Genomic DNA, 72,089 nt, shown 5'->3' with positions numbered 1-72,089 from the left:
CATTTTTCCAGAACGATGCGCTAAATAAAAGCTGCTAAGCTTCCAGGTCACGGAGAAAAACAGGTCATTTGAAAACTGAGATGATGTTTCTACAGTCAGCTGATCGTCGGCCCTCATGGACCTTTTTTTCAGTAAGATCAGATACATTTCTAATAACACAGCTTTTATAAGAACTACTTCTCAACACACCAATACCTAAACCCATTTAAATATTGGTGGTGTTACAAAACTGACTTCTTAAATAGTAGCCCAGTTATAAAACAGTTTTCTTCGTCCAGAGTCGCTAGTTTTTACCTTTAGCTGCAGCAGCATGATGAACGTCTGCAGCACACAAACTGAAAGTCCCAAAGTCACCATAGATGTTGGGAACGGGTCCTGTGAGGAGGGTCACATGTGTAATGGGCAGCCAAGAGTTAAAGATGCTGAGTGACATTTAGGAGGCAACTTGGCAACAAGGTTGCTTCTTCATCTGTAGCATCAGAGACTCATAGAGGGGATAATGGATGACTTAGAGAGAAAGATGAATAAATCACAGAGCGGACACAGGCTGAAGAGGAGACGGAGAGAGGGATGAGATGTAGGCGGAGCTTGAGCAGAAACGACTTTATTGGACGGAATGACTCACGGCTTAATCTGCCTGAGACAGAAAGGCAATGCGAACCTGACCAGAACCAGTCAGAGGCGTTTTTACCGGAAACAAACCAGATAGAAAGTTTCAGCCCAATTATTAACAGCTAAGCCATGAACACATAACACCTGTAGTTACATCTTAACCAAGACTCTACACTGATACCGACAACACCCAATCGATGGTTCCTTTGTTGACACTCTTGAAGTAAAACAAACGAGACGGTGAGCTATTGGACCGAAATGTGGCCTTACATCAGAACCAAGCAGATCCATCGCCACGCTGTCCATCCCAACTGGTTCAAGCTGGAAGACATCAAACCTTGGGTCTCTGATGACATAAATAAAAATAAATGCATCACTGTTCCTGACAGGATGATGACAGACTTTTGGAGGTGTTTCATGTGCTCACATGGTTTTCTAGCTATTTGAGGTCGGGTCAAAGGGCAAATGTTCAGGAACAAACCCAAGATGTCCTCTCTACAGAGGTGGAGCTTGTTCTGTAAATAAGAAGACATTATAAGAAGTCCAAGTCTCCCCTCCGGTGTCTTCCCCTCCGTCGACATTTTTCTCCTGAAGTCTTCTAAGAAACTCTTGGAGAGAGTAAACAGCTTTACTCTGATAGAAAATCCAGCCAGTCACTTCACGTGTTTCTCTTCTTTCCTGATTTGTTCTTCATTGACGTTGATCGGCTCCAGAGTGACACCCAGTGGTCAAACAGAGCTAGGTAGTGATTAAAAAGAAGCAACCTTGAAAATGAAACGACTTCAGGTGAAGGGTCATGGAGTTTGTCGTTTTTTTCTAGAGAATATTTTAACAAGCTTCACTTCTAATTAGTGTGTATATTTATCACACACTGTGTTTAATTTGCTTGGTGACTTTCTGCTGAGTTATGTGGGTAACTAACACAACCCCGCTGTCAGAGGCTTTCTTGTGCATTTGCTTTGACTTTAACAGACAGGCCTTCAGCTCTGAGATGAATGAGAGGGCAGATTGTGTTGAAGCTGATGAAGTGTCCTGATGCTCATTAGACGCTTGGCGATAAGCTGATGGATGCTGCTCACTTTTTAGGCGGTGCTCTTGTAATGATGAATGGGTTTGTGTTAAAAGGAAGCTCATCTCCATCCTTTTCCTTTCAGTGTTTATTGAATTATTTGATTTAATAAAGAAAGCCTCATTAAAGCCAAGGAGCAGAGCAGTAAGTGTGATTAATGCTTCAGCCATTAATAATGAGCTGGTCTGGGTAAAACCTGCTCAGGTAAGGCAGCTTTTAAACAAATGAAAGTCATCACCCAGACTTGTTTGGTCATTTATTAAAGTATGGAAATGAGAGGAAAGTGTTTGGGCCGCCTCGGGTCGGACCAATGAACCCCTGCTGGAGCCATCAGATCTCCATTTAAAACAGCCTGACTTATTTTAGTTTTTAGAATTGAAACTAAATTTACTGAAAGAATCATTTTCCAGGATTGAAGCTTGCGGTGCAGCTTGGTGCTAACTTTATTTCTGGAAACCTTTTCTTTCTCGATTCATGCCAACATTAGAAGGTGCTATCTAAAGATTTGCTATGTGTTTTATTTCTCACCTTCCATCATCTCACTTTTTGTTGTGTTGCTTTATTGAGTCAATTTTTCTTACAAATTTACTGAGAAAACATGTTTTTTCTTCAGTTGGGTTTTATTTGCTTTTTCTACAAATCTGATGCTTGTTTGCCAATTTCTCAACCAGCCGTTTCTGAATCTTTGAATCGCAGAGAAAAGGGAGGAGCTTGAGGCTCAACGTTTGTTGTGGCAGCTGTGAAATATGGCAGAAAACCTGGTGGCTTAAATCCTGGCTTACTTCAGCAAACTGCTCCAGTCTCTGCTTTAGAGGCTGGAAGACTGCCTGCTGTTTGGCCACAATGCTGGTTTGAAATGGCGTGTTCAGATTCTCAGCTGATTGTGCTAAGATTCATCACTCACATCCCAGAAGACCAGGACAGTACAAAGAGGAAAACATAAGCTGTTTGTCAGAAAACAGAGTCCATTAATCAGAAATCAGAAATTTTGCAGGTCGTGTGTGAGAGAGCAGAGGTCCGGTTAGAGGAGGTGGCAGGGAAGGAGAATACCAGCTGCTGGCTCCTGGAGCCATGTGAGGTTCTGGATGAGATCCAGAGCGGCAGAGCAGCCAGGCAGGTGACGAGGCAACAGGTGAGTTCTTTCATGAAAAGAGACTAAACAGAAACTGGATCCGTGGTAGGAAACATCTATGGAGGCAGAGAGGAAACAGGAAGCTGGTGACACAACAGGAAATGATCCCAGAGGCTGGAAGGCTAAACGCTAACATTTACATTGGTCTTTAGTTGAAGACTGGTGGCGATTTTATTTCAGGTTAATGGAGGATGGAGACGTGTTTTTTTCTCCAGAACCATCTGGACCCGTGATTCAGATCATTTTACTGTCCAAGGATGTGGACCAACCATTAAAACGTGGCGTTTGGCTGACCGGGACACAAGGCCTTCAGAGCGCTTAGATGTTAAGGAAGGGCTGCTAGCATTAGGTTCCCTGAACTCAACGTGAATGCTCATTCTGTATAAAAATGACTTTATTACAAACTATAACAGGTTAAAAAAAAAAACCCTGACTTTCTTTCCCCTGGGAAACACAGATCGGTTGGCCGGTATTTGCAGAAGAATATTTGTTAAACGACCTGGAAAGGTGTCAGGGTTTTGGGTTGCTTTGGGTTTTTATGGGATCTTAGTTCTGATCATTGATCTGTGATCCACCTGCAGCCCATTGGCTCATCGGCCCGGGTCTGTTGTTCCAGCGTTCACTCTCCCAGTATTGAATCTCCTCTCCTGCTGTCAGTCCTTGCTGGTTCCTCGCAGCACTTTCCCATTAAACTCTGCTTTCTTTTGCACATGGATTCCTGTTTTCTGCTCTGACTCCCTGTGGTTTTTGTAAGTTTTCTATTAATTTCTCATTAAATTATCAAATGCATTTGCTGCCTCTGCCTCTTTGCAGTTGGGTCTTACTTCATTTCTACACATCATGACAAAAGGTCAAATGTGATTACAAAGAAATTCTGAAATATAATTAGTTGAGTTTGACAAAACTAACAAATTTTTATTGTATTTTGTTGGAACTAAAGCCACTAGGACTTTTCTAAGACCTACTGGTATGTCCTTATTGGGCATAAACCAGTAAAACTAGAATAAGGCTGGTTCTGGTTCCCTATGCTACAGGACCTAAACCCAGGGAGAACCCTAAACTAGGTTTCCTCTCTAAAGTCAGCTTGAAGTCGTTCCAGGTCAACTTCACTTCCTGCGGCTGAATCACAGAACGCCACAAATCACTTCCAGTGTTTGTTTGTTGCTTGTTTGCTGTTCCCAACACCGCCAGTGATTGTGTTATATTGCCATCAACTCAAGCCCTGTGAGCAGCCTTGGTGCTAAAATATTCCAAAACAATAAAGTTGACTATCAAACTGCAGTCAGAACAAACAGACTTTAAATCAGAGCAAAGTTAGTTTAGTGATTGAAAGGGTTAGAAAATAAGAGTAAAAGAAACTAAAATATAATAGAAAATAAATGTAAACAACAAATCTACCAGTGATGAACTAATCAGAAAGTTGATTACAAAGAAAGCATTATTTCTTATGGAAGCATTTTCTTTTTTTTGTAATTATTTTTTTATTTAGAAAGACAGATTCCCATCACATTCGTTAATTACAGCTTTACCCATTTAAGATCATACATGAGTTTACAACCAGAGAGTCCAAGTGATTTTGTCCATACTGCCTTTCTGGTATTTTCTTTTACAGATTATTACTAATTTTTGTTGTGAAAAATAACAAAAGTGAACAGAATTGAACAATAAAGGGGAGTGCACCATCTCCATCAATAAAAACCACAAGAACATAAAAGTGCAGGGCACATAATTCAAAGTACAGTCAACTGAAGTCGGATCCAATTGGTTTTACATACTCAGTCCATTTGGTCCTGATCTTATAAAACTTTCCTTTTTCAACTTGGAGGGAAAAATAAATCTTTTCCATAAGATAAATCTGGTAAACAATTTCAATCCATTCGTCGATGGTGGGTGGATCCAGTTGAAGCCATTTCCTGGTGATGGATTTCTTACTGGCTGCCAGTATAACCAGCAGTTTTTAGTCTTTGTTGGTCCATGTGTCCAACTGTAAGTTGCCCAGATACAAAGATTCACATTTGAATGGAATTTTTACATTAAATATATTTTCAATGTGTTTGTGGAACTTTTCCCAATATGGTTTTATTACCTGCCAGTCCCAAAAACATGGAGGTGGTTTGGCTCCGTTGGACCCACCAAGTCTCCAGCAGGCGTCCCGTTGCTTTCATATCGTCTCTGAATGGGTGGAACAAAAAATGGTTTTTCCAGCAAAACTCCCGCCATGTGTTTGATCCGGTGGAGACTCAGTGCGGCTGACAGATTTCCTCCCAGCCTTCTTGTGGGATTAATACCTTCATTTCCTTTTCCTCTTTATACAGTATATTCTGTATTCTCATGTTTAGATAGCTGTATGGCATTATATAATTTAGAGATAATTCTGCTGTCTGATCTGGGATTAATTAGTGATAGAAATACCTCCATGAAACTTGAATCAAATTTCTCAACACCTCTTTAAAATTTCTATTAAAATAATGTCTCACCTGCAGGTGGAAGCATTTTCATTCTCTGCAATGTTAACTTTCATCCTTTTCGTGCCAACAAAACATCAAACTAACAACATGTTTGATTTCTGCGGCTTCGACCAGGACTGAAGTGATGATGATGATGATGAAGGGTCATTTAGTATGTTTCTGAACAATCTGCAGCAAAGTAACAGGGGAAAGAGAACAGAGAGCAGAATTTGTTCAGAGGGAGGGAATAAATGCAGGTGATAGCTGTGGATGAAGCGTAGTTATTATTAGATTATCATTTCATAGAAGAGTGAGAGAAGCAGCCGATCGGAGCGTGAGCAATTGATTCCCAGCCGGTAAGAACAAACAGCCTCTGAGATGATGCTCAGATTAGGCCAAGCAGCAAGATTAGTTCATCAATAACGCAAATGAAAAACAATCTCTCTTTATCTCCTCAGCTCTGCGTCTCTTTGCAAGAATCCTTTAACCCCGGCTCAATTTCTGCTTCTGTGAAATTGCTCTTTGGTGAATAAATCAATGAAGTGTCAGTGGGCCGGTCTCTCTGATGCTGCTGCTTTCCTGCTTCATGCAGACACGTTCTGATGTTTCTAAAAACCTCAGGCTTTGACTGATGATATGACATATTTTACATGTTACATCAATCAATCAATCTTTATTGCCATTGATGTGGTAACAGTAATATTATGCATGTCAAGGTTCTTAAAACCGTTTAATAATCTTGTTTTTCCTTGACAGGAGAAATGATGCCACGAAGAACTCAAAGCTTCACCAGCAGGGAGGGAAGAAACCTGACCCTCATCGGCCTCGTCCGACACTAGCAAAGGTCAGGGAGATCAACCAAACAGACAGGTCAGAGGTCATGAAGAGAGCTGCATTAAATGGATTCAGTGTAAACAACAGATTCCTGAGGAGGATTCTTGATCCCATGTTCAACAGTCAACGATGGACTGGATTTACCTCTAATGCATCAGCATTAGAGTGAAACATGTTGAAACACCAGACAGATACTGCTTGCTGTGATAAATTTGAAAATAAACAGCCCTCTAAATGCAGACTAACTTTGATTTGGAACAATTAAAGAGTTAAGAACACTCTTGTTGACTGTTTATGGACCAGAAATCGTCTCTGATTGTTGTTGGAGATCTACCAGAAGCAGGTCTTCGCCCTCAGTCCGCCTGGCTAACAACAGGCCATTTGCTATGTTTGGGTTCAGCATAGATACTGGATTTGGTGTGGATGTCCAGATTAATCCTCTAATTTTTTATTTTCTCTGTATAGAAGTTGGTAAATTTATTCCAGGCTGTTTGAGTTCAGGTGGTTCAGTCAAAGCTCCAGCACTGTTGATGTCTTTGATTATGTTTTCAGTAAAGAATATTTCCTGCATGTTTTAGTGTGGAGCGATCGCTTCGCAGTTTCTGTAGATTTCATAATAAAAGTCGAGTTTTAATCCATTCTTATTGCAGTTTCTTGGTGCCGTCTGCAGCCTGGCTGATCACGGCTCTTAAGACTCTGCGGTTCAGATGGCGCCACGTTCCTCTTCAGACCACATGGATGAGGTCAGCAGTAAAGGAGGGTTGGGGTCGAGCTGAGCAGCTACCAGTGGAAAACTGAGGAAGAGTTTACCTGGACAGGTAAACTCGAGTCAGGCTCAGGAAACTATTGATTTATTGGCATGTGAACTAATAGACTTATTGTTGAAAACTAAAATGAACTCAAAATTTTTATTGAACTTTAATGGATGGATGCCTGTAGTCATTTACAGGCCTTCTATCACAAACGTCTGAGTTCTTTATTCCACTGCAGCTCTGCAGGATCAGCGACGTTTGTTTTTCTTGTCATGATCTAAAGAACATGAGACAAATTGTTTCATATTCACAGGAAGTCCAGCGCAGAACTCCTGGGAAGTTACGAACCTCTCCTGCAGATTCTGCGTCTAACGGTTTCTGACTGGTAGCTGTCAGATTATAAAACTGAACTGATGCACCAACATTTTCATTTCAAAGCTTGAGCAGGAGAATAAAGTGTTCAGATGTAAATGTGGCATCAGACAGAAAATAATCTGTAATAGTTGATAAGGGAGGCAGAAAGGTGAGAAACATGTTGTGTTTTCATAACAGAGGAGTCGACAAGGTCACGCCTCTGATTCTGAAAGCTTTTACACGTCTTTCATCCTCGGCACGCTCTTCACCTCAGAGCTGTTCAAACCACAGAGAGGAGGTTCTGCTGCTGGATGCTTTCAAACATACAGCATGAAAAGCACAACTCTTTGTTTGCTTTTTGTTCTCCACACAGATGGATGAAAGCCTCGGTGTGAACGTCTGAGCAGGTCACTCAGAGCGGCTGCAGTATTTTTAGACCAACATGGCTTTAGTTTGTTCCCTGCTGGTTTCTGGAAGTGATTCAGAGCTCATCAGCTGAATTCAGACATGTTTTACTAGAAGAGCTCTAAGGAAAAAGAAGTACAAAGCTGACCTGATGGAGTTTCGAAAGCATCAGGCCACCACTGATCTGTAATATCAATGTTTACAGTCGGATCGTCGATGTGTCGTTCTCCGTCGTCCCTCAGACTGACGCTCATATATTCTCATCTCAGCACAGCCGCATCAGCACCAAGGTAATTTTGTCAGTTAACAGCTGTTCTGCGTCCTGCCGGTGCTTTCACCATCATTCAAATCTTCTTTTGGAATATAGAAGAATACACCTTTCACCGCCATTATGGTGCAGCATTTCCTGTCCTTTCCATGAACTTCAGATGTGACGTTAGAAAAGAAAAAATCTTTCAGTTTCTGAGTTAAAAGCTTCTTCATTGAGCAGCAGCTCTAGTCAGAGCAATCTGCCAGAGCACAGCCAACAGACCCAACATCAACTAAAGTCTGTCCTACTGCAACGTTTTGTTGGTCGCTGTGTGATTCTACAGATGTGTCTTGTTGACAGGGAAAATCTCCTGTAGAGGTCTGTGTTGCAGCACAGGTGGTGAAGCCTCTGACTGAGGGTTGTCCTTTATTGTTTTCATTTGATGAAACCAGAACCTTCAGAAAGTCTCAAAAGCCGAATGACTTCAAATTATTAACTGGCTCTTCAGCTGCTGCCCACCAGACATTGATCCATGACCCGTGGGATCGGACCTGTGGGATCGGACCTGCGGGATCGGATCTGTGGGATCGGGCTTATGGGATCGGACATGTGGAATCAGACCTGTGGGATCGGAACCAGTCCATCCACCAGGTGATCCAATGTTGGTCCATGTCTGTCCAGCACCAACCAGGTTTCAAGTTCGGAGCTTCTGATCATTCAGACATTTTAAATGTCTGAAGATGAGCTGAACTCCTCTTCCTCCTCCTTCCTGTCGACTCCACCTGGGAGACCAGGAGGATCTTCTGCCTCTTCATCCGTCATGGCCTTCTTGTCTTCTCTCATTTAAACTCTTTTTCTCTGCTCATCTTTCTCCATGACTCACTTCAGCCCGTTTAAACAAAATGTTTAAATAATGATTTAACTGATGGACGACCTAATAAAGGCAAACGACTGCAGATCATCTTTACCGTTGAAATGATTTTTCCTGATTGATATCCAGGTTTTACAGGAACTTCATGAAGAAGATGAATCTCAGGTACAAACCGACGTCTCAGACCATGAAGAGAAAAAGGAATCTAAACCTTCAGCCCATTTTCCAGAAGATAACATTTGTTCTGGAAGTGAGCTCTGATGTACAGAGCCAGCAGAACCTGCTGCCTCTAATCTCTGGTGAAGCTGAGTACGTCTGAAATGAAGAGGAGTTGTTGGAGGGAAGAACAAATTTGAGCCTCTCCAGCCTCTCACCTCGCTAATCGATGTTTGCCTGTCGACTGTTCTGCAGACGTTTATTGTTCCTCCAGAACAAACCGCTGTACTTGCAGCAGCAGATAACAGTCATCTAGCTGCCAGAGAGATATTTAGGGAAACGAAGCCAGGTAGTCCTTCAAGGTGATCCATCAACGACCACGCAACCCAGGGCAGCACTACATCCTCTACAAAGAGATGTGGAGGACGGCTCAGACGGAAAATCAATGCCTGCAACGTACACACAGAGAAAATGTTGCTGCCAATACTGTAGTGGAGCTTTATCACACTGCATGAGGCCAAGGAGGAAAAATAGAGCCATAAAGTAGAGCTGGACAATATCATAGCCATGAAAAATTCATCAAGTCTGCTCCTTTCACAGCGGGCGACAATACTGTGGCCATTTCCTCCATATGAGGCAGAGCAGGAGGATAACTAGAGGGAGGCTGGATGGAGGGATGATTAACTCTGCAACGATGGAAACTACAGTCAGGCTCAGGAGGAGAGAGGGAAGGCTTTGACCTCTGATCCCAAACAGAACCAGAACCTCCAGTGTGGTGTTGGTCTGGATGGGGGAGAATCGACAGAATTCAGTTGGAAAATAATACAGTGATAGAAAATCACAAAGCAATAACCAGCCATGGAGTTATGACAGCTAAACATGATATTCTGTTTATGAAGGTGTGAAATAATAAAGAGCAGCAGCGCAGAGCGCCAGAACAATCTGCTGAACCGCTCTCATGTTTTCCATCCTTCCAAAAATGTTTCAACACTTGAGAAGAAATGATTGTTTTATTGGAGCAGCTGGCCCTGTTCTGGAAAACAAAGAAAAGTTTCCCTTTATGTATTCATCCAGCAGGAAAATCACCTCTGAAGAAGAAGTGATGGCTGCCGTGTTGCTGGCAACAGATTCACCAGCCGGTTTCTATTCCCGCCATGTTTCATCAGGTTTCCCTGGATGTTCCTGGATCCTCTGGGATGATCTCGCCTCTGCAGACCAGAGTGAAGTCTGGACTGATGAATGTCTGCTGAAGCATCTCGGCAGCCGCTTGACCAAATGCTCTGGATCGCTGCTCTGCCTGAAAACTTGATATCGAAGCACAGCTCCAGTTCTCCCATCAAGACCACCAGATTCCAGTTTTAAATCCAACATGGCGGTCACTGCTTGGGCCCGTTCAGGTCCAGATCCAGTTGTATTGCTCTGATTGTAGATCTGGACAGAGTTTAGACTAGAAGTTGTTTTCCTCTGGTAACATCGTGGCTCCTCTGTGTCCATGGAGGCAGAACCACTGGTCTCAAACACTTAAAGGATTTAAATGGTGCTGGAAATCAGCCCAGACAATCAGCAGGTTCAGAAGAGAGAAATGAGGAGGGAAGCATCCCTTCAACTGAAGACCAGCAAAGGATCAAAGTGTTCAAATGAACCCGGAGGTTTTTAACGAGCTGCTTCTGTCGGTTATCGGCCCGGTTTCCAACAGAGCCATGAACTCAGAGCAGAGAGACGCAGCTGAGGGACGATGTTCAGCAAGCGCCAAGAAGACGGCAGATTAAGCAGAGATGGAGCCGATGGCAGACGTGCAGGTGCTGCTGGCCTCTGATGGATGCTGATGTCACCACGGTTACAAATGAAGCAATCCGTCCAGCATGAATAATGCATACTTACCTAAATGTTGTCTCTCATCTTTCTTCTCTTCGTCAGCGCCGCTGCAGGTGGAAGCTGAGCGGGGGAGCAGCGGCGACAGAGGATCCAGTTCTTCCACAAGGCTGCAGTCCGGCCCACAGGACCAGAACTCTGGGTGGATTTAAGAAGCACAATTTGATCAGAAAGATGTCTTCACAGGACATCAAAGGAAAGACTAAATTTAAAATAACTAAAAATTTGAAGAATTTTCAGATCTAAATTTGTGAAAGTCATGCAGACCAGCCTGGCAGGAGCAGATATGCTGCACCTCTGACACACCAACCCTGACCCAGATCTGTTCCTGCAGCCTCCCAGTCCGCCGGATGAGAGCTCTGATGGACGTCTTCCTCTGGCTGAAGGCTTTTCTCTGGGATTGGCGTTGAGGCAGATCCTATTAGCATCTCTGTGTGAAATCCAAACTCTCTGGGAGGTTCAGGTCGGGTCTGCCTTCTGGCTTTGCCTCCACAAGGTTCCACATTTCTGGATTTCACACGGTGCTCCTAAATCTGTCCGGTGGTAATAAGTGGGGTGTTGGTGGGTCAGTCCACACACTCCACTCATCTCCATATTCATACGGTTCAGAATCCAGAGAACGGTGTTTTGCTCTGACTTTCACCTCTCAGCTGGGAGACGAGTTAATATGATAAAAAATCAAAAATATGGCATGTCATGCAAATAAACATGAGGCACATCACAGTCAATAAATAACAGTTCTGTCCAGAAACCGCAGGGGGCAGCAATAAGACGACTGTCGCCTCGTCCCGCCGCATCAAAGACACCCAGCAGGACATCTGAACACATTCCAGGTCCTCCTTAGTGAGGAGCAGCTACCAGTTCACTGAACAGCAAACAGAGATTCAACATTTAGCTTCTAGACAAAAACATGCTACAAAAATTATTCCTCCAACTCTGCAGAGTAAAGATCCATCCATCCATCCACCCACCGATGGATGGATGGATCAGCCACTGAAATATCCGACATAACTGATATATCAGTAATATCAGATATATTAGGACATACACTAATAAATCAGCTAGGATATTTTTACGATATCTGGCAGAAGCAATAGAGATCTGCAGTCTACTGGCTAACTGCGGTAAAGCTTGTTGATGACGTAACCGGCAGCATCAAAACAGAGCAGCGTGAAGCAGCATGGCTGAGAGCGCAAAGGAAGAGCTGGTTAAAAAGGCAGGTTCCAAAATAATTATATGCACCTAGTCAGTCTGACCTCCAGCAGTCGCAGCGCTCAGGAGGAGCGCAGCAGATGTCACGGCCAGACAGAAGGAAGAGCCGTGGGCAGGGAGACAGTGATGGTCTTTCTGAAACTACAAAAAGCGCTCAGTGTCACCCCGCACGCAGGTACAAGATGGTGGCCGTGTTACCCAGAAACCTTTGCTGCACTGGGAGTCATGTGGTAGTTTTGCTCCCTCAACATGTTTTGCTGTGATACAGAAAAGATGAGACACACAATGAGCTTCCATCAGCATCTAACAGGAAAGTTTCTTCTGTGTAACACTCCATAATCCAGGTATCACTGAGTAACCTCCAGATTCAGAACATCTAAAAAGGTCATGTCCCTTTAAACCCATTGAGATTTTTGTAACATGCTCCATTTAACAATATGAATTTTATTAAATGACAAAATCTTTCATCTTTAAGTGGCTTTAATTCTCTGAAGCAAATTAATATTTTCAGTTACTGCTTTAACTCAAACACCTTGTCACTTTTCCTCAGACGTTTTGGTATTTTTAATTATCAAAATAAAATATATGAATTTCCTTTTGACTATTTTTATTGCCTTTACAACTTTTATTCTGCACAAATAAAATATACTTTAATATTTAAGCATTACAGCTTCTAACTGTATCCTCTATTTTAAAACAATAACCATATTTTATCTCTTACACAAAAAACTAACTACAAAACTGAAAAAGGTGTAATGCCCCTTTAATGTTGAGTCTCTTTACGGAGTTTCACAGGCAGCCGTTACTTACTCACCAAATCTCATAACTAAATGGTTTCTCTGGTTTTTGCAATAACCCATAAAGAAATTGCACCAAAATAATGTATTTCGTGTGAGAACTGTTCCAAAAGTGCAAAATACAATAAATTCAAAGTGAATTCTGCGATTCTTGTCCTGTTTCTCAGCTAGCAAAACATACATTCAATGTGCGCTAGCATGAGAATGAATTAGCCTCCAGAAATGTCCCGTTTTCTACACAAAACTAGTCACAAACAGCATCAAAGACTCATTAGTTGACTCTTGATTAAATACCTTCTTCAACTCTTAAAAGAAACTAATATTTATTCTTCAGGATACATTTTTACTGACCTGCGACACAGAAAAGATGAGACACACGATGCGCTTCCATTAGCATCATTAGCATCTTCTTCTTCTTCTTCTTCTTCTTGAGTTTTTTGGCGGTTGGCAACAAACTTTAAGTAGCATTACCGCCACTTACTGGTATGGAGTGTGGTTCGAGATGGACTATCTATTTATATAAATTTAAATATACTCCTACAAATAACAATAATGAATAAACTAAATAAATAAATCATACACATATATATATATATATATATACACACACATTCATCCATTTTTATACTTAACTTTATACTATACCTCTCTAGATCATGCACATATTCACAAACACACCTACTATAATCAAATTCTGTGAAACAATTTAGTTGTCTTTAAATATTTAATAATTATTTGTATGTGTTTACTCCCCAAATTCTTCCTCAAAATATCTAATAAATTAATCTTTTCCTTAATACATTCAAACTCTCTTCTCATGCATCTTCTTTCTCTTTCATACTTATGACATTCTAATATAATATGCTCTATTGTTTCATATTTTCCACAGTAATCACATTTGCCATTATCATGCTTTTTTATTTTAAAAAGTGTATAATTAAGTCCTGTATGTCCAAATCTTAATCTTGTTATCACCCTTTCCTCCTTTCTATTTCTTCTTCCATTTCTTCTCTCTCCTACTATTTTCTGAATTTTATAAAACCATCTTCCTGTTTTTTCTTCATCCCACCTTTTTTGCCATCTTTCCATCAGTTTTCCTTTAACCATACTCTTTGCCTCAGATTTACTTGTTTTAACTGTAAAACCAATAGGATTTTGAATTGCCCTCTTAGCCATTTTATCTGCTCTCTCGTTTCCTTCAACCCCAATATGTGCTGGAACCCACACAAATATAACTATTAAACCCATATTTTGTATCCTAAATAATGTATGAAATATTTCTAATAAAATGTCCATCCTACTATCTGATTGAGTGTTCTTTAAACTTAATAGTGCAGAGCTAGAATCTGAACATATCACTGTTTTTAATGGTTTTATTTCTTCTACCCATTGTAAAGCTAATAATATTGCCAACATTTCTCCTGTGTATACTGATAATCCATCTGTAATTCGTTTTCCCATTTTTAAATTGAATTCTGGTACTACAAAAGCTACTCCTATTTTTCCATTTATTTTTGATGCATCTGTATAAATTTGCATATATTGATAATAATTGTTTAAATGTATCTGTACTGAATAACTATCTGCTATGTAAGATTTATCTTGTTTCTTTTCCATTATTGACATATCTACTGTTGCTTCTGGTAGAATCCATGGTGGTGTTATTGATATTGGTGTTTGACTTATTTCTAAACTATTCATTTTAAATTCTTTTATTGTATTTTCAATTGTCCATCCAAAACTCCTCATTTCTTTCTTTTCTTTTTCCCAACACGGACTTAAAATTTCCCTAGTTGGATGATCAAATTTATTGCTTTGTACATTTAACCAGTAATTTATTTCTAGTTTTGTTCTTCTTAAATCTAATGGCATTTCTCCCATTTCTACTTGTATTGCTGCTGTTGGTGTGGTTTTAAATGCTCCAGTACATAATCTTAATGCCTGGTGTTGAATAATGTCTAATTTGACCAGATGTGTTTTAGCTGCTGAACCATAAACTATACAACCAAAGTCTATGTTAGATCTTATCATTCCAGTGTAAATCTGTTTTAGTGATTTTCTATCTGCTCCCCAGTCACTGCCAGCCAAGCATCTTAAAATATTTAAGATTTTTTTACATTTATCTACCACTTTTTGAATATGAATATTCCATTTTAGTTTTTCATCGAACCATATTCCTAAAAATTTTATACACTTTACTTGCTCTAATTCTTGATTATATAATTTCAATTTTATTTCCTTGTTTAATTTTTTCTGAGTAAATATCATTACTTTTGTTTTTTCAACTGAAAACTTAAATCCCCAGTGCAACGCCCATTTTTCTATTTCAATAATAACCTTTTGTAATTTTCTTACAATGAAATCTACATTTTTCCCTCTTTTCCAAACAGCTCCATCATCTGCAAAAAGTGAACATCCAATTTCTTTTCCAATATCTTTAAATACATCATTTATCATAATTAAGAACAATAATGGACTTATAATACTTCCTTGCGGAGTTCCATTTTCTACTATATATTTTCCTGAGATCACTTCACCAATTCTAACTTGTATTTTTCTATTTGTTAAAAAGTCTTTAATCCATTTAAATAATTTTCCTTTAATGTCCAACATATATAATTTAATTAATAATCCCTCAACCCACATCATATCGTATGCTTTTTCTATGTCAAAAAATACTGCCACTACACTTTCTTTATTTACTTGTGCTTTTCTAATTTCATGCTCTAGACATAACGTTGGATCATTAGTGCTCCTCCCTTTTCTAAAACCACTCTGAAACTTTGATATATATCCTTTACTATTTAAATAATATACGATCCTATTGTTAATCATTCTTTCCATTATTTTACATACATTGGATGTTAAAGCTATTGGTCTGTAGTTTTCTGGGTTTGAATTATCTTTTCCTGGTTTTGCTATTGGTACTATAATTGATTCCTTCCAGTTCAATGGTAGTTTTCCCTCCTCCCAAATTTTATTATATAATTGCAATATTATGTCTTTTGATTTTTCACTAAGTTGTCTTATCATTCTATAATAAATCCGATCTTTACCTGGTGCTGTATTTTTTGTCTTCCTGAGTGCAGATTTCAATTCAGCTTTTGTAAACTCAACATTTAACAGATTATTTGTTTCTTCAACACTCTCTACTAACTCTTTATATTTAAGTTTTGTATTTTCTCTCCCTTTTCTTCCCTCTTCACTAATATTATTTGAACTATGAATTTTACTAAATGTTCTTGCCAATATTTCAACTTTATCTTCATCTCTTACTATATTTATATTATCCATTTTTAATATAGGATATTCAAACTCTCTCCTTATGCCATTCATTCTTTTAATTATTTTCCAAATTTTTTCTATTTTGGTTTCTTTCCCTATTGTGCTACAGAAATTCCTCCAATATTCTCTTTTAGCATTCTTAATAGTTCTTCTTACCATTGCTTGCTTTCTTTTATAATCAATTAAATTCTTATAAATTGGGTTACCTTTTAGTACTTTAAATGCTTTATTTCTTAACTTTATTGCTTTTTTACATTCATTTGTCCACCATGGCACCATTTTCTTATCATTTCTACACCCTGTTTTCTTTATAGAATTATCTGCTGCTTCCATAATTATTTTACTAATTTCTAAATTTATATCATTTATATCCATTGTCATATCTACTTTCTCTAAATTTATTTGACTCAAGTATCTAAATTTAATCCAGTCTGCCTTATTAAAATTCAGTTTTTTATTGACCTTTATATTCTTATTTAAATTTAATCCTACTCTTATTATAATGGGATAATGATCACTACCTATTGTTGAATTTTTATCAATGAACCACTCACAAATACCAGCTAAAACATCTGAAACAATTGTTAAATCAATAACTGATTCCATCCCTGTTCTTACATTGATTCTTGTTCCCCTCCCATCATTAATACATACAAGATTTTTCATTTCCATTAATTCTTCTATAACCTGTCCATTTCTATCATTACTTTTACCCCACAATGTACTATTTGCATTAAAATCCCCACACCAAATTATTTTCCCTTCCAAATATTCGGTTAACTCCTCCAATATTTCAATTGATAATGTTTTGCATGGACTATAAAAATTTATTATTTTAAATTTGCCTTCTTGTTCCCATATTTCAATTACAATATATTCAAGTTCTTTCCCTTTCCCTAATACCTGATATTGTATCCCTTGTTTTATAAATATTCCACATCCTCCTCCACCTCTCTCCTCCTGTCGGTCTCTTCTAACACTATTATATCCTTTAATCACAAAATCTAATGTTGTTTTTAACCATGTTTCCTGAACACAAATAATTTCTGGTTCATCCTCAAGACTATCAACATAACCTTTAAGTTCCTGTCCGTTAGCAATTAAACTTCTTGCATTCCATTGTAATATTAGCATTAATTATTTTCACCTGGTGGTCCTGATCTACCATCTACCTCCAGCTTTTTGTTTATGTTCTCCCATGATCCCTCTTTAAACCCCAAAAACTTTTCAGCTCCTCTCACTATTATTTTAATTTTCTCAGTTTTATGCTTGGCTTGGTCAGTGCAGTTGATAACATATGCTACAAATAATATTAGTTTTTCTACTGATACTGTGATATTATCTTCTGATTGTACTTTGTTTTGCTGTGGGATTTGGCTCGCTATTTGTTCACTCTTTCTTGTTGTCTGCTCCTTCACATTTTTAACAGCTTCCGCATAACTAATGTTTTTAGTTGTTTTAATCTGTATAATTTCTTTTGCCTTCTTCCTTACCTCACATCCTCCATACGTAACTCTATGTTGCCCTCCACAGTTACAACATTTTTCTTGTGCTTCTTCTTTACATTCTTCTAATTTGTGATCTTCACCACATTTTGGACATCTTTGTTTCCCTTTACAAGCTGCTGCTATGTGTCCATATCTTTGACACTTGAAACAACGAAGTGGTGGAGGGATATAAGGTCTGACCTGAAAACTAAGATAACCTATTTTGACGTTTTGTGGCAATTCTTTCCCTTCAAAGTCAATGAGGATTGACAAACTTCCTACTCTTTCTCCATTTATTGTTCTTGACAATCTCTTCAAGTTATTTGCTTTTGCTCCTACAATACTTCGCTTAATTTTATCAAGATCTTCATCTAGAGGGATCCCATAAATCACTCCTCTAGTTTTTTTATTTTCTCCCACAATTTTTTTCTCCAACACAGTTTTTTTACATATATTATCCACATTTAAAGCCTTATTTTTTTGTTCTTCATTTTTACAAACTACCAATAGGTTTCCATCTCTCAAAATCTTTACCATTTCAACATCTCCAATTTTCTTTTTTATTTCTCTTGACACCACAATGGGGCTGATGTTATCCTGTTCTTCTTCGTTCTTAAGTTTTAATATTATTTTAAATTCCTCCCTCACAACTTTCCTCCTAACTATCCTTTCTTCTTCGGAACTACTTCCTTCCAGTTCTCGTTTATTTCCTTGAATATCACCCATTTCCTTTCCTTCATCTGTTTTATGCCTTCCCCGTCCTCTCCCTCTTCCTCTCCCCACTGGCGTCCACCCTTCAAAATCCATGTCTTCCTCATTTCCTGTCTCCATTTCCAACCAAACCATTCACATACCAGTTTATGCCAAAATCCGCCTTTTCCAACTCTGATATGTCGCATCATTAGCATCTAACGGAAGGTTTCTTCTTCTCCTGTGTGCCCAAACCTCTTTATGCCACCAGTGAGACAAGCGCCACCTAGCGGTTGAATGTGGAATTGCATTGAATAACTGAAGTAACACTAAAAACTTATTACAAGAAATTAAGGATAGAAAAACAAAAATAATGTAGTGTGCCTATTATTATGCTTAGTATTCTCATTACTTGTTTTCACCCTCTACAGCCACATGCAGAGACAACATGGCTGCTGCATCGTCTGGGCCGGAGGACGTCAGAATGTCTCCGTTCATCATGATCCAACCTCCTTCTTCAGCTTAGATCTGAAAGTGGAAAACAATGAGAGGAGGACAGATCAGAGGGACAGAGACAGCCGCTAGCGAGTGGGTAAAATCAGATTGAAGCATTTGAAGCTTCAACAGAGGCCCGGCCTCAGCTGCAGAGGGACGGATGCTGCGGATGAAGCGAAGAAGTTCAGAGATTCACCCTCATTAAATCAGAATCCTTTCCCAGAATCTTCCACAGACAAACCAATGACTCACATCATTTAGAACCAAAATCTGAATGTTATTCCCATTACTACAGTGATTATGAGCGAAATGATTCGTGATGGGAAATGGGGGATCACTGAGCTCCCACTAAAATACAAGTTACATATCATTAAGAGCCAGTCAGTCTCCTGCTTTGTATCTGTTTGGTGTTTTTATCCGTCTTCTGCCACTGAACAGCCTGAAAAGGATGTAAATTCAACAAGTCAGTTGCCATGATTTGGTGGTATTGAAGTGGACCCAAAGAGCAACTGGATGGAGGCAGACACACATTAATAGCAGCAATAATCCAGCAGAGAACAGTCACATCAGATCACAGACACATGAATGAGTAATGAAGGGAACAGCTGGGAGAAAACGCTGAAGAAAATAAGAAATAATCAACATAAAAACACAGATGAAACCCAAACAGAAGCAGGACGTCAGCAGACATCTGAGCTGCTCAACATCTCAGAAAGTGAAACATTTTCTCCACTGAAGCATTTCTCATCTGGACCATCTCCAGTCTTTATCCAGTAATCATATTTCATGCTAATTAAGACCAGATTGGGCGAACAAAGATGACTGTAATTGCTTGTCATCCTACGGTTTGTGCTGATGTTGTTGTAGGTGAGGGTGGGGCTGGCGCTCTGAAACTCCATCATCCTTGTTGTGACTGGTGATAAAAATTGATTTGGTTCCATTTTCAGTGTTTGCAGCAGAGCAGGTCGTGTTTAAAGCAAACAGTCTCTGCTGCGCTGCACACTGTTTCCTTCCTGGTTTCCGATCCGCTGCTCAGCCTGCAGCGCTTCTCAAACATTGATTTTCCTCTCCGTCTAGCTGAAGGCTTCGCCCTTGCTGCTTATTGCCTTTGAAACTTTGCTCATGCGCCGCATCAGAAGCTGATATTTCTGTTAACACTCGGCCCCGAGAGGCTCACTGCATTTCCAAAAGGGGAGAGTTGTGGTGGTCAGTGTCCGGTCTTATTGGTAATTAATATTTTTAATCAAAGATGCCGTCACACGGGCAAATTCAGATGCTTATAGCATCACCAACATCTTTTAAATCAGGACAAATGTCCTATTTATATTTCTGGAAGAAACTTCTGTTGAATATCATGGAGAGAAAGAAGCTGAATCAACCCAGGGAAGAGAAACAACCAGATTCTTTCTAATAGATTTGTGTTCTTCAAACATCAAATGAATTTAGCTGTGAAAAAGTGGGTGTATATTTACACCAACGTTGACACTTTTATACACGCCGACTTGTGCGTAAAAAATGGCGCCGCACATTTTTTGTGCGCACGCCGCTTCATGCATGAGGCCCCTGGACCTGAGGATCCTGAGGGAAACCTGGATTGTTCCGGTTTTATTGCAGCAGCGTTGAGGCGCAGAGACAAGAGGAGCCAGAGATAAGAGAGCCTGAATGTCCCCAAGCTTCGTCCTGCCTGCTTGGTGAGCAGATAAACTCATTCAGGCTGAAGCTTTTCAGTCATTCAGACATTTTGGACGATTTATGTGGACAAGATCAAGTGAGACTGATGTGGACAGCCATGTTGGAGTCCCAGCAGTTTCAACCCCATCCTAACTTCTGAAGACATTTGGTGGAAATAAGAGGAATCACCTTTAACTGGACCGAGATCAGAAACGTTCAGGCCGCCGCAGATGAATCATTTCAATGTTATCAATTAATTTCATGTAGTTATTGGAATCACAGTCTACGGTTTTTTCACTGCAAAGAATATTTACATGTGTTTATGTGTTTGTTGTGGACTCTTCAGCTTTTCAGTATTCTTTAAACCAACATGTGATTCCTATGAAATATTACATATTTTCTTAAACTAAAAGGAGGAGATTGTGATGAAAAATTGCATTATCTGGTAATGAAGTGGTGACATAATATCATCTGAACTCATGGCCAACTTGAGTCCAGACGCCTCGTTTTCTTCAGTCTTTGAGGCTGATGTATAGATCTATAGCCATAGATCTAGCGTGCTTCACGATGCTCTGACCCAGAGCGAAGCCGCAGTCAGCCTGAGGCTTCGCTCTGCAGCAGCAACTTCAGCGTAATTGGTGACTGCACATGTGGATAGTAGCTGCAGCTCCGGGGGATTAGTGCCAAAACATAATTAGTGTTTCTACATCAGTTTGTGTGCAGAGGATGAGTCGGAGAAATATGCAAATAGAAGAGTTGTTTTGCACAGTTTCTGTCCTGAAATGCAGAGACCATAAACATTTAAGTCATTTATAAATCAGCTGAAATTACTTATTGGAAATGTTACTTAAGAATGTTGAAATAAACGGAGCTCTGCAGCATTTACATAATGATGTTAGTGAATTATACAGGAGAGTATCAGTGGAAACAGAATATTCTAGAAGCTGCAGCTGATGTTCCTGTTGTCGTGTGAGACAGAAAAGGTCAGATGGAGGCCGAAGCATTTCCACATTAATTCAATTGTTCACATTACAGAGTAATGAGGCTCGTTTCATTTCCAGTCTGGCGGCTCAGCGGTTAACACTGATGAAACCGACGCAGTTTAATGAGAACGAAAACTAAAAGAACGTCGAGAGGAAGAGTTCAGCACCGACCCACCCAGATCAGCTCAGGTTCTGGTTCTGGCTCTTCTAGGTTTTTGGGTTTTCTGCGTCTTCTGGGATCGATCAGAATTTCTGAAATGAGCAACCCTAAATAACCCTAACCCTAACAACCCAACAGGTTCTGATGTCTCAACCCTTAGAAAGGTCATCTTCTCTCAGCCAGCCTGTAGCTGGGGTCGCCTCCTCTTGCTGACCCTAGGAAGGTTTTTACCCAGCATCCTTTGCAGCTATGCCCCCTGACCCCCGACTGCAGGTCCAGAGTTCTGGTGCCAGGAGCTTCTCGGGTCAGGGGTCAGCATCGCTGAATGATCGGACCACAGGGAGTTCTACTGAGGCAAGATTAAAGCAACCCGACCCGTATGGTTCTGCTCTCTGGTTCTGACCCGGCTCTGCCTGGTTCTGTGAGGATTTGAGCCCAGAACCTTTTCTGTTAGCACTTGCTCATCGTGCCAACAGTGGAGAAACTAACTGGAACTCTGTCAGCGTTTCGGCTCGTTGTCGGCGCAGTGAGCGGCTCTCCAGACTTCCCATTAAAACCAGTAAGGTGTGGAACAGCAGAGACGAGCGATGGACAAACTGGAGAGGAAGAATTCATTGAATTCAAGAAGCTGCTGGAAGAAACCAGGCAGCAGAGAAACAGCTTCATGTTTTTACTCGTCTTTCTTCCCCGAGATAAAGGAGCAGCTTCAGTCTGAAGACATAAATATTCCTTTTACTGGAGTCATTGATAATTCATCAATATCTCATCTGATTACTGTCGTCTCCACAAACACAACAGCAAATATCAAAGAATCAATAAAACTCCAGATCATCAGACGACAGGAAACGAAACGAATGAAGGAATTTTATCTTCCAGCAGGAAGTTTCTTCACTGAGAAAGAGCATCAATCAATCAATCAATCAATCAATCAATCAATCAATCAATCAATCAATCAATCAATCAATCAATCAATCAATCAATCAACCAGATTATTTGCATAGCACATTTCAGCAACATGGTAGTTCAAAGTGCTTTACTTTACAAAAACATCATAAAGACGTCATAGAAATTACATTTAGTCAAGAACCAGTTAGAATCATCAATATTCATCAAATATATTGATCCATTTTCCAGTTATTAATAATCAAATCAGCTCCAACCAGCTGCTTTCAGTCTGGATTTAAAGGAAGCAACTTTATTTGTAAAAAACATTTCAGCAACGAGGCTCAAAGAAACACAAAGTGAACTGTTGGAACCAGCGGCATCGATCAGATTATTGATCAATGTTTCATTGATTATGTTTCCATAGCAACTGCTTTTAGTCTGGATTATAGGAACTCAGGGTTTTAGCTGGTTTTCAGTTTTCTGGAAGTTTGTTCCAGATCTGTGGTGCATAGAAGCTGAATGCTGCTTCTCCATGTTTGGTTCTGGTTCTGATGCAGAACAGAACCAGAACCAGAACCAGAACCAGCAGGTTGATCCAGCAGCAGATCTTTAATCTTTCAGTGATTTATAAACTAGCAGCAGATTAAAGTCTCAGTGAAGGAATGTAGAACTAGATGATGTAGAACCAGGTGGTGTCTCTATCCTCCTGGTTCTAGTCAGAACTCCAGCAGCAGCGTTCTGGACCGCTGGGTTGTCAATCAGACCTGTGAAGACGCTGCTGCAGGAATCAAAGCCACTAAAGAGAAACTAAAGCCTGGATGAGTTTCTCTGATCTGAGACTTTAGTCTCTGGTTCTGGAAATGTTCTGCAGCTGCTAGAAGGCCCACTGTGGAACCGGCTTTATGTGGCTCTGGAGGCTCAGGGCAGAGGTCAGAGGTCATCCTCACTACTCTCAGATTTTGGGCTGGTCGCTGTGTTTGTTTAGTTTAGGGTTTTGTCATTTTTGGTGTTCCTTAGTTTGTTCTATTTGTTCTGCATTGTTTCCACTTCAGTTCTTCCTTAGTGATTCTATTATGTTTATTTCTTAGTTATTCTTTGTTACTTTAGTTTCAATAAGTTTCTTCAGTCCAGTTATTCTTCAGTGTTCATTTATTTCCGGTTCCCCTGTGTTCTCTCTCTCGCCCCCTGTGCCACCTTCTCTCTCTCCTCCTCTCACACCTGCAGCCCGTTTTCTGATCAGCCAGATCTCCTGTTAATCCTCCCCAAATGTCTAAGCCTCTCATTTTCAGTCACTTCTTGCTGGATTCTTTCGTCTGCTCTCATCCCTTCCTCATTTTCTTGGGGTTCATTTTGTAGTTTTTGTCATATTTTCATAAAAATTCTTCAACCTCTACAAAACAACAATCACCTGAGCCTGAGACCCAGAGCTGCTGGTTGCCATTTCAAATGATTAAAACTTTTTCTGTTTCAGCCAAACATTCACTGACGCTGTCAGAACGGTCGGACTCTTTATGAGGACACGTTAATGTCTCCGTTTGTTGCCCATTTATAAAACCTGAACATAAAACAATAGAAAGATCAAACCAGATGCCACGACCTACAAGAAATCTAATTAATTTTTAAGAGCTTCCCACTTTGAGGACACGACTTCCAGATGCATCAGAGTAATGAGATTTTTTCAAACTGAAGTTTTATAAATGATTCACGGATCATTTGGATCCAAAGACAAACTGGAGGCGACAGAAGAGTTAAGCTGAAGGTTAATGTGAGGATGATTTATGCAGGAGTTTAGTTTGGTTTTTGAACCAGTCTAAAACACGATGAATCAGTCCTGACTGTGGTTCTGGTTCTGGTTCTGGGTCGTAATGTGAACATGGATGATGGTGCTGATCTGCCTCATTCTCATTCTCAGCTGCTTCCCTCGCTCACATTCTCCCTCTCCTCATTTTCCTCCTGTCTTCATGTTTTCCTCCTTCTCTCCCTCCTCTCTGTCCATCCAGCACCTGTTCGCTCAGCCTGTTTTCCACTCCGTCCTTCGGGGACAAGATGTATTTTTTTGCCATCTCTGTTCTCAGGCAGTTGTTTACACCTGAATCTTTTTTCTCCATCTTCCCTCAGTCGTTCTCTGTCTTGTCCTCAGGAATGCTTTGCAGGTTCCTGCAGTCTGCTGCTCAACACGTTCACATAGAAATGTTTTGGCTTCCATCGTTTAATCTGTGTTTAACTCACTACGGCCCTGTTAAAGCCCGACCTTTAAGCAGCCCTATAATCCCCCCACCTTCAGTTGCTGCTGTTCGCTCTCATCACCTGCCAAACCCAATGGGGGGGTCTGTGCCGCGTTCACTTGCACTCGGACATCCTCATGTTGACTAGTTAAACTCTAGTGTAGATATCGAGCATTCAGACTGTGATTAAAGGTGTTTTTGCTTGTGCTTGTTTTCTATAAAGTAAATTCTGGTGATTTGTGAGGATCATGATGAATGAGAAGCTGCTTTAGGTCTGCAGACAGTCGATGGGTCGAGGCCTTAACTCTTTAAGTCGGTTCTGCTGCTTCTGTTTGGGTCCATTTAGTGAAAAAGCAAATACTAAAGAACATTTTAGTTCTTCTACTGATTTATTCTGCAGAACCCGAGGCCAGAGATGAATCCTGATGATATGTTGATCTAACTCATTAGCATCATTATTAGCCAGCCTGCAGCGGCTCCTCGTATCTCCTCCACCTTTGTTTTCCTCCATCCTTCTTCCTGCCATCGTCTCTCTGGACGCTCGGCAGGCCGTCCTTCTGCTCCCTCACAACATTCAGCCTCTTCCTGGCTCGTGTCTTTGCTCCTGGGTTGGTGCTGGTTGGCTGGATGAGAGAGATATTGATGGAAAAGGGGAGCAGAGACGTAGCAGATGTCTCTGCTCCATTAAGAGGGTAATGAGCAGAGCTGGATGTACCCTCGCCGCGCACAGTGGGGATCCGCTGCAGGTCCGGTTCTACCGACCCAGCAGACAAACACCTGGCTACAGTTCTGTCCTACATCACCAGCGCCGCTTCCCTCCACCGCCTTCTCCTGCTCATCTTTGTATTTATCCTTCCTGTCATTTGGTGAGCAGCCTTCTCCTCTGAGTCTAGGTGTTGGTCCGGTGGGGTTGCATGGTGGAGATTTGGAGGGAGGACAGGTTGGGAAGTGAGCAGCCTTGAGGTTACCGGTCTTTGTTCACAGACAGGCTTAAATGATCCCAGAGTTAGCTTAGAAACAGCAGACAGAATAAGGTTAGCTTCAGCTAACCAGAAAAACCAGAATACTCAGTGTGTGACAGATTGGACCTGACTGAACTGGGACTGACTGGTTCCTGTTCGCCTCCTGCTGGTTTGGACCATGTGTGAGGAGCTCAGCTACGCCCCCTGGTGGAAAACAAAGCACAACACGTTACTCCTCAAGTTCAATCAAGGCTCAACGTCGTTCTTGAGTTTCAAGTCATTTATTGTGGAAAACTGGCTTAAAACAATACCCACAAAATGTTGTCAGAAATAAGAAAGGAAACACAACCTAAAGTAGGTCATGAGTAGGGGCGTGCTGTGGTGGTGCAGGGGGTTAGCACGCCCCACATTTGGAGGCCTTAGACCCGCGGAGGTCGTGGGTTCGACTCCCGGTCCTGACGACCTTTGCCGCATGTCCTCCTTCAAAAAATGGCGCCGACTCAGCTGGCTGCCTTCAGACGCAGCTCCTGTTGTGTGCTGTAACTGCGAAATAATTTCCCTGCTGGGATGAATAAAGTAAAAATTATTATTAAAATGGATGATTTTTATAAATAAAAGATACAAATTAAACAAAACTGTACTCATTAGCTGCATCAACTCCAGAGGAATAAAGATGACAAGCCTCTCACAACCGGCGTCTTCAGGTAGAGCGCCCCATGTGGCAGCAATATGGCATGTGGAACGAAAGTTAAGTTCCCCCTCACATTCGAATATGCGCTGAACCAAATAAATGAACACCAACCACACAAATTCACTGAAAGCTGCCACACATTTACAACTTAATGTTTCATATCAAATGACACGTATCTACTGCCATCTTGAACCAAACAATGAACCAAATTAGGGTAACTAACCCTACACCACACCTAGACAGCAAAGACACTTTAATAAATCATTATTAACTTACAGATTATAAAGTTTAACATCCACCATTAGCCCATTGTTTCCTCTCAGCTGGTAATATTTGATACTTGCATTGTATTTATTTTACTGATTGACAGTGGAGGTAACATTGTTCTCACTTATTGTCCCAATTTTGCATCTGAACTTCAACAGGAAACTCAAACTAAACATTTCTGAAGGAAATCTTCAAGCTCCAGTACTGAGGTCTGAAATATATCTTCTGTTTATCTAGAGCCTTGTGTGTGTGTGTGTGTGTGTGTGTGGGAAGGGGCCGGGGGTTCTTGATGTGAAACATGACTCAACAGTCTCAGCTGATCTTCCCTTTCTAGTTTGTGTTTTTGGTTCGGCCTCCATCCCGTCCAGCCAAATAATCCCGTTACGGCGGCGTATCAGACACAACAAGCCGCTGCAGGGGGCTTTGAAATCCTCCTCAAATGGAGCTGCAGAGTAGATCTCCCTTTGCCAAGAGACACCAAGCATAAAAATGAACTCGCACATTTTGAGCACACACACAGACACAGATACCTTTGAATGCAACATCCACACGTTGGCTCCCCATCAGTCTGCCCACACACTCCACACACTCCACACACTCCTCCGTTCCAGCACAGCGCTTTCACTGCCGACACTTGGTCAGGAAAACGTCTCCAGCATTAGTCAAAGTGTCACTGAAGCGTTGGCTAATTTCAAGGTGAAGGTGTGTAAATATGGAGCTTCATTTGGCCCAAAATACTTTCATGGTGTCTAGCTAAGAATAAAGGCTCAAACTCCTACTGACATGCAGCTTCTAAAGCTTTGAAAAGCTCAAGTTACCAGGACAGAAAGGAGAAAACGGGACTCTGTCACTCTGCTGCAGGGAGCGATCCGCTTCTGCTTCCTCATCCATGCTTTCTGTGAGTGCATTCAGCGGACATCTTCATTAACACAACTCAAGAATGAGCAGCCGTTAGCATTAAAGCTAACAATAAGTTACTTCAAATGCAGTAATGATTAGTGTTCTTTCTTAAAAAATAGACATCAGACAATAAGGGCAGTACAGGGTAGGTGCTAGGATGCTTAGGTGCTAGAGGACTTAGGTGCTAGGATGCTAAGGTGCTGGAGGACTAAGGTGCTAGAGGACTAAGGTGCTAGAGGACTAAGGTGCTAGGATGCTAAGGTGCTAGATTACTAAGGTTCTAGAGGACTAAGGTGCTAGGATGCTAAGGTGCTAGATTACTAAGGTTCTAGAGGACTAAGGTGCTAGGATGCTAAGGTGCTAGAGAACTAAGGTGCTAGAGGACTAAGGTGCTAGAGGACTAAGGTGCTAGAGGACTAAGGTGCTAGGATGCTAAGGTGCTAGAGGACTAAGGTGCTAGATGACTAAGGTGCTGCTAAGGTGCTAGAGGACTAAGGTGCTAGGATGCTAAGGTGCTAGAGGACTAAGGTGCTAGAGGACTAAGGTGCTAGAGGACTAAGGTGCTAGAGGACTAAGGTTCTAGGATGCTAAGGTGCTAGATGACTAAGGTGCTGCTAAGGTGCTAGAGGACTAAGGTGCTAGAGGACTAAGGTGCTAGAGGACTAAGGTGCTAGAGGACTAAGGTGCTAGAGGACTAAGGTTCTAGGATGCTAAGGTGCTAGATGACTAAGGTGCTGCTAAGGTGCTAGAGGACTAAGGTGCTAGAGGACTAAGGTGCTAGAGGACTAAGGTTCTAGGATGCTAAGGTGCTAGAGGACTAAGGTGCTAGAGGACTAAGGTGCTAGATGACTAAGGTGCTGCTAAGGTGCTAGAGGACTAAGGTGCTAGAGGACTAAGGTGCTAGATGACTAAGGTGCTAGATGACTAAGGTGCTGCTAAGGTGCTAGAGGACTAAGGTGCTAGAGGACTAAGGTGCTAGATGACTAAGGTGCTGCTAAGGTGCTAGAGGACTAAGGTGCTAGGATGCTAAGGTGCTAGAGGACTAAGGTGCTAGATGACTAAGGTGCTAGAGGACTAAGGTGCTAGAGGACTAAGGTGCTAGAGGACTAAGGTGCTAGAGGACTTGTTTGACCCAAACAAAATCCAAAAACGTCTCCCTCCCTCTCAAACAGTGGATTTTCCCAGGGAGGCTGATTGAAAACACCAGGACTTGTCAGCACTACTCATGAGCGCGTTTCCATGGCAACACATGACCAGGTGACCTCAAAGAGACGAGAGAATGATTAAAACAAAATATTAAATTAAGCAAATTACTTCCTCCAAACAAAAGCAACACATTTACCAGATAAATGAGAATATAGGAAGCAAAAAAGAGCACCTGTTAGGGAGGGGGGATAAAACCCTCACAGGGACTATGGGACTAGTGGACTAGGGTACTAGTGGGACTAGTGGACTAGGGTATTAGTGGGACTAGGGGACTAGTGGACTAGTGTACTAGTGGGACTAGTGGACTAGGGGACTAGTGGGACTAGTGGACTAGTGGGACTAGTGGACTAGGGTATTAGTGGGACTAGGGGACTAGTGTACTAGTGGGACTAGTGGACTAGGGGACTAGGGGACTAGGGGGACTGGTGGACTAAGGGACTAGAGGACTGGTGGACTAGTGGGCTAGTGGACTAAAGGACTGGTGGACTAGGGGACTAGTGGACTAGTGACTAGGGGACTAGTGGACCAGGGTACTAGTGGGACTAGTGGACTAGTGACTAAGGGACTAGTGGACTAGTGGACTAAAAGACTGGTGGACTAGGGGACTAGTGGACCAGTGACTAGGGGACTAAAGGACTGGGGGACTAGGGGGCTAGTGGACCAGTGACTAGGGGACTAAAGGACTGGGGGACTAGAGGGCTAGTGGACTAAAGGACTGGTGGACTAGGGGACTAGTGGACCAGTGACTAGGGGACTAAAGGACTGGGGGACTAGGGGGCTAGTGGAATAGGGGACTAGTGACTAGTGGACTAGGGGGACTAGTGGACTAAGGGACTAGAGGACTAGTGACTAGGGGACTAGGGGGACTAGTGGAATAAGGGACTAGTGGGCTAGTGGACTAAAGGACTGGTGGACTAGGGGGCTAGTGGACCAGTGACTAGGGGACTAAAGGACTGGTGGACTAAGGGACTACTGACTAGGGAACTAGTGGACTAGGGGACCAGTGACTAGGGGACTAGTGGGCTAGTGGACTAAAGGACTGGTGGACAAGTGGACTAAGGGACTAGAGGACTAGTGACTATGGGACTAGTGGGCTAGTGGACTAAAGGACTGGTGGACTAGGGGGCTAGTGGAATAGGGGACTTGTGGGCTAGGGGGACTAAGGGACTAGGGGACCAGTGACTCGTGGACTAAAGAACTGGTGGACTAGTGGGACTAGTCTACTAAAGCACTAGTGGACTAGGGGGACTAAGGGACTAGAGGACCAGTGACTAGGGGACTAGTGGACTAAAGGACTAGTGGACTAAAGGACTAGTGGGACTAGTCTACTAAAGGACTAGGGGACTAGTGGACTAAAGGACTAGGGGGACCAGTGACTAAAGGACTAGTGGACTAGTGAAAATAGTCTACTAAAGGACTAGTGAACTAAAGGACTAGGGGACTAGTGGACTAATGGGACTAGTCTACTAAAGGACTAGGGGACTAGTGGGCTAGTGGACTAAAGGACTGGTGGACTAGGGGGCTAGTGGAATAGGGGACTTGTGGGCTAGGGGGACTAAGGGACTAGGGGACCAGTGACTCGTGGACTAAAGAACTGGTGGACTAGTGGGACTAGTCTACTAAAGGACTAGTGGACTAGGGGGACTAAGGGACTAGAGGACCAGTGACTAGGGGACTAGTGGACTGAAGGACTAGTGGACTAGTGGACTAAAGGACTAGTGGGACTAGTCTACTAAAGGACTAGGGGACTAGTGGACTAAAGGACTAGGGGGACCAGTGACTAAAGGACTAGTGGACTAGTGAAAATAGTCTACTAAAGGACTAGTGAACTAAAGGACTAGGGGACTAGTGGACTAATGGGACTAGTCTACTAAAGGACTAGGGGACTAGTGGGACTAGTGGACTAAAGGACTAGGGGGACCAGTGACTAAAGGACTAGTGGACTAGGTTTGGAATCAGGAACATTTCTCCCAGTGAACTGATCCAAAGTCAGTCAGGCTCTCAGGTTCTGCTCTTCGTTTTCGTCTCATTAAAACTGCAGAATGTAACTTTTTAAAAATCGGGGATTTAACCTGAAAATGTGAAAAAGCTCTTTAAGCCCCGCCCCCTTGTGGTCTGCTGCGTCTTGCTGTCTTCCCTCCGAGGGAACGTCTAGTTAGCGTCTAGTTAACATCTGGTTAGTGTCTATTTCACGTCTAGTTAGCATCTATTTAACGTCTAGTTAGTGTCTAGTTAATGTCTATTTAACGTCTAGTTATCGTCTAGTTAGTGTCTATTTAACGTCTAGTTATCGTCTAGTTAGTGTCTAGTTAGTGTCTAGTTAACGTGTAGTTAACGTCTAGTTATCGTCTAGTTAGTGTCTAGATAACGTCTAGTTAGTGTCTAGTTAACGTCTAGTTAGTGTCTAGTTAACGTCTATTTAACGTCTAGTTATCGTCTAGTTAGTGTCTAGATAACGTCTAGTTAGTGTCTAGTTAACGTCTATTTAACGTCTAGTTAGCATCTAGTTAGTGTCTAGTTAACGTCTATTTAACGTCTAGTTATCGTCTAGTTAGTGTCTAGTTAGTGTCTAGTTAGTGTCTAGTTAATGTCTAGTTAGCGTCTAGTTAACGTGTAGTTAACGTCTAGTTAGTGTCTAGATAACGTCTAGTTAGTGTCTAGTTAACGTCTAGTTAGTGTCTAGTTAACGTCTATTTAACGTCTAGTTATCGTCTAGTTAGTGTCTAGATAACGTCTAGTTAGTGTCTAGTTAATGTCTATTTAACGTCTAGTTATCGTCTAGTTAGTGTCTAGTTAACGTCTATTTAACGTCTAGTTATCGTCTAGTTAGTGTCTAGTTAATGTCTAGTTAGCGTCTAGTTAACGTGTAGTTAACGTCTAGTTAGTGTCTAGATAACGTCTAGTTAGTGTCTAGTTAACGTCTAGTTAGTGTCTAGTTAACGTCTATTTAACGTCTAGTTATCGTCTAGTTAGTGTCTAGATAACGTCTAGTTAGTGTCTAGTTAACGTCTATTTAACGTCTAGTTATCGTCTAGTTAGTGTCTAGATAACGTCTAGTTAGCATCTAGTTAACGTCTAGTTAGTGTCTAGTTAATGTCTATTTAACGTCTAGTTATCGTCTAGTTAGTGTCTAGTTAACGTCTATTTAACGTCTAGTTATCGTCTAGTTAGTGTCTAGTTAGTGTCTAGTTAATGTCTATTTAACGTCTAGTTATCGTCTAGTTAGTGTCTAGTTAGTGTCTAGTTAACGTCTATTTAACGTCTAGTTATCGTCTAGTTATCGTCTAGTTATCGTCTAGTTAGTGTCTAGTTAACGTCTAGTTAGTGTCTAGTTAACGTCTATTTAACGTCTAGTTAACGTCTAGTTAACATCTAGTTAGTGTCTAGTTAACGTCTAGTTAGTGTCTAGTTAACGTCTATTTAACGTCTAGTTATCGTCTAGTTAGTGTCTAGATAACGTCTAGTTAGTGTCTAGTTAACGTCTATTTAACGTCTAGTTAGCGTCTAGTTAACGTCTAGTTAGTGTCTAGTTAATGTCTATTTAATGTCTAGTTAGTGTCTAGTTAACGTCTAGTTAATGTCTAGTTAGCGTCTAGTTAACGTGTAGTTAGCTTCTAGTTAACGTCCAGTTAGTGTCTAGTTAGCGTCTATTTAACGTCTAGTTAGTGTCTAGTTAACGTCTAGTTAGTGTCTAGTTAACATCTAGTTAGTGTCTAGTTAACGTCTAGTTAACGTCTATTTAACGTCTATTTAGTGTCTAGTTAACGTCTATTTAACGTCTAGTTAGTGTCTAGTTAGCGTCTAGTTAGTGTCTAGTTAACGTCTAGTTAGTGTCTAGTTAGTGTCTAGTTAACATCTAGTTAGTGTCTATTTAACGTCTAGTTAGTGTCTAGTTAACGTCTATTTAACGTCTAATTAGTGTCTAGTTAACGTCTATTTAACGTCTAGTTAACGTCTAGTTAACGTCTAGTTAGTGTCTAGTTAACGTCTAGTTAGTGTCTAGTTAACGTCTAGTTAGCGTCTAGTTAACGTGTAGTTAACGTCTAGTTAGCGTCTAGTTAACGTGTAGTTAACGTCTAGTTAGTGTCTAGTTAACGTATAGTAAACACTGCACCACTAGCTATGGAATCGGTATTTATCACTGTTTTGCTTTACATTTTAAAATGATCAGTTCATATTTTAATGCTGGACTTATTTAAATAAGTTATATAAAGCTAGTAAGCTAACATTTCATTTTTTCCCATTTGCACATCATAAATTATATTCACATTTTACTGTCAATGTCAAATGTATTCATAAAGCATTTTAAAAGGTTTAGAACTGAACCAAAGTGCTGTACAAAATATGATAATAAAATAAACTGATGAAAAGAGAAATGATACAAAAAAATATAAGGTAAAAATTATAAGAGTAATAATAAGTAAAAAAATATTTATATATTAAAAAACCTCACAACATAAGAGCTGCAGTATCAGGCCTCAATTAAATGTCAAAGAATGAAATTGAGTTTTAAGATGCGATTTAAAATGATCCAGGCTTAATTCCCAGATTGAATCTGTGAATTAAGATTATTCCAGAGAACAGGAGCAGCAACAGAGGAAACTTGATCTCCGTTCCTCTTAAGGGACTTTCAGTAGCAGCTGATTATTGGATCTTAATGTTCTGGAACCAGAATCAAGTTTCAAAAGATCCTGAGGAAAAGGAGCAGCTAAGCCATTTAAAACTCAGCCCCAGTCCCAGTCTCCGTCCCAGTCCCAGCCCCAGTCTCAGTCCCAGTCCCAGTCCCAGTCTCAGTCTCCATCCTAGTCCCAGCCCCAGTCCCAGTCTCCGTCCCAGTCCCATTCTCCGTCCCCGTCCCAGTGCCATTCTCCGTCCCAGTCCCATTCTCCGTCCCAGTCCCAGCCCCAGTCCCAGTCTCAGTCCCAGTACCAGTCCCCCAGTCCCAGCCCCAGTCTCCGTCCCAGTCCCAGTCTCCGTCCCAGTCCCAGTCTCAGTCCCAGTCCCAGTCCCAGTCCCAGCCCCAGTCCCAGTCTCAGTACCAGTCCCCCAGTCCCAGCCCCAGTCTCCGTCCCAGTCCCAGTCTCCGTCCCAGTCCCAGTCCCAGTCTCAGTCCCAGTCCCAGTCTCAGTCCCAGTCCCAGTCCCAGCCCCAGTCCCAGTCTCAGTCCCAGTCTCAGTCCTAGTCCCAGTCCCAGCCCCAGTCCCAGCCCCAGTCCCAGTCCCAGCCCCAGCCCCAGTCTCAGTCCCAGCCCCAGTCCCAGTCTCAGTCCTAGTCCTAGTCCCAGCCCCAGTCCCAGCCCCAGTCTCAGTCCCAGTCCCAGTCTCAGTCCCAGCTCCAGCCCCAGCCCCAGTCCCAGTCCCAGCCCCAGTCCCAGTCTCAGTCCCAGTCCCAGTCCTAGTCCCAGTCCCAGTCTCCTGTTTTGCTGAACAGTTCAGTAAATCAAAGATTTGCATTTTGACCGTTTCTGATCTTTGACCTGTGGCTCCACGGTGCATCAGTGACCTTTTGAGTTGAATTCACCTTTTGTTTTGATCATTTTTCAGTCTTAGGTTTTTTGATTTTTGAATTTGAGTTTTGGAAAAATAGTCACTACAGTTTGATACAAGAATTTCCTTCCTACCCTGTCGTCTGCTGACCAGTGTCTCCAGTATCTCCAGTGTGGTGGGACTGGGAGCGGCCAGAGCGGGCAGCTCTCCCTGCTGATGCGACTCATTTGGTCTCATGTCTGGAAGTCGATGGAGTCAACATGGGGGCCACACTGACAGGCGTCCAGGGGCCACACTGACAGGCATCCAGGGGCCACTCAAAGAAAGCGGATCAACATGCCCTAAATTAGAAAATGAACATAAAAGTTTGAATTTCCTCTTAAAAATTTTAAATGTACATTTTTACAGTGATTGCATTCTTTCCCACAATGTTCCACTGTTGGCACATTATTTGATGACTGTAATATATTTACAATTCATTGTTGAACATTCAGACTGAATGTCAGAAAGCATTGATCGCCCAGCATGGCACCAGAAAACAGACTTTCTGAGGTGACTGCGAACATGCCACCTCATCTTTACTTCTAGTATCAATAATAATAAATGTACATCTATGTGAATAAATTTCTGCCTACAGGGCAATTAAAAAAAGAATGAAACACAAAACAGGGCAATATTTCATCATTTAATATATTTGAGCCAAAGAGCCTCTTCTGTTAGCCTGTGTCTGCAGGTCTGAGGCTTTTTGTTAGCATGTTTTCTATCATTCTTATAACTTGAATCCTGATCCAAACTGGCAACCCACATTAATAAAATGGTGAAATAATATTGACCACAAAACACTGAATTATAAAAGATATCAACATTTTTCCTACACAATCCTAACAAACGTTTTTAATGTTGAAAAAATAAACAGTTTCTCTTCACAATATTTATTTATTTACTATTAATCTATTTGTATGATTTGTTCTTTAAATTGCCATCTATATTGTTTTCGGTCTCAGGAAATGATTGAGGGATGAAGAGACTGATGTCTGGTTCTTTAGGTTCTGACGGGTCTGCGGTTCCTCTCCTGATCCATTCTGTCTGATATCAAACAACCCACTGAATATCAATACACACTTTTAATGCTCCTATTAAACGTCACTGTGGTTGTTTAGCCTGTTTCTTCTGTGTTTGACTTTAAGTTCGGTGTTTTATCGGTGGACATTTTAGTAACAGAAACAGTAATTGGTAAATCTCGTTATTGCTTGGATTTTAATCGGTGCGTTTTGCATCCAGTGAAAACAAACATGTTAACAAATAAACTGTTTGCTGTAAGTTTAGTGATATTTCCACAGTTGTGGTCTAGACTGGTCTTGAAATAAAATCCCGAGTCCTCAGCGCCCGAGTCCGAGTCCATCAAAAAATGGACTACAACACTGATCACAGCTACTGTATTTTCAATATTTACTCACGGAAATTAATCTGAGACTAAACATCTTCACTAGAAGATGTAGGACACATTTTTCAGTACTCTTATGAAATAGGAAGTTTATTATGAAATCAGTAGGTTATCATGTGAAACACAAAACCTTCTGATACCCAGGGTTATAAACAGATGGTTCAATGCATATTTTGTAAATGTTTTGGTAATATTTCGTTCACTGTTTATTTATTTACCGCCGTTTTATTTCGGTCTAATTCTCTCTTCTTAGCTTGCCTTTCGTCGTGGGTCTGCTCATCTCGTCTCATTGCTGCAGAAATGAGATTACAGTCAAATATTTTAACATTCCCTTTGATTAAGAACAGCATAGAGAGCAAAGTTCTTCATCACCGCAGCGCACATCCAGATCTGTCTTAATGATGAGACAGGACATCGCCTCGGCTCCAATCAGTTTCCCTCACATTTATCTTCAAAGTAAAAGTTTTCAGAAATAAAAAATCTGCCAAAACTCTGAATGAATTTTTTAAAAGTCCCACCTGGAGATAATTTAACATAAGTTGAAATGGGCATGTTTGCTGTTTGGAGTCACTTCACAGTTTTCACCCAACTCTTCATGTCTGGGCCTGCAGATCAACCGTGAGGCATCATGGGATTGCTGTTCACCCTGAAAGAAGCTCAGCAGTGCAAGGCCTCCCGTGTGGTTCCGGTACCAAAGAACCTCAGCAGCTAACGGCTGGCGGCCCTGACGTCTGACGAAGACCCTGGAGAGGCCGGACCTCAACCAGCTACGCCACCTGGTGGCATCTTCAATGGATCTGTTGCAGTTTGCCTTCCATCCTGGCATCGGGCTGAATGATGCCATCTTCTACCTCCTGCACCGACCTCTGACCCCATGGACAATCATGGACGCTCTGGAGATCATGTTGTTGATTTCTCCTGAGGACCAGCACATGTCCCAGTGGATATTGGGCTGCCTCGTGGCTGGGAACCAGGCGGCGTCCCACAGGGAACTGTACTGGTACAAACACTTCTGCTGCCTCCCAGACGCATCAGCAGAGATGTTACACTAATCTGCTATTTTTATTATTTTGAACCTCTTTATTTTAAGTTTGTCTTGTCTTTAACATTCCAGACTAAAACCAAAGCGGTTCTGGACCCGTTCTAAACATTTTAAAGCTCAGTTTAAGAACTGCACAACCCTGAGGTTGTTTCCAGCTGTCTGGACTTGGAGGAGGATCCACTAAGCACCAGGAAGTTCAGTCCGTTATTCCAGAGAAAATCTGTCTTTAATTGAAGAAGTTGTTTCTGTTTTCATCGACATAAAGCGAGCGACATGCAGCAGAGGATGAATCTGGATGCTACACAGGGAGAGTCTTCAGAACCGGAAGTGGGTTCTGATCCAGTCTGTCTGGCAGCAGCTCTGTGTTCACACAGCCTCCAACACTGTAACCCAGAAAACAGCATGAATTAAACACAGCAAGGATGATTAAATCATCACTGCAGTTATATATTTACACAATCTGGAACTGGAACACAATCTTCCTGCCACAGCCAGCGCTGCTCATGGAGCCGTTTGCAGACGGGTCGATTCTTCCAGCTGGACTGAGGAGAAACGACCTGAAGGGCCAAAGGCTGGACAGACAGACAGACCGAGTCAGAGACCCAAAACCTCCCAGCAGTTATACAGGCTGGGAAACAGGGATGATGGTAGATTGGATCCACAGGGACAGAAGAACCGCTGAAGCAGGTCAGGGGTCAGAGGTCAGGAGAACACAGGAGTTTGACTCTCAATGCAGAGTGGCTGAACTCACCTGTAGAGGGGAGGAGCTTATCTTCCAGGTAAGTCTCTGCTCCTCCACCCAGAATGTCCTGGAGGGACAACATGTCCCTTCTGTCCAGGGAACGCCTCAGAGGGAACGCCCCCCAGGGAACGCCTTCGAGGGAACGCCTTCGAGGGAACGCCTCCGAGGGAACGCCTCCGAGGGAACGCATCCGAGGGAACACCTCACAGGGAACGCCCCCCCGGGAACGCCTCAGAGGGAACGCCTTCGAGGGAACACATCCGAGGGAACGCATCCAAGGGAACCCCCCCCAGGGAAGGCCCCCCAGGGAACGCCTCCGAGGGAACGCCTTCGAGGGAACGCCTTCGAGGGAGCACATCCGAGGGAACGCATCCAAGGGAACGCCCGCGAGGGAACGCATCCGAGGGAACGCCTCAGAGGGAACGCCCCCAGGGAACACCTTAGAGGGAACGCATCCAAGGGAACGCCTGCGAGGGAACGCATCTGAGGGAACGCTGCAGCAGAGGGAACGGCTCAGGATTCCCAGAATGATCTGGTGATGCTGAGGAGAAGGAAGGTTCCCTTACAGTCCTGTTCCCAGGGACTAAAGGGACGGCCAGACGGCCATCTTAATCATTATTTCCATCTCTATCTTCTCTTGTCCTGAGAGCCTTTTTTCGGTCTTAACTCTGTTCTGTGGATCTCCTGGACTATGATGAGAACACGCCACTGGCAGACTTGATCAGTATTCAGGATGCAGCTTGGCTCCTTTTCTACCCACCACCCAGTGGAAACACAACTGTGTGTGTTTATGTGGGAGTTAGCAGACACTGTTTCCATCCACCAAGTTAAACATTAGTATTCAGCTGCCATCTTCCCTTCTACTGGCTGCAGCCTGACATCCTTTTTCTTTTTCCCTGTTAAATGCTGCATATCTTCGTCTTTATCAAACATAAACCAGTTACCTTCTTACTTCCTACCAGAAACCAGTTCAGAAGCTGAACTGGTTTCTCTCTGCTGACTCACTTTTCCTTCTATATATACTTATTTATCAGCTATGAAAGACTCTCCCCATAATCGACCTGCTAATTACAGAAATATTTCCACCTTAACTGAAAGGGCTGTGCAAGCATTCATCTGAACTGAATCTGCAGTGAATAGATCCAATCATATAATATTTATCTCACAGCTGCAAAAAATAAAGTTGATCAGTCCAAGAGGGACAATTAGATTTGCCTATAACAATGTATTTGCTGTAAAAAACGGCAGAAATCTCGCTGATCGTTGTTGTCTTGACAGATTTACAAGCTGACAGATGTTTTCAGCAACACTTCAGGAATCAGCTGAGCTTGTACTGACTAGACCATCTGCTGCTCAGCCCATGGACCTCAGTGTATGTCTGGTTTCACTGCTGGGTCAGTTCTGTACTCTGGATCTGAAGTTCAGCAGAGAATGTGTGAAGATTTCTCCTCAAAATAAAAACTGTAACAGTGTCTCAGTAGACATATTATTCTCATCCTTCTCATTTTCTATAGACAGCAATGACTTCTATTTGATGATATTCACAAACCTTTAAATGTAAAAGCAATTTTGTGATTGTTAACTTGGGGAAAACAAAGTTTAAAACATGATTAAATCTTCAATGTCCATGTTGTCCTAAAGTGAACCATCACCACACTGTTCTCTTGATTTCTCTGGTTTGGGTTTAGTGAGACTTTTCCCTTCACTTGGTGTCCAGCGTGGCAGGACTGGAGCCGACGGGTCTCACTGGGTTTCTTCTCCACAGCTGATGCAATGACTGAATGAACTCCTGACTTGCCCTCACTGCTCAATTCCTTCAGGTTTTCTACAGCAGCCACAGTAACATTGTTACTCAATGTTAGTAACGCCCTGTCTTATATCACCGTGGGATAGTGAGAAATGTCATTTCGATTCCCTTGTATGTCTGGACATGTAAGAGGAATTGACAATAAAGCTGATTGATTGATTGATTGATTGACATTTAAACCAAGCAGGAGGACTGACTTTAGAGCCAATGTTTCTAGAGCCGCTGTGTCTGATTTCCTGATGTGAGTTCAGGGTTCTCCTCATTGTTGGGTCTGACCGGGTTTTCTGATCTAAAGGTACTTTTATTTATATAGCACATTTTCAGCAAGAAGGCAATTCAAAGTGCTTTATGGGAATTAAAAGGAAATACAAACAAAATAACAAACCAAAGGAAAAAAAAGAATCTAATGTTGATCTAAAGTATGTAAACTAGATACTCCTGTTCCGGGTTGCTAGATAAGTAAGTTAGTATCCTCTGGACCAGGGGTCTCAAACTCAATTTACCCGGGGGCCGCTGGAGGTACAGTCTAGGTGAGGCTGGGCCACATTCACACACACGGCCTCCTCAGCAGAACCTTTCTGATTGGCTATTACCATATTTGGCCGTAGTCAGGCGCTGTAACAGCCGTAATTGTGTAGTGTCTCTTTAAGATACTCTAGTATTGCTAATGATGTCAGAAGTATGCGCCGCGGCTTCTCTGTAGAGAGCGTGGGAGAAACGTGCTAGACGGACATGTTAGCTCCCTAACTTTTAGTAATGTTACGGGTTGTTTGGACGCTGCTCAATTTTCATGTCTGATAATATAGCAGCCGTTGAACCGGCTTTGTAAGGTTGGTGAAGAGCGTATTTATTAAAGGACAACACTGGGAAATTCCCAGTACCAGTGTGGTTGGGAGTTTTTGACCGTCCTGACGAATCTGCCGCCTCCTCTCCTTCCTTAAACACAACCCAAGCGTTACAGCGCCTAACCTTAATTACGTTACACTGATCAGCAACTTCCGGGTCTAGACTGGATGCTGAAGCACGTGAAGCGGAGCGGCGCGGAAATTGCGCATGTACCGCATGCAAATAATGACAAATAGAAAATGCAAATAGGCCCGGCCGATGTCCCGCCCCCGAGAGCAATATACTCCACTGTGATTGGTAAGTTAATTCAGCTCCGCACACAACACTGAAAAGTGCCAATTATATCAAACTCGCGGGCCGCACTAACATTAAACTTTCATATTAAGGCAGGGGCCACAAACTATCGTCCCGAGGGCCGCAGTTGGCCCGCGGGCCGCGAGTTTGAGACCCCTGCTCTGGACTTTCTAAGTATGCTCTAAATTTGTCAAAGTAATGAGTACTCCACAGTTTCTAAGTAACAATAAAAACTAAATGTTCCTGTTCTGTTCGTTCTAATTCCTTTTCTGGGTTGCAGTAATAGGAGTCTCTCTGCATAATAATCTAAAAATGAATCCAAGCTTAATATTGGTTTAGATCAGGGGTCTCAAACTCCAGGCCTTGAGGGTCGCAGTCCTGCAGTTTTTAGATGAGCCACAGGTACAAAACGCTGGAATGAAACGGCTTAATGACCTCCTCCTTGTGTAGATCAGTTCTCCAGAACCTTAATGACCTAATTATTCTGTTCAGGTGCTGCAGCAGAGACACATCTAAAAGTTGCAGGACTGCGGCCCTCAAGGACTGGAGTTTGAGACTCCTGGACTAGATACTCTACAGTTTCTAAAGTAATAAACTAAAGAGTGATTAATCTAATTCCTCTTCTAACTACACGGGTCACACCCTGACAGGACCAGACGTGGTTCTGGTTTTCAGCGGTTCCTGCTCCAGCTGATCTCCAGCTACAGGGAGAGACGTGAGAAGGCAGAAGGTCTGTCAACACCAGTGATGAGATTAATGAAAGGAAAACAATGTTAGGAAATGATCTTCTCACCAGAGAACATGAAACGTCTCCGTAGCCTGAGAAGCTCATCCTCCTAGATGAAGAACGTTTCTGCTGCTTTTATTCAGTGATGAAGTGAAGCTAACGCTCAGCTGAGGCTGGAATTATTATTTAGGAGTAACTCCATTGCAACGAATGGTCACAACAACAGACTAGAACTTCAACCACAACGTTCTCTAGAGTGAAAAACCAAAACATTCAAAAGGCTGAAAAATCTGCTGCTGCAGCTTATCGCTTGATGAATAAGTAACCCCATGACATTTTAGGTCTTGTTCATGCCACATACATGTTGAGCTGCACAGCCCTGATTCGTGATGCCCGCAGTAAACCCCAGGAATTTGTGACAGAGATGATGTATGTGGTGAGTTTCCTGGTGGATGTACATGTGTACCTGTCAGCAGTAATAACCGCCTCAGTGCTGCAGGATTATTAATGAGCAGCAGCTGATGGAGAGCAGTCAGGTAGCCTCCCAGCTGCTGTGGAGAACAGGTGTCAGCCCTCGTTCCTCTGCTCAGTCCTCATCGTTTCCTCCTGGGAGTCTCGGCTAGCAGTCATTTGGCCTCTCCTCCCCCCATGGTCACTCATCTCTCTCTCTGCTTTCAGTCTCTTTCTGCTCATCCCTCCTCAGGCTGCAGATCCTTCCTGCTCTCGCCGGCAGCCTCCATGCAGACGATCCGTCTTCATTTCTCCTTTCTGATGGACTCTTATGGAGACCTATTAGGGCGCTTCGGGCCACACACACATACAGCCATGCACAAAGCGGCCACTTCTTCAGCCAATCAGAGCAGGCGTGTGCCTGAGGGGCAGTGACTCAGTCGCTGCGTACTGGACTGAACCAACAACAATTTGCTGCTGATGAGTTTGTGCCTGATGTGCATTTATGGGGCGAGTGTGTGAGGGAGTAGGCGGGCTAATTGCTGATGTGGTTGGGGATTGGGAACGTGAAACTGGATCAAACCCAGGAAATTTCTGCTGGTAGCAAAGAAAAATCACTGGAGGGACGTTTTGAATCAAAGTGCCTCAGCAGAACTTGCATCATATGACGGGTGGAGCTGGAGGAGCAGATTGCTCCGTCACTGCACCGATGGCGACCCGTTCTTCACTTCTGCTGCTCAGCCTAAACATTCAGGTCAAACTGCTCCTTCACTCTATATATACATATATATATATATTTTAACAAGACTTTATTTGATTAGTTCTGCATTCAAATTCAATATTTAGCACATTAATTCACAAACATCAATTTCCAGTAAAACCAAGCAAATCAGTTGAACAAAAACATCTGAACGATTCGGCGAGTTGAAATTCCAGAATCGTTTCTGCACTGATCAGTGGAGAATAGAGCACAAACATGAAATAAAGGGAAGATCTTCCTCACACAACTTTTGTCTGCATCTTAACAGACACATGTTAGACACACACACAGAGTATACCTGTGTATCTACATTTATTTTACTTGCTACAATGTCAATTTCAAGTATGTCATCAAATTGTTCCACCTTTTCTTAAATAAATCAATGGACATGTTTAGTTTTGCTGTTATTTTCTCCATTGTATAGACGCTCACCATTCTCTCTTTTCAAAGCTTTATACCAACATACAGTTATTTTTTTTGCTACAAGTACAAGGATTCCAAACAAGTAGCGTTTTTCTTTACTTAATAAATCACTCCCAGAACAAAGACAAGGGATCCATTCAATATAAATATGTAAAATGTTTGAAATTTCCTCTCTAATTCCTTCCCAAAATCTTTTAATCTTTGGACAATCCCAAAAGATGAGTGTGACCTGCAACTAGTCCACATTGTCTCCAGCACAAATTTGTCTTAGCCTTATTAAATTTTGAAATAACACAAGGTGTTTTGAAATATTTAACGATTACTTTCCAATAAAATTCTTTCCATGTTGGACTGTTAGTTTATGTCCATTTTCACACACTAGCTCCCTCTCTTGATCATCAATCACAACGTTCATTTCTAGTTCCTACCTTTCCTTTATCCCAGGAGACCCCTCCCACATACATGACTAGAAACACTTATATAGATTTGACAGTTTTATCAGATTTGTTTTCTTTAGTGATCTTTATGAAGAACATTTCTAAATCAGTAGGTCGTGATTTAAGAAGAGACCATTCAGTGTGGGACGTCAAGTAAATTCTCAACTGCAAAAATCAGTAAAAGTCAGATGAAGTCCAAACATACTGAATCTGACCAAATGATTTCAGAATCTCCCCTTCAAACAAGTCATCAAGAAGAATGTCATTCTTATTTTGCCAGAATCCTGAATCATGTTGCCCTGGTAAAAAATTGATTATATCCCAAATTTTTAAAGCCCTAGATATAGATTCAGGAGCTTTCATATTTGTTCTAATCATGCTAAAAGTCTTTTGTGTACTTCATCCACGTATTTGTAATTTTGTACTTGTTCCAGATTTCAGTTGAGCAAAATGCAAGAGCCTGTAATGACGGTTTAGGCCATGAGCTTTGTTCCAGTGTCAACCATGTTGTTTCTTTATTCCGTATCAGCCAATCCACAGTTGCACACAATTGTGCTGCCCAATAATATAATTTTAAATTTGGTAAGTTAAGACCTCCGTAAGGCTTACCGCTGGTCAGCTGCGTAAATTTTATTCTGGCCTTTCTTTTCTGCCAAATAAAAGTAGAAATCATTTTTTGCATTTTTAAAAACTTGTTGTTGGAATCCACGTAGGAAGGGACAAAAACAAATACAACAATCTGGGGAGAATATTCATTTTGACTGTTTCAATCCTTCCAAAAAAGGATAGTGGTAACATTTCCCATCTTTCTATTTCTTTTTGAATTTGATCTAATAACTTCCCATAATTTGCTTTGTACAATTTGGAAACATCTGCAGTAATATTGCTTCCCAAATATCCAAACCCATTAGGTGACCAGTTGAAAGTAACTACTTTGGATAATTCAGAGGACCAGGTCCCTCTTATCGTCATGGCCTCTGATTCCGATTCGTTTACTTGGTATCCTGACATCCATACTGAAGTCTTTCAAGCAATTTAAAATATTTGGTATAGAAATGATTGGGTCTCTAATATACAATATGACATCATCAGCATACAGTGACAACTGGTGGGTCCTAATTTTATCTGGTGATTGATGCGTCTGTCCTGATTAACTCTGCTAAAGGTTCCATACTGATAGCAAACAAGATTGATGATTGGCAGCATCCTTGGCATGTTCCTCTTTTTAAGGGAAAATGTTCTATTTCTTTGTGATGGGTTACTAGCTTTTTGTATAATGGACATGCAACTTTTTGGACAGTTCGACTTGCCTGCACTTTCCTTAGCTGAAATGACAAAACTCTACTTGCTTTGTTTCCCTGCTCATAGTATTCTTGCTTTGTGAAACGTAAAGCGCCCTCTGCTTTGTAAGTTAGTAACTCATTCAAATATTGTCCTTATTTGTTTTTTTATGTTCAGTTTCAAGTTTCCTAAATTGTTCTTGTAAATTTTCTTGTTTTTTCTCACAATGTTTTTTAATTTTTGAAGAAAATGAAATAATTTTGCCCCTCAAGTATGCTTTGGCTGTGTCCCATCGAATGGAATTGGAAATCATGTCCTTATCACTAGTATCTAAAAAGAAATTAAGTTCATCCTTTATATATTGGATTGTCTTTGGATTATTTAAAAGTGATACAGTTAATCTCCATAACTTTAATGGTTCCTCTAGGTCCACATTTAAAGACATTATCACAGGTCCGTGACCCGAAATAGTTTGGGGTTCAATAAAACAATCTGCTACTCCGTGGACCACAAAACAAGTCAATTCTGGAATGGCTCTTGTGCCATAAAACACAGTGAGAAATGTGTAGAATCTCTAACGTTTGGATGTTTTGCACGCCAGACTTCAACAAGCCCCGTCTCCTCTAGCAGATCCTTCAGCGCCTTTGTTTTTGATAATTAATATTTTTGTTCTAACGGAAATTTGTCCATTTAATGGTTCCAGACACAAATAAAGTCTCCACCCAAAACAATTATTCCTTGTGAAAGTCCCGCTAAAATTTGGGCTATCTCTTTAAAAAACCGGATCTTCCTCATTTGGAGTGTGAACATTCATAAGTGTTAGAGTAGTTCCTCCAATCGAACCAATAGCCGTTATCCAGCAGCACTCTTTATCCTTGAGTACATTTTCTGCTACAAAGCATAGAGATTTATGACACAGTATAGCAACTCCCCTTATTTATAGTTTTCAGAGGATGCACTGAATATCTGTCCCACCCTCTCTCTTTGATTTAACTTGTTCTGCCTCATTTCAATGAGTTTCTTGCAGAAGCCCAATTGTACAATTCAACATTTTTAATTGAGTTTGGATTTTTTCCTCTTAATAGCATGATTTACTCCATTAATGTTGTAATAATTTTCAAGGTTGTCATAATTATGTGAAAACTAAAATTATTTTACATCCCTTCAATAGTATGTTGATACCTTTATTAAAACATATTTAACATTCAAAATCAGCTTGCAGAGAATCAATGAACAAAATGAACAAGAAAACAAACTTGCATCATCATAGAAGTTCCAATTACACCATGTGCTGCCCCCCTTTGGATAAAACAGGCAGCACACCCTGATGGGGAATGGAGAGGGGGGGGGTGCTCTCCCTGGGTGGGTACACATAGTCCACATAGTCTCCTACTCTTTGCTGCATTAAATGCCCAGTTAAAGAGAAAACAGACATCCCAGACACACAGACCAATACTTTAGAAATATTAATAATATTATACCTGCATGTCCTTATTTATATTCTTAGATACTCCTCCATTGGTTGAAATAACAGCTAACCTGGGGGCAGAGCCAGGCGTACGCTACGTCTCAGGCCTCCTCGTGTTGATCCACAGAGTTTAATGGCCCTGATGTCCATGGTGTTCAGACCTTGATCGACTTTCCCACGTTTCCCTGAATCTGCCATCCATCAGGAATAATTCTCTCTCCAAGACGTTCATTCATCCTCCTCCACAGGGATTCCTTCAGAGCGGACTGGGCCTCAGTAAAGAGGGGAAGGTCTCTGATCTTATCTTATTGAGCCAGTATGGCGATTGTGCTTTGATGTTGCGCTTCTTTAGCTTTTTAATCACTTCATGCACTTGTTTTGTAGTCCTGGTCCAAGTAAACTTTGTTCCTCTAAAACTCCACATCCTGCTGCTGCAGCTCCACCGGTTTAACCTGGACATCCAAAAAGCAAACCATTACGGATCTCGGTGGTGTTGCTGGTTTGACCACTCTCGTTTTCTTCAGGTTTATTGTTCATTTTTATGTCCTCTATAATTAATAATTCATAAGCATTTAATAACTGATATGTAGCCATTTTACAATAATAGGATATGATATAACATGTTTTAGCAAAATAAGAAACAATCGAAGCTCGTAGATTCATGCAAAGATAAAACATAAAACCAAATGAAGGCAAAATATTGACATTATTTAGAAGTGAGGAATGTGAAACTGAGTATCTTCAGAAAATGTTGTTTGAGCAATAAAAAAACTTTGTGTTTCAAATGTCTTCCATGACTGTATGTAGGCAACTTTAAATATATTAAAAAGCAGACAGATATAAACTGCTCACCTGGCAGGAGATCAGCAGCGTCAGCAGCGTCTGGGTCGGTGTTCACCGTCCGGCTCCAAGCGGCTAACGAGCTTCTCTCCGGGTCGACGCTCCTTGTTTCGGCTCACTGGACAAAAACGACTCGTTCCTCACTGCTCCATCAATTTACCGCTGAATATTGAAATCCGAAGCAAAGAAAAGCCGACATTTTGTTCACGGCTTGTTTGTATCTTCATCACTTCCGTGTTGCAGCGAGTTGAAACTATGTGCCTCGTTTTTCTTCTCTTTGCTGCTCCGTCTGACCTTCTGACCTTCTGACCGCGCCCTCAGCCAATCAGTGACCTGGAGCGAAGCCTACGTCACCGGCCCGGTTGGGCCCGGTCCGGAGCAGGACCCTAAAAAGCAGAACCAGCCCTGAAAAGAAGCCGGTAGAAAAGCTCTGATTTATCTTCTAGTTATAAAGGCTGATTGTTCAAACTAAATCTGTAGAGGCGTCGAGTCCATAAATTAGAGAAGCTGATTAGGAAACAGCTGAACAACTGCAGCTTCTACGCTGAGCTGAACAACTTTACTCATGTTGGAGAAATGAGGAGAAAAGAGACATTTTCCTTGTTCAGATTCAGGTTTAGTGTGGTGGATGCTCCGCCCACCACCACATTGTGTTAGTATTTTTCTTTATATTATATTACAGTTTATACGTTTAAGTTAGTTATTTCATTTAGACATATATTTTCTAATGGGTGCACACTGATTTAATGTCTGTCTGAATGGTTTGAGTCTGGTCCCTCACAGTTGGTGTCAGGAGTGGGATCTTTTTCCAAAATGCCTGGAAAGGGAAGAGGACGAACAAGAGGAGAACCCGGTTCTGAGCTGGATGAAAGAGTGGCTGTTGAGGAAGGTGGAGCTGTTGGTGGAGTGTTTGACATGGAAGAGGAGAGCGGTGAACCAACACTAGCAGACTTGGCCAACCTTCTCAGAGCCCACATGGGACATCAGAAGGCCAAAGAGGATCACTGGACCAGAGAAACTGCTAAGCAACAACAGAAATTTGAGGAACTACAACAACAGTTCAGCTTGTTTAAAAGGGAGAGCCAACCTGAGATCACTCCCACTGCTCCACAGACATCACCAGTGCGGCCTACACAACCACCAGATCCTGGAGTGGCAGCTTCACCTCAACATAGTCAATCAGGTGACCTATATTCACAGGGGTATGTTTCTCATGCACCTAAATTACAAAAATTGAGTGAAGAAGATGACATTGAACATTTTCTCATTACTTTTGAAAGAATAGCTTCTGCCTGCAGGTGGCCAAAAACTGACTGGGCTTTCCATTTAATACCTCTGCTAACAGGCAAAGCTAGAAGTGCCTTTGTGCACATGGATGTTGATTTGTCTATGAACTATGATCAAGTTAAATTAGCTGTTTTGCAGAAGTATGACATTAACAGTGAAACCTACAGGCAAAGATTCTGCTTGCTTCAGGTGGAGCCAGAAGAAACTCCAAAGGAGCTCTACATAAGGCTGAAGGAGTTGTATATCAAATGGGTGCAACCTAATGGTAAAACAGTTGAACAAATCAATGAAATAATGATTCTTGAACAATATTTAAGAATGTTGTCAACAGAACTTCAGGTTTGGATAAAAGAACATAATCCAAAGACTGCAAAGGAGGCTGCTGAACTGGCTGATGTGTTTGTGGCTGCGAGGAGGAGGAACTCTTGGGCTTTTCAAAGCTGGAAAAAAGATGGCTGCCATCAATCTCCAGCCCAACCAGTTTCAGCTGTGGGTAAGCTACCTGAAAGAGAGAGATTTGGCTCAAAGGGTCAATGGAAAAAACCCACTTGTTACTTATGTGGACAGGCGGGTCATACTAAACCAATGTGTCCTCAAAATGCTGTTAAGTTGTCCCAGATGTGTTTTGTGCCCAGGAAAGAGGCTCAAAATGTTGGAGCAATGGATCAATTAATGGAGACCTTTGTGGAGCTCAACGGTCAGGCACTGAGGGCCCTGATTGATACAGGGAGTACACGGACTTTGGTCCAGCGCAGGTACATCTCACCCCAGCTTGTTTGCACCAGTGAGACCATTTCAATCTACTGCGTCCATGGTGACAAAAACAATATCCAACAGCAGATGTTTATGTGACTATAAAAAGACAAACTTACCTGCTTAATGTTGGGGTAGTAGATAACTTGCCATTTCCAGTAATTCTTGGCAATGACCTGCCAGTGCTGATTGACCTGTTGAATTCCCCTCAGTGTAATGTTGCTCTAACTCGAGCCCAAGCAAAGCAATCTGAGGATATTGTTTTTGACCTCAGTACCTTACCATTTCACAATGTGGAGTTTTTCCCAGAGGACACTAAAGACAGGAAATCCAAAAGACTACGGAGAAGGGAAAAGTTTCAAGGGACGGTGGTTGTTCCTTCTGATGCACCAGAGCCCGAGGTACAGCAAGACTTCAAAATCCCTGGTAATATATTGGAGCTGCAGCACAAGGATTCAAGTCTTGTGAGATGCTTTACAGAAGCCAAAGTCAATAAAAATTATTTTGTCATTCAAAATGACATTCTTTACAGACAAAATGGGCCAATTAAACAGCTTGTGGTTCCCAAAGCAGTTAGAGAAACTGTTTTGAAGTTGGGCCATTCAATTCCCTGGGCTGGCCACCTGGGGAAGCATAAGACCTTAGCCCGTATAAAGCGCTGTTTTTTTGGCCTGGCTTGCGTAAAGATGTTGTGCAGTTTTGCAGGAGCTGTCCAGAATGCCAAATGACATCGGCTAGACTCCCTGGCAAAGCTCCTCTCCAACCGCTTCCAGTTCTGAGTACACCATTTCAACGCTTGGGTATGGACATAGTGGGCCCGGTTGAAAGGAGTAAAGCAGGTAACCGGTTTATGCTGGTCATTGTGGATTACACAACTAAATATCCAGAGGTTTTTCCCTTGAAAGTTGTCAAAGCAAAAAATGTTGCATTCTGTTTGGTGCAATTTTTTTCCAGAGTTGGCTTTCCTCAGGAAATACTGACTGATCAGGGCACCAATTTCATGTCTAAGCTGCTTAAAGATGTGTATCAGTTGCTGGGAATTAAAGGACTGAGAACAACACCTTATCATCCACAAACAGATGGCCTCACTGAACGGTTTAATCAAACACTTAAACAAATGCTACGGAAATTTGTGAGTGAAACAGGCTCTGACTGGGACCAATGGCTCCCATACATTCTGTTTGCATACAGAGAAGTTCCCCAGGCCTCCACTGGGTTTTCTCCCTTTGAGTTATTATTTGGCCATGAAGTGAGGGGACCCCTGACTGTTCTAAAGGAACTATGGGAGGGGGGACAAACTAACAAGGAACCTTTAACCTTTAAGGATGACAACCCTGGCCCAGGAGCACGTGAAGACTTCTCAACGCAAACAGAAGGCCTGGTATGACTCTGCAGCCCGGGAGAGAGGGTTCGAGCCAGGCCAGAAAGTGCTTGTTATGCTGCCTTCAGAGGACAGTAAGCTACTGGCCAAGTGGCAAGGACCTTATGAGGTACTGGAGAAACTGGGACCAACAACATACAAAGTCTCTGTTCCAGGTAAAAGTCGCTCTACTCGCATTCTCCATGTAAACCTGCTGAAACAGTGGGTGTCCCGGGGCCAAGAAAGACCTGCCTCCTTTTACATCCGAAGTGTAGATGATGAAGAACCGGAGGAGCAATATTTTCCTGTTCAATCAGCCTCCAAGCCCAGTTTGGATCATCTATCAGAAGATAAACAGTCAGAGGTGAGGACTGTCTGGCCATTGAGTGTGTTCCAGGAGAATCCAGGTTACACTGATGTGATAACACATGACATTACATTAAAAGAGGATGCTGCTCCAAAACGACTGAGCTATCGCATACCTGAGAGACTTCTCGAACCACTTAAAAGGGAAGTTGAGTTAATGCTTTCCCTTGGGATTATTGAGGCATCACAGAGCGAGTGGTGCAATCCAATTGTTCTTGTCCCTAAAAAGGATGGAACACTAAGGTTTTGCATTGACTTTCGCTATCTAAATTCAGTCTCAAAATTTGATTCTTATCCAACACCACGAATTGATAATCTTATTGAAAGACTAGGCAAAGCAAAATATCTCACCACCATTGACCTTTCCAAAGGATATTGGCAAGTGCCACTCTCCCCCAGGTCCAAAGAGCTGACGGCTTTCAGGACACCATGGGGCCTTTACCACTTCAGAGTGATGCCATTTGGACTGCATGGGGCGCCTGCCACATTCCAACGTCTAATGGATAAGGTACTCAATGGCCTCTCACATTTTGCCTCTGCATATCTGGATGACATCATTGTTTACAGCAGCTACTGGGATGAGCACCTGCAACATCTACAAGTAATCTTTGAGCGTCTCCAGAAAGCAGGACTGACGGTAAATCCAGCCAAGTGTGCCATAGCAAAGAGGGAAACGGAGTACCTGGGCTTTGTCATCGGAGGAGGATTGGTGAAGCCACAAATTAAAAAGATTGAAGCCATCCAGTCCTGCCCCCTTCCCCAGACAAGAAAACAACTTAAATCCTTCTTGGGTATGTCTGGTTGGTATCATAGATTTATCCCTAATTACTCTGCTAGAGCTGCTCTTCTTACAGACATGAGCAGTCTTCGGGGCCCAAACATTCTACAGTGGTCTGAAAAAGCTAGGCAAGCATTTAGAGACATTCAGCAGGCCTTAAGTAGAGATCCTGTGCTCCATTGCCCTGACTTCCAGCAGGAGTTTATCTTACAAACTGATGCATCAGACAAAGGTCTTGGTGCTGTGCTCCTTCAGGGTTCTCCAAATGATCGTCATCCAATCGCCTTCATCAGCCGTAAACTTTTCCCTAGAGAAACCCGTTATTCCACAATAGAGAAGGAATGTCTGGCTATAAAGTGGGCGTTGGACTCACTTCGCTACTATCTCTTGGGAAGACAGTTTGTATTGGAAACTGACCACAAAGCTTTAAAATGGCTGGAGAAGATGAAGGACACCAATAGTCGAATAACCCGCTGGTACCTTGCCATGCAGCCCTACAAGTTTGAGGTGCATCACATCCCTGGCAGACAAAACATTACTGCTGACTACTTGTCCCGCTGTGCCAGCGAGCCTTCAGAGGAGGGGGAGTGTGTGGTGGATGCTCCGCCCACCACCACATTGTGTTAGTATTTTTCTTTATATTATATTACAGTTTATACGTTTAAGTTGGTTATTTCATTTAGACATATATTTTCTAATGGGTGCACACTTTATTTAATGTCTGTCTGAGTGGTTTATTTACACTTGTCTTTTATTTGAGGTGCTGCTGAGACAAACCAGCTGGAGGAGGAAACCTGGAGCAAACCATTTGTTTGAAAGACTAAAGGGGGAAGACTTGTTTCAAGTTGTTTTTATTTAGTTAATTTTGTCACTTAAATATTCACTTATTGTTTCTGCTAAGTAAGAGTTAGTTTTGCTTTATTTATTTCATAGAATGCTTTAGTTAATTTTGTATTTATTTGTTCTTTTGTTATGTCGTGCCTCCCTCTTGTGGTAGATTTAGGTTACTCCACCCCTATTTAAGCCTTTTGTTCTTTGTTGGCAGGTCAGTTTTGTTTGTGTTCAGTTAGAATTCAGTTGACCTCAGTTAAATTGGGCCCAAAATTGTTCTTTATTCTTTGACTTATTTTTGCATTAAATCTTTATGTTTTGTTTGCTATTTTGGAATAATTACATTGAATTTTTGCTACTTTGAACATTTTTTTGTCCTCGTTTGGAAAACACTGAAGAGTGAAAATATTAGTGCAAATCTGCTGTTTTGTTGAAGCCATGAAAGGAAGAAGAGATGAAAGATGGATGACAAAGAGACTCTGAGCTCTGAGGAGGAATTAGAGGAAACCTCCAGAGGAGCGCAGGAGTCAGAGCGGGGAGGAGGCCGGCATTAGTCCCATGGTGGGGGACCAGCGCTGTGACGCTTTGATGTTACACACACACACTCAACCTGTTGAAGGATGCGACCTGTGGATTCTAAAGCAGCAGGTTGAGAGACACAAACAGGAAGTGAGGCGTCAGCAGCACCTGTCACCGGGTTTGTTACCTGATCTCTGATCCTGGCTGAAGATCAGGACAGAAATCCTGCAGTTTTCCAACGGTCAGGGTGATAAACATGCTGCAGCTTGTTCCTTTAGGTAACGATTGTCTGGAATCAGCTAATGAAGCTACATCACTGAAGAATTCAAACATCTCTAAAACCTCTAGGCAAACTGAACAAGATCTGGATTTAAATGAGTCTATTTAAATCAAAGTGTGGTCCAACCAGTCCAGTGGACTCTGGCAGAGTTTTCTGTGGAACATAATCTCAAGTTATTCACAAAAAATCAGCCAATTTGTGGATTTTTATTGTAGCATTTATTTAAAATGAGAGGCGCATTGCTAGTTGCCACTAATGGCTGGTGTCATGATTTATAGGCACTGAGAAGGAATGAATACCCCGCCAACGGCGCAGAGCCGGGTCCTCGAGAGCGGCCCGGACGATCCGGTGGACCGGCTGGTGGCTCAGGGACATTTGCTGCTGGCCCAGTTTCAGGGAAACCGGCCAGAGGTTCAGGCTCAGGATACTCACTGGGGAACTGGGAAGACAGTCGTGGGTCTGGGTCCGGCCGCAGCCGAGCCTGGGGAAGCCGTGGAGCTGGGAGAAGATCAGACCCTGTCTGGTTCGGGCTCCAGCCGGTTCTGGCTTTTGCCGACCCCCAAGGAGCGTCGACCTGCAGCTCGAGTCCCAACATCAGGTCCTTCCCTCTGAGGCCACAATGTGAGTCCTGCTGTCCAGGCTGGAGGCAGAAAGTGGACCTCAAACCACCTGTGGACCAGGAATGGCCGACCTGGAGCCAGAATGTCCTCTGGGCCCGCTGCTCCATTTCTCTTGCCAACCACTGGAAATACTCAAAAAGTGAAATCATCTCTCCGCCGGTTTGTCTGTCCTCTCAACATTTGACTGGTTCCTTCTGTCGTGATTTTTAGGTGTTGAGAAGGAATGGAGCAAACTTCTTTAATTCTTACAAGTGGGATCACAAGCTGACAACGAGTCATGAACTAGTAGCCCAGGAAAAACTCAAAGCTTACAAAAACATCTAACACGAATGAAAGACTGAGCTGACAAGGAACCAGCATCCACAGGACCTCAGACGAAAGACGCCAACATAATCAGAGAACGAGACACAGTGCAATCAAAACTTACTACAGAGGAACTGATTAACCAATAAGTGAGGAAAACACAGGACACAAGAGGACTGAAAGTAACTCAACCTATTGCTGGGTTTCAGACTCGTGACCCGGATGATGTGCAAATTCAGATTGAGGTCAGGAAGTTTATTTCTAAGGTTCAAATCAGAGCAAAATGGACCACAGTGAGCAGCTAACGCTCTAAATGGGCTGAAACAGACGAGGAATCTAAAAAAATATGCGTATATTTAGGATATGATCCATATTCTCTCTGTAAAAAAAGACTTCTCTTATAATCTTGAGGATTTACCCTCCAGATAGTTAGTTAGATCCACATAACTAACTATCTGGAGCTTCAGACCTCAAATTATACGACGAGCCAGAAGAAAGTTTCCAAAAGCCTGGAGAATAAAATCCTTTAGTTTCAGGTTGGGTCAAATTTAGGACCAACAGAATCATTAAATGGCTGTGGGCTGGTTTCTGCCGGGTGAGTAGTGAGTTGTGCTATTTAAGTCATTAGTCTATGATAACGATGCTACCGCTAACAACAAGCTAACCCAGGTTATTTCTATGAGCTTGGATCTCCTGGTAAATCATTTATTTAGCTTCTGTAAACCAAATTCATGCAGGAGTTGTAGGTTAATGTTGAGTGGTTGTAGGATTCAGGTCCAATGCAGGTCATGGATTCGCTCCGACCTACAGAACCTCCGTGTTGGACTCAGACATGAACCGTGTGGGGGAACAGTCACAGCTCTCTGTCTGTAAGTTTTTAAAATTAACTCCTTTGTGACCGACTACCTTCGAAACAGGAAAATAACGTTTATCTTTCTCTCTATTAGAACGGCTGGAACAACCGTACAGGACTCAGACTTTAGGCATTTTGATGCTGGATCAGCAGAAATAAATACGCTGCATTTACTTCCTGCCCTCCATCTGCACTGGGTGCTACGTTGCTACGTCGTCTGAAACCCAGCTGTACAAAATCCCTAATCCCCACAGCAGATGTTTGTCAAGCAGCCAATCCAGGAGCTGCATTTATTTCCCTTAATGCTGATTGGCTTAAACCCCAGGAATGGATATAAATTAGACTGTAGCTTCTGTAATAATGCTAAGACAGAACCATTGTTAATATTAATGCATATGAGTACATATTAAGGTATATTAAGGATTATTTGGACTGAAGAAACTTAATAAAACTATAGTGACAGAATAGAGAACATGATTTAATGCATCTTAAGCAGACACCAGAAAATGTCCTTAAATATTGACACTTAACTCCTTTTCATTCCAGTTTATAGACATATTTCATTCAGAATGATGAAGCCAGACTTTAAATTCAGATTTTACCCTTCATGTTATTTCTGTCAACACTTCTTTCTTTTAGGAATCCTTTCCTGGAGCTTTTCTTCTTCAGGCTTTGTCTCTTTTCCTTCATGTTGTTATTGGACAAAAGTCACCTTCGATGTCTGTGTGTGTGTGTGTGTGTGTGAGACAGCGCTTCTTCACCTAAAACACTGTTATCGGACTTGTGACAGCTCTAATTCTCTCTCTATCAGTCGGACACACATGCAGACCTACTGACAGTTAGCTGAGGACAATCCATCGCTGTCTGTTCCCATCAGGCCTCCATCTGTGATTGGCCGGCTGCACTCTGTGCTCATGTAATGTATTGTTGCAACGTGCTGCGTTTTCCTCAGAGATTTAAAATGTGTTCTCTAAAAGCTGATTGGAATATAAAGTACAAACTGGACTCAGCAGAGTCAGCAAATCATTACCTGCATTAACATATACAGCAGGATGGATGGATGGATGGATGGATGGATGGATGGACGGTTGGTTGGATGATGTCTGTCAGCAGAACGTTTGGGTCTGAAGCTAGAAAACCAATATATCACCAATATGGTCTTAATTTAATTGCAGGTTAATATCTGCAGAATCATCTTTTTGGGGTTTTTGAAGGTTTTTTGGTTTAGTTGTTTATTTCTCAGTAGATTGACAGAAGCTGAGCTATGAGTCACATTCAGGGAACCCCAAGGTTCAACCCTAGGGCCCCTCTGATTTAATATCCCTATAGAAGGGAAATGAGGTTAGTTGCCATGACTACCAGGTGATACATAGCTCTACATTATGACGTGTGACTCACACATCCCAAGTGTCAGGATGTGTGTGCAGGAGGATGGACTAAAACACAGACAGGAGCTGGGAGTGAGGATCATTTTGAATATTTTAATGAAAACTGAGAAAGCAAAACTTACAAAGGAAAACGCTGAAGAAAGAAACTGGATGGACGAATGAGGAAGTGACAGGAGGATCCAGCAAGAAGTGACTGAAAATGAGAGGCTTAGACATTTGGGGAGGATTAACAGGAGATCTGGCTGATCAGAAAACGGGCTGCAGGTGTGAGAGGAGGAGAGAGAGAAGGTGGCACAGGGGGCGAGAGAGAGAACACAGGGGAACCGGAAATAAATGAACACTGAAGAATAACTGGACTGAAGAAACTTATTGAAACTAAAGTAACAAAGAATAACTAAGAAATAAAACTAGAAATCCTACAAATAACTGAACAAGAAGAAAGCAACATAACAGAAATGAACAAAACCCAGATATGAAACTCCGTCTCTGATCTGATTATCTGGCTGCTGAAATGTTGCACTAAAGAACAACAGATGGCTGAAAACAAAGACACATAGGAGAGAGCCAGACTGCTGTCATTAGTCACTACACGGCTAACGGCACTGGAGCCACGCCGAGCCATCGCAGATTAATTAAATCAACAGATTATAATCCCTAATAGCTTTAGATGTAAAGGTCATGCAGCCTTAACTTGCTCTGTTCATGTCTGAACTGAGAAAGTGATCACATGTTGAGGACAGAACAAAAAGTGGAAAAGTCATAAAGACAAGATCTTTAGATTGAAAAGTCTTCAGATTTAGCAGCACATGCTCAGAGGCCAAAGGTCAGAGACCCCTGGTCTGTGTGTAGGGTTGGGGTCAGTGAGTGGGTCTCTGAGCAGCCATGCAGCCTGTAACCTCTGACCCCGCAGCCTACAGGGGAAGGCAGTGCTCCTGGGATGAATTATGTTTAATCTGCATGTGTCTGATTTGATCTGCATTGTGGAGAAATGAGGCTCAGGCTGCTGAATCTGAGGGGAAATTCCTCCAGAAGGCAACAGAAGTTGTTTTGGTTTAATAATCGACTTCTCCATCAGAATGACGGATCGGTTTACACATAAATCCAATAAGACCAGAAAAAATATGATTATCTAATCAGCAGAGAAGGTGGTGCAGCTCCAGCCATGAAGAGAATCCACTCAGAGCTGAACAAGCAATCAGCCACTTATGGAATCACTCCAGCTGAGGGTTTTGTTTCTGATCCAAACCACAACCGGTCCAGAAAACATTCTGGGGAAACAACTAAACCTGATCAACACAATGATTTTCTCTGAACGCAGAGACTCTTTCTGCAATACTTGATGTTTATTTTATTTGCAGACAATGTCTTTGAAAAGCAGATAGTAACATTCATCCAACACGAACATGTTGATCATAATTAATGCAGCTTTTCAACAAAATGATAAACTAAACATTCATCAAATTCAGGAGCATATTTAAAGTTCAGCAGCCAGATCCACAGAGCTCATTTCACCAGAACCTGGTCAGAATATCATCAAAGTTTATTGTGGTAGGAAATCACATGATTACCAGCAGCTTTTATTTTGAAAAGACAGCAGATCCATTGCAAACCCGTTTTGGAAATAATGATGTTTATTAGTATTCGTCATGATGTGAGTGTATTAATGGACCCAATGCTGCAGGGGAAGTTAAGTGCAGAGATTTAATAAAGAAATAAATGAGCAAATAAATGTTCAAAAGTCCAAAATCCAGAGAATTTGAAAATCCTAAAACTAAGCAAAATGATAAGAAGTGGAGTTCTTGTCATTATGAGTGTTGCTGCTGCTCCTCCTTACATCATGACAGATCCAGTAGAACCAGAACCAAACGAGGAGAAGCAGCATTCAGCTTCTGGAAGAAACTTCCAGAAAACTGTAAAACAGCTGAAACACTGACTTCCTTTAAATCCAGACAGAACAACCAGCTGGTCAGATTTGGATTTGAAACGTAATCAATTATGAATTTAACTCAATGTCACGTTTTGATTGTTGATTCTTTGCTGCATGACTTTGTGTTTTTGATGTAAAGATCTTTGAAATGTTTTAGACAAAAAATTTGATTGAACTAAGTAACATAGAGCTAGAATAACTAGAAGGACTAAACAAAGAAATAACCAAATTAGAATTACTGAAGAAAGACAGATGTAGACTCAGTCATAAAATAATAACTATACTTAAAGTGACAAGATAACTAGAAACTAGTTAGCTACAAGGACTAACTAGACTCAAACAAATAACAGCCGATCCTGGAATAACGAAAAAAACACCAAAAACATTATGAATAAGAAAAACAAGAACAATACAAAAATAAGTTACCTCAAATAATGAAACTGGGGACAAAACTAATTTTATGTGATATGACTGCAATTGTGAATTATCATCTTTACTGCTGAGTATATTTGATTGATCAGATTGTTATTATTAGCATCATTTCAGGGTTGAAAACGACTCGTTTAACAGATCATAGCGTTTTCCCACGCTACCAGACGGTCTCTTTCCTTCTGGATTCTGTGGGAAACGGTAGGAAGTTTTTTGGTGTTTAATAAGTTATTATGCTTATTTAAAGCATAATAAGTGATAGTTATTGTAAATTAATGTAATGCAGCAGTTAAGCTTTGTTAAAGAGTGATAGGTTTTTATTAGCGGATATTTAGCCGCTCTTATGCTACATGAAACATTGCTAATGAAGATGCTAACATCCATTGTTCATAGTTAAACAGGGTTAAGGAAAAGGCTGTGATATTTTCTGTTATTTGAATGCAGTTTGGTTGTTATTTCCCACAAATCAACGCAGAATCAACTACGCAGAATCAACTACGCAGAATCAACTACGCTACACGAACAAGGAGGAATGTTTGGTCTGCAGTAAAAACATGAGGTTTTCAGAGACAACCTCTGGACAGGTGAGTCTCAAAGTGAATTATTCAGACATCAGGACATATTTAGAGTAAAATCCAGTTGCTGACTAGAAGAAGCTGATATAACCTGAAGCATGGCGGTGGGAGTGTCATGGCGTAGGGATGCTGTGCAGCATTGGGGTCTGGCCAGCTCACCTTCATACAACCCAGCCTCAGTTTCAGCATCTATTAGAGCAATCTTAAGGAGAATGTGAGACCATCTGTTAAAAATAAAGAAAGCAGAACCAGAACTGGACCTGGTACCATGGCAACGATCCAGTCCAGACCAGTAAACCCACCATGGGTCAGGAATGGACCATCAGCTCAGCTCCATTGCTCCAGTATTTACTCACCTCTCTCTCAGTCACTCCTTGCCGGTTCCTTCCCTTTTTTACCCCAGGTCTCCTTGTTGATCACTTTTTGTTCTGCTCTGGCTCCCTGTGGTTTTTTTAAAAGTTTGTCTTTTCATTAAATCTTTAATTTCACCACTAAAGCCGCCACTCATCATGACATATGCAGACCTACATCCAATCGCCCCGATCTAAAAATCTTGAGGAAAATAGTTACTGATGAAGTGTGGGAGTCTTGTTATGACCCGTTTGCAGTTTCAGCGCTCGTTCCACTGAATCAGCTGAGCCTGTCAGGATGTGTGGAGGAGGACCCAAAGCAGCAGCCAAAAACATAGAATGGTTAAAATATTATCCTTTATATCCAAGGGAATATAAAAAATCCAAAGCAAACCCAAAACTGAAGACACGAGGAGATTCTGAGGAAAGAATTCACATCAAGGAGCTTAAATAGCAGAAAGTGGAAACAATGGGCCCGGCTTGACGAGGCAACTGATTGCAGGTGTGAGTAGTTGGAGCAGAAAGCAGATCTACAGCAGAACAAGGAAACACAATGGAGCTGGAAATAATTTGTTATACTAGAGAGACACCAAGACTAAAGACAACATGATAACCAGAAAGAGACAAAGACAGGAGGGGAAACCGAAATCAGGCTGATCTAAAGAACTAAGGAACACCGAGCTAGAGCAACTAGAAGGACTAAACAAAGAAATAATCTATCATCGTTAAAGAAAGAGATTCAGACAAAGAACAACTGAACCTTTGACAATGAAATAAACACAACTAGAAACACTATGAGGGACCAAACTAAGGAAAATAAGAATATAAATGTAACCGAAATAATTTAGAAACCAGGAGGTCAAATAAAGTGAATCAGAGAATAATCCATAAAGCAGAAAAACACAAAACAAAATCCAACAGAAACTTACTGTCTTGGCTTCACTTAATGGACTTGTGTCTGCTCTGGTTCTGGTAGATCTCAGTTCTGGTTCTGATCCAGTTGACCAAATATCCTTGGAACAGCTTAAATGTGGAGGGAACAGCATTGGACCTTAAATCCCATCAGATTTCAGTTTGATTCACCGTCACTCTCCTACTGGTGGAGTACCACCGGGTCCGGGTCCAGGTTCTCTTTGGAGAACTCTCAGACAGATGGAAAAAAATTAAAGTTCGTTAAACAAGAAATTAAAAAGTAATGTGCATCTTTGTCTGGGAAGCTGGAGGCGTGGGGAAAATTGGTTTAATGAACAAATTAATTCATTCTTACAGAGGACGACGAAGAGTCTGCCAGGGAGAGGCGAGCGGAGTCCCGGGTGTGAGTCGGTGTGTTGGAGGACGGACAGCTTTTGGTCAGGAAGAGGAGCGGATCTTTGCCAGTCATGGAAGTTTTGTGAGGAGAAACCAGGGCAGCACAGTGAGGAACCTCTAGGAAACAGGCCTGGAGCTCAGAGCCTCTGCAGGACTGGACCCTGGCTCTCAAACCTCTGGCTGATGGGATGATGGGCTGCAGGTGCGTCTGATCGCTCAGCTGGTTCATGTTCTGCAGCTCCCTGGCGCCCTCTGGTGAAAGAGACCGGAAAACCCAAACCTGTGCTTCCTGACAGGCTCCGTGTTTGGACCGCTGGTCTTTACGATATTTCTGCTTCCAACTGGGAGAAACGCTCACTGTTAAACTCATGAGACTCGGCCTGTGCTGACTCCAGCAGGATGTTTACTTTACTTTTATTTGTACTAAACAATAAGTGGTGTAATAGAGCCACACTGAAGCCTAGAGGGCGCTGTTCACCGTATTTAATTTGGTCAGTCTTCAGAACCGGTGACCCTTGGACATTATTCGTCTATGTGTTTGTTTTATTCATTATTGTTTCAGCATTGTGTAATATTTTATCAGGAAAGCTTCTTTCTATGTTTTCCAACTAAAATTCGAAGCTAAGCTACATCATTAGCCAATTACCTCTAATTGGGAGCCATTTGTTTGCTTTCTGTATTTTATCTGTGGTTCATGTATACTTTGTTTTGGGTTTGTTACAGTTTTACAAACTAAAGATAATTTTTTGGGACGTTGGCTAGCTGTCCGGCTTCGCAGCAGATGGTTGTATCTAAAATCCATCAGGAAGGTTTCATGAAAACCTGGATGACTCGAAACTTTCTTCTTTTAAATTCTGACTAAACAGAAGGAGTTTGTTTTGTGGACCAGAACCTGCTGAGTCACCACCTGATCTGGAAGGGATTCAATTATCCTCCAATAATAAAGTTAACATCCAGGTGTTGTTTTGACCAGGATATGTCATTTAAATCCCATATTAAACATGTTTCAAGTGTTATCTCTGGAATATCGCCACAATTAGAAACATCCTGTCCAGCAGTGAAGCTGGAAAACTGATCCAGGCTTTGGTTCCTCCAGGCTGGGCTGCTGCAACTCTTCACTATCAGGAAAAACCCAGTTAAAGGCTGTCAGCTGAGTTCTGGTGGAAATGAGAGAGATCCGATTTCTCCTGCTTTAGCTTCCCTGTTAATCCAGGTTATCTCAGATTCTCACATACAAAGCCCTTAATAATCAGCTGCATCAGACATCTGATGGTCCAGATCTCTTTGTGTCTTGTGGTGAGCACTTTGAGGCGGCCGCCCCGTCCTGAGGGTTCAGCAGCTCCGCTCTTCAGCACAGGTAGAGGTGGAGGAACGACGCCAGAGAGCAAAGCTGTACATGTAGCAGGAGAACGAGGGATGAGGAGGAAACTGAGGTGGAGAGAAAAACTGTAGAAACAGAGGAATTCAGGTTAGTGGCGGATTGGAGGGGAGCTCAAGGAGAGACAGAAGGTGTGTGTGTGACAGAAATAAAGGCTGAGGAAGAATGATAGTGTGAGAGAGAGAGAGCATAATTACAGAGGCTGAGCCCCAGAGCTCCTCCATGGATCATTAGTCGGCTTAAAGAGCCGAACTCTGAGAGGAGAGTCGGCAATAAAGGTCACAAGTTGCTGCTGTGGATGAACGCTCTGCAGCGTTCAGGTTCCTTTGCTCTTTATGTGAGCAGAGAGCAAACAGGAGCTGGACGCTAACAACTCCACTGATGGAGAACTGGGTCCACAGGCAGAGGCTCTTTCAGGCTTTCTCCAGAGAGCTGCAGGACTCAGACTCACTCTGCATGGAGAGGCTGCATCTCTCCTGTGCCAGAGCGTGATGTCAGTCAGCGCTCTGCCTGAAGAGCCATGAGACTTTGAGCCCTGCTGAGGTTCTGAGTTCAGATAAAGCAGAAACATTCTGACTTTGTGGCATTTGCTTCTCTACTGGTGGAGGAACGGAACAGCAACAACCTCCAACAGAGGAGCTTCACAACCCAAACTCAACACGCCTTCACACCCTGAACAGAAATGAAACTATGAACTTTCATTCCCGAAGCCTCTCCCCCTTTAATGGGGCAAAAATGAAGATTGAACTGGAAAACAAACTTGTCAGGCTCAGGCACTGATGGACACAGGGACTGAACAGAAAATTACAACCAGGTATTTATTGGGAGGTCGACAAACTCTTAGTCAGACAGGCCAGGGTCAGAACCAGGGAATCAAATCAGGATCAGGCGGCCCCTGATCTTCGGGCCGGGCAAACAGGGGATCCGAGCCCTCGGGTCCAGAGTCCAGATCGAAACGGGTATCCAGTCAGACAGGCCGGGGGGGTCGAAGCCAGGAGGTCCTTATCCAACAGAGAGGATCAGGGATCAGGGACAGGAGAGGGATCGCTGAGGGAGAGACAGACAGACAGGTTAGATTCTGGGCAGTCAGCTCAAGTCTCAGTAGCAGGTCTGAAGGTGTTACCGCTGAGGGTTTCACAACAATCTGACGCCATGCAGGGAGAGTTCCGTCCTTATATGGCAGCAGCTGGAGATCAGGAGGATGATGATCAGGTGCGAGTGGTCACTGCACAACAGCAGCTGTGACAAAACTAAAGAGACAAAGTTATACAGTCTGAACATTTACCAATCACTCCACATTGAAATGGAGTAACATATTGCCCTCATGTGCAACTGGTTACTGGTCTTCCTGACCAGTCGACCCCAACATGTCCGACTGGATAACCGCTGCTCATCTACCATCACCATAAACACCGGCGTACCACAAGGCTGTGATGAGTCCTTTCCTCTGCTCCCTACTCACGATGATTGCAAACCTGTCTATGGTTCCAATCCCATCTTCAAGTTTGCAGAAGACGCCACAGTGACTGGCCTCATCAGAAACAATGATGAGACTGCCTAAAGGGAGGAGGTGGATGGTCTGGCTGAGTGGCGCCACACGAACAACCTGCTGCTCAATGCTGAAAAGACCAAGGAGCTCATGGTGGACTTCAGGAGGACCGCTGACCCACATTCACTCATTCACATCCCGGGGACGGTGGAGGAGCGTGTGAGCAGCTACGAGTTCCTGGGTGTCCAAATCTCCGAGGATCTGACCTGGATGACCGTCTGGTCCAAGCCGGCGCCTCGTCTTCCTGGGAACCAACTGACCTCAGAATCCTGGTGAACTTTTCCAGGATTCACCACTGAGAGCATCCTGACCGACGGCACCGCAGTCTGGAAGGGAGCTGCTCCGCCTCGGACTGGGAGGCGGAGCAGAGGGTGGTGAAAGCTGCCAGCGCATCACCAGATCACCACTTCCTGCCACAGAGAACATCTACAGGAAGGAGTGTCTGAAAAGAGCTGGGAAAGTCATCAGACTCCTCACCCTGCTGGCCTCTGGGAGGCGCTACAGGAGCTACGGACCGGAACCACCAGGTACTGGAACGGTTTCCTCCCCACAGCTGTCACACTGCTGAAGTCCTATGATGGCTGTAATCTCCTACACAACAACACACCGACTGATGCATCACCTATTACCTGCACTTAGCTGCATATTCTGTAGAGATGATGTAAGTTTCTAAAAACTTAAATGTACATTTGTAATAAACATGTACAGTATATACATGTCTTTTTCTGTCTTGCTAATAAGCACTTCTGGATGGATGCAAATTGCATTTCATTGCTTTGTACTTGTGACATGCAATGACAATAAAGTTAAATTTTATTCTTGATGATAAGAGACAAAATGTATTAATCTCAAAGGGAAATAACTGTATAGCTTAGCTGTCTGATCTGATAGAGTCTGTGTTGAAATTCAGCAGAACTGGGGCGGTTTGGTTCCAGTTCAGCCTGAACAGCCAGTAGAAACTGGAGCCAGACTGGAGTCAGGAGGAAGCAGGAAGAAGGAGGTCGCATCGCAGCATGCAACGCTGCAATCTGGCTCCATGATCACAATCTGTAAATTATCCAAAAGGCATTCAAGTAAACACACTACAATTACCAAGGTGAATTACTAATTAAAGCTTGAATTATAGACCAAATAAATCTGAAGCTCTCTGTTCCTGCACTGGTTATGAGACAGAAATAAAATATGTAGACTCACATTCTGCTGCTTGGAAACTTTCAAGACTTTTTACAACAAAATCTACTTTACTTGTTTATGTCTTAATAGAAACCAGTTATCTAAAACATTACATCACACACAGACACACCCCCAGACACACACACACACACACCCAGACACACACACACATACCCAGACACACACCCACACCTGCTCACGCACACAAATACACACACCTTTTGTTGCTCAGCACATTTTATTAGTTTTAACTTCCATGTTGTAGCTTGCTAATGCTGCTTTAGTTAGCATCATGCTAATGGCGCTTTGGTTAGCATCATGCTAATGTCGCTTTGGTTAGCATCATGCTAATGGCGCTTTGGTTAGCATCATGCTAATGGCGCTTTGGTTAGCATCATGCTAATGTCGCTTTGGTTAGCATCATGCTAATGCCACTTTAGTTAGCATCATGCTAATGCTGGGTAACCCTATATGTTTCTCAGATTTTATGATTTAAGTTGCTAATAATGGCGATGCTAATGTTTTGGAGTTTCTGTTGCTCTGATGTTTTAGATCAAACTTGGTTGATCTGATGTTTGCTGGGTCAGATGACCGTTCTGATGCAGGAGGAGAACCTGAAGTCCTGTTGGCTTGTTGTTGTGGTTCATTCAGAACCTGGTTAAGTCCTCTGGGTTTGTAGCTGTGATTATTTCACCCTGTTTCAGTTCTTTAGGCAGGAAGGCCTCTGCTGTCTGCTGTCAGTTGATTTTCTAAAATTCAATTTTGATCAAATTTAGCCGACCCAGATCAGTACAGACCAGCTTAAACCGGTTCTGGTGGAAGCTTGGTGTTCATCAGAGCTCTCCTCTGATGAACACCAATTTTGGTTGACAGGATTCAACTTAAGTGGCCTGGTAGCAGGCGGTCCGGTGGCAGGAGATCCGGTGGCAGGAGGTCCGGTGGCAGGAGGTCCGGTGGCAGGAGGTCCGGTAGCAGGCGGTCCGGTGGCAGGAGGTCCGGTGGCAGGAGGTCCGGTGGCAGGAGATCCGGTGGCAGGAGGTCCGGTGGCAGGCGGTCCGGTGGCAGGAGGTCCGGTGGCAGGAGGTCCGGTGGCAGGAGGTCCGGTGGCAGGAGATCCGGTGGCAGGAGGTCCGGTGGCAGGAGGTCCGGTGGCAGGAGGTCCGGTGGCAGGAGGTCCGGTCTGATCCGTGCAGAACCAGTTCTTTAGGTGCTGTACCTACCTGGGCTCGACCTCCTATATCCATTTCGCCAGTGTCCTTGTAAGTCGGTTCTGGTCATTAACCCGTCTCCCTGCTGGTCTCTAACATCATCATTTACATCATGAGAAAAGAACCAAGATGGAGGATCCACGATTGTTGTTAGCACCTGTAGCAACTTTCTGTTCCAGATGTGTGAAAGTTGCTGAAGTTGATCTTAAAGTTGCTAGAATCTTAATTCTGCTCAGAGAAATGCAACAGAGCAACAACACGTCTTAGACGGAAGGTTCTGGACCGTGTCCACAGACTCTGGTACCATCAGCTCAAATCAAGTTAAAAGCGATCCTGGTCTTTATCTGAAGGTCACAAGTCTTTGCCCTCCCCCACCAAACCTGGAGGACTTTCCATGAGTCGAGGCGCCGCTGCAGCCGGGGGCTGACTGACAGCGCAGCAGATGAGATCTGAGTGGCGGTGCAGCAGCAGGGGGCGCTCTCACCAGGCAGAGTCACATGGTGAGACGCTGAAGCTGGAAATGTGAGATCTTTCCACTGTTAATGTCAAATGGTTTTTGTCAGCAGCGCTGAAGGTCAGAGGCCTGCAAAACTGAAAATAATAAATGAGGCCCTGAAGGAGGAAAAGCTCTGAAAGTGACTTAGTTAAAAGTGTTGAGGCAAAATGCATTTTCCATAAAAAACAAAGTAATTTGCAAGTGTTTGAAAGAGAAAAGCAGCTGAGTAATTGGTTGAATAAATGCTGTCACTATTCATTAATCAGTGGATGAATGTCCCTGAATGACCAAAGACCTGCTTCCTTCAACATCTAATCAATCTGCAGGACGATGAGGTTCCTGTAAGAAGAGCCGCCGACAGAACTTCATCCTGTCGGTTAATCAGCATTCATCCAAAACCTTCCCTGGATTTGAGTTAGAATTAGATCAGGTTTCAGCATATGGAGGCTTGGCCACAGCTTGTCGTTCAGTTTCCATGAACTCTGGAGCTTCAACCAAGGGCCCAGTTTCCTTACTGGAGACTCTAAACTGGTTGCATGTGCAGTTCTGACTGAGGCTGATCTATGGAGAATCCTGCAGCAGAAATCAGGAACCAGCACCTTCAGCCTGGACTCTCCTCTGGTCTCTGACCTCAATATTTAGCAACGACTTCAGCCACAAGTCCATCTTGAAGGAGAACAAACTGCTGGAGTCGAATCGAGAACAGAGGAACATTTAGGGTTGGTGGTGCTGGTTCTGGTTCTGGATCAGTGTAGCTGGTTTGGACTCCAACACTAACACGAGTGAAACCAGAAGGTGAATATTGTTTTTCGTTCCCATCAGAAAAAGCAAACTTCAACATTCGTCTGCTGGGAAATCTCTTTATTGAATAAACTTGACGAAAGGAAACAGCAGCAGTTAAAATAAAGCAAAAACAACGTGAGAGGAATTTATCTGGAAGAATCAAAGACAAACAGGACAACAGCTTTAAGATTCAGGAGAGCAGGAAATGGAAAAAGAGAACTGACATTGACTTGATTGTGAAGCTCTGAGAGAGTCAGGCTGGAGTTCCTCAGGGAACCGTTCCCTTCCCTCTTTGTTTGCTACGGAGACAATCGGTCCAAAGCTTCAGCAGCTAACTCTCATTTCACACCTTCAGCCCAGACAGCAGGAAAGAGCAACAAAGAGCTGCAGCCAGAACGACAAGTGTCCTAATTCAGACAAAACACCCTCACCTTCATGTGCTATAGACCTGAATTCAGTCAAATGATGAGAAAGAAATGAAAATAGTTCAAGCTGAACCTGTGGACTGGGATTTTCTGAGGTTCTGCTCGGTAGACACTGGATCAGTGAAGATAAAAGCAGCTAAAGCGATCCGATCCATCTCCAGGACGGATCACAGATCCATGATCTCAGATCACAGATCCATGGTTTGTGTTTGCTGTCATATCGTCTCTGTAATTATGGCCTGTTGGCCATATTTACGCTCCTCTTCCTCTCCTCACTGTAATCAGGCCCAGACTGCAGCTCCGCTTTATGAGGCAATGTGAAGCGACAGCGCGGGGGCGGTGACTGCTGCTCATCTGACAGGCAAAGAAAGAGGGAGGAAAGAAAGAAGAGAAGGATGGAGGGATGAGAGGGAGGAGAGGTCGGCTTGCTGCAGCTGTTTGAGTGACGACGAGCTGCAGAACCATCCAGACCGGAAAACACACATTCCCCTCATGCTGCTGAACGTCCAGCTCTGAGATTCTCCTCCCTGGTTCTTTGGACAACCAGAAACATGAAGGTACAGAGACGGTTCTGACCCAAACACAGACTGATGCTCTGAGCCAGAACACTTCACAGATTTAACCAACCAAAAACCAAGAAGCAACACATGACAATTCCAGTCGATTAGAAAATATCTGTTTAAAAATGTTGAGGAGATTTCTCCATTTATTCAATATCATGACCAATGAGGGACACGCCTTCTGCTGGAGGACTCTGTCAACAATCCTTTAGAATTTATCTGCAGTTTTCTGCTAAAGTATTCAAGGCTTTTGACCCACAAACAGGAAATCAGGTAAATCAAAGTTTATTTTGAACAAAAATGTGAGATGTGTGTGGGAAGTCGGGGAGTTGGAGAGAACAGGTAAGTTGACGGTAAACAGGACAGGTTGGATTCTGGGAAATTAAGTGATCTTACTTGGTGGGAAGATGAGTTAGGGTTAGGATGAGCAGAAGTACTGTGGTCACCAGGGTTTTGGTCTCTTTGCAGGGAGCTTTGGAGATGATCCAGGTTCCGGACTTTGGTATCGACGGCGTGTTCTTTGGAGGTGGACGGATGAGGCTTGCAGTGGAGGGCGGACAGGTCAATGAGGAGCGGTCCGACGGCCAGCCACTGTGGAGAAGGAGATGGACTCGGGCAACCAGTGGGTCAGATCCACGGCGCCACGAGGAAATAGACATGGGACAAGTGGAGCCAGGCTTCTGTCAGATGAAAACTACGTGACTGACAATAAACGACGCCTCGCATCACCTGGGACACGAGACTGCTTCATTTTGTGTGTCGGTTTTCAAAATAAAAGCCCGATGAGCTGTGCTGCCTCATGGATTGTTGCAGGTAATTTGGTGGCGCATCAGAATATTTGTCTTTAGCAGTGGCCAAAATAAAAGGAACATTGAGCAACATATTTGATGTGAATAGATGGAGGAACTCATCAAAATGTAATGTTTGTTACTGATTTTCCCAGTTATTGATAATGCTGTTTTTATGACTATATTTTTGTGTTTTGTGATGTAAATCTCTTTGAACTACATTGCTGCTGAAATGTGTAACACAAATAAACTTCACTGTCTGAAATAGAGCCAGCAAGAGGAAAATCTCTGACATCTAGGAATACTTTGAAATGATCACTCACAATAAAATTCTTGTTAAATAAAAATAATTAACCCTCCACCTCCCAATTTCTCACCTTCTGGAAATTCCCACTATTATTTGTAGTCTGGTCAGCAAACATATATCAGTTTTGCACAGCAGAAACTGATTGAAGTCAATTAGAAATCCAAGAAAAAGCGAATGCCCCAACAAGCACTGAACTCCCAAGACACAAAACGTCAAATGTCTTTACTGTCAAATCAGTCTGAAGAAAATCCAACACAACCAGGATTAGATTGGCTACAAATCATGTTAATAGCTGACACATATCAGAACGAAATATGATTTAATTGACTCTCCTCTTACTAAACATGAGTTTGATGAAAACTTTGACACGATGTTGCATTTACTAATGTTTGGAAGTATGATCTAACTGAGGCTGTTACGTTTTCAGCAGCAGATGTCAGTAGTGAGCGATGAACGAACCTTTGGGCAAAGCAAAGGCCTGGAAAGCTTCATAGCTTCATGAGGCTCCGTCTGCCCATCACTACGCGGAAATACCTGAGAGGAGAGCAACAGGTAAATGTTCCTAGACTCAGAGAGACATCTTAACAGGCAAATGCTCATCCACTCCCAGATGACGAGGTAGGTTGATCACAGGTGTGCTGAATCCAGACACGCCCTTCAGGTAGGAGCAGCTTCTCAGCACCATCTAGTGGATGATGAAGGAAACAGCAGACAAAAGAGACAAAGACCCAAAATCCCCGGTTCCCAACACATTTTGCTAATCCAACCTCAAACCTCTTTTATTTCAAAATACACAAAGTAGAGCTTCACTGTAACATGGAAGGAGGATTATCCACAGTTTCCCATTTTTCACCAATAGAAACCTAAGAAGAGTGATGTGCTTTAGTAATGAACCCTTTAACTGACTAGTCTGGTGTTTCTATAAATCATGGAGGAACCCAGCAACAGGTGGGGGGAGGTTCTGGTTGGGTTAATGCGGGTTTGGGTTCTATAGCAACAACCCAGCTCTAAACATCTCCCAGAGACATGAAGACGGGACAGACCGCCTGGAAACGGGACGGACCGCCTGGAGTTTTTACCGTCTCTCTGCACTACCTGCTCCGTCAGAAACGACCAAGCAGAGCTGGAACTTTTATGCACTTAAAACCCAACGGGGTCGGCGGCCCAAACATCACAGAAGGTTAAAGATCCTCATGAGAAGCTGAATTTCCACCAGATGGACGAGCCACACGAACAGACAAGTCACCTGTAAAATCATATCATCTTTAAATATGGACCAATAAACCCCATGAAAAACACAATGAAAGCTTCAACTTCCTCTGTGAGAAAATGAACATTTGTTTTATTACACACACACACACACACACACATTTATTTCCATCTGTTGAGCTGGAAGCCGTTGCATCAACACCCTCACCTGAAAAGCTTTTCCTTCAACATGGTGGCAAAAGGCGAAGCGGATTATTGCTGCTAAGAGCCGGGATCAAAGGTTCAGCTGGAGCGACATGTTAAATGGTTTGTTACTGAAGAGCTTTTCTCTGCATTCTAACCTTGTCAAATCAACAGAACGGAGCAGTGGAGCTAAAACACACAGACCATTTCACTCATTGATCCGTAATGCTGCAGTGACTCGGGCCTCAGGTTGGCTGACAAAACTTTCATAGAAATGCTTCTGTTGTCACTGAACCTTTGTCTCAGACTTATTTTCAGCTGTGAAAATATGAACTCAGTGATCTTAGCATTTGATTGCTTCATGTATAATTCTTAGTGAAATGTTTGCAGGTCAACGCAGCTTCCTGTTGTTTCCTTCAGAACATCTTCTGATTCAGCGCTCACTTCCCTGGATAACATCTGAATTTCCAGGTTCTCAGTAAAAAAATCATTTTTGTTACTGTTGAGACGCTTATCAAGGACACACACTCACAGGTTTTTACACACATGTCATGTTTCACTTTCACACAAAGGCCTTTGTAGAAAAAGAAACTTTAGCTGACGTACGACATCAGGCAACCACTGGGCGTGTTTTTAGACATAACCAATGATTCTTCCGTTTTTGATCAGATGCTGTATAATTTCAGTTATATTCACTTCACAACAAATTAGCCTGTGAGGGTAAGCGTCTCTCTTTTCTAGCGCTAAAAAAGAATAAAAAAAGTAAACTCTGAATATTCTGTGTGGCTGATTTTCTGTTCGTGCGCTCACAGGCTTTTGGTCCGTCGAGTTTAAATCACAACATTACCATTTGCTGTAAAAATGTTTTAAAGTTTGTTCTAATCCCCTTTAGAAAAGCAGATTAAATGTTTGTTCTATAAGACTTCAAAAAACGTTTCTGTAAAATGATTTTTTTTGCAGAAATGTTCATTTGTTAGTGACTCTGGCTAAAGTGGCATCGCTGCTGAATGCCTGGTCCTCTGTGCAGGAATCAGATTACTGCATCCTCTGTGCACTGAAGAGCGTTCCAGTAGATCCTTCCTCTGCTGATGTTTCCAGTCAACCCTCATCCTGACATTATTTCCCCACTGAGGGACGATGAAGGACATTTCTATCCCAGCTGCCGCAGCTTGTAGCTTCTTCTGGTAGTCATGGCAACCCAGCATCCTCTCTAGTGATTAAATGTTTTTCAATATGTATAAAATATTCTGACCAGTTCTTTTGTTCTATTCCTTATTCTTCACACACATGAACTGCAATTCATGTTCAAACCACAAACAGATCCTGTTTAGATTTTCAAGTTTTTTTAATATCTGTAGGTAGTAGACATCAGATGCTTTAACCTTG

The 72,089-nt window shown here is 42.5% G+C and overlaps 1 protein-coding gene and 2 long non-coding RNA genes across 3 annotated transcripts; 1 reads left to right on the top strand and 2 right to left on the bottom strand.

The window, feature by feature from the left end:
- Positions 1-4,284: 4,284 nt before the first annotated feature.
- On the bottom strand, positions 4,285-11,203 carry LOC114156077 (uncharacterized). Its single transcript, XR_003597898.1, has 3 exons — positions 10,764-11,203; positions 5,291-5,449; positions 4,285-4,985 (listed from the first exon to the last, which is right to left on the bottom strand). It is a non-coding gene; the product is annotated as an uncharacterized LOC114156077 (long non-coding RNA).
- Positions 11,204-22,552: 11,349 nt separating this feature from the next.
- Positions 22,553-26,077, bottom strand: LOC114156078 (uncharacterized). The gene is made up of 2 exons (XR_003597899.1): positions 25,956-26,077; positions 22,553-25,810 (listed from the first exon to the last, which is right to left on the bottom strand). It is a non-coding gene; the product is annotated as an uncharacterized LOC114156078 (long non-coding RNA).
- A 7,250-nt stretch (positions 26,078-33,327) lies between these two features.
- Positions 33,328-34,096, top strand: LOC114156298 (vegetative cell wall protein gp1-like). The gene is made up of 2 exons (XM_028036655.1): positions 33,328-33,493; positions 33,549-34,096. The coding sequence occupies exons 1-2, from the start codon at positions 33,328-33,330 to the stop codon at positions 34,094-34,096; spliced, it is 714 nt and encodes a 237-aa protein (XP_027892456.1).
- Positions 34,097-72,089: the final 37,993 nt, after the last annotated feature.

This window comes from Xiphophorus couchianus, chromosome 13 (assembly GCF_001444195.1).
Source record: "Xiphophorus couchianus chromosome 13, X_couchianus-1.0, whole genome shotgun sequence".
NCBI classification, from domain to species: Eukaryota; Metazoa; Chordata; class Actinopteri; order Cyprinodontiformes; family Poeciliidae; genus Xiphophorus; species Xiphophorus couchianus.
The sequence above is the reverse complement of the archived record's forward strand: the minus strand, read 5'-3'. Positions and strand labels throughout refer to the sequence as shown.

Bases quoted from the DNA above. Each gene is read 5' to 3' on its own strand.
- LOC114156298 (XM_028036655.1), top strand. From the start codon at position 33,328: ATGTTCTGGAACCAGAATCAAGTTTCAAAAGATCCTGAGGAAAAGGAG. The intron at 33,494-33,548 runs GTCTCCGTCCCA...TCTCCGTCCCAG, and splicing joins TAGTCCCAGCCCCAGTCCCA to TCCCATTCTCCGTCCCAGTC.